This window comes from Miniopterus natalensis, chromosome X (assembly GCF_054644295.1).
Source record: "Miniopterus natalensis isolate mMinNat1 chromosome X, mMinNat1.hap1, whole genome shotgun sequence".
NCBI classification, from domain to species: Eukaryota; Metazoa; Chordata; class Mammalia; order Chiroptera; family Miniopteridae; genus Miniopterus; species Miniopterus natalensis.
In genome coordinates this window covers 33,236,810-33,308,898 of record NC_142103.1, presented here as the reverse complement: position 1 = coordinate 33,308,898, position 72,089 = coordinate 33,236,810, and positions in this window count along the sequence as shown.

Below are 72,089 nucleotides of genomic sequence, written 5' to 3'. Positions count from 1 at the left end.
TGTAAAAATATTTAAAAAGTCAACCATCCTCCATGCTTCTCACTTTGTGGTAACAATGATGACTTTGGACCTTTTTGTAAATTCCAAGATTAAACATATCGCATAACAACAAAAATAAAGTTATTAATTTTCCAGAAAAAAGCTTCAACACACTTGACACCTAATCAATAATTAACATTAAATATTTGTATAAGAAAGTCATAGAAAAATCTAGTACTGTGATAAATGTCTTAAGGTCTACAGCCATGCCAAAAAATGACTACACAAGGATATTTTCATAAAGAGTTATTTTTGTGCTATTGTATATATAAATCAACTATGTTATACATTGCCCTTGCCTTTCAGAAACTTACACTAAAATGTTTGACATACAAGAAACAATGTAATGTACAAAGTTTAATTCTCATTATCAAATGCAGGGAAGTACAAACCATGGAGGGGCAGAGAGAAACTCTGTTTCCCAAGGTGTTCACTCTGAAATTGCGGTATCATATATTGTCGGCTACTACTGGACGCTTATTCATTGACTATTTGTGGCAAAACTGTGAGAAAGTTTTAAGGATACTACTGCCAACTGTTTGCTGCCCCCACAGGCAGCAGGGCATGTAAGAGAAGGCAGAGCTCAAAGCACTTGTCCTCGAGAGCCACACTTACATTAGTGCTTCCGATCTCTCAGCACCCCTGTCTCAGGTGTCCTAAAAGTTGACCCTCATCTCTGAGGACTGAAAAGCCCATTCGGACTTGAGTGAATCTCTGAGCTCAATCTGTGGCCAATCTGTGCCTGAGTTTTCTATTCTCACCTCTCTCTGTATAAGCAAGAAAATGGAACTACTTTTTATTGACTACTTCAAGGCACTTCCACATATTTTGTCTCATTTTATCTTCACAGTTACACTACAAAATAAATGGATATTATCTTGTTCGTTTTAGAGGTAGAGAGACTGACATTCAGACACATAAAGTCGTGAGCCCAGGCCCTTCTATTATATCAGTGGGCACCGTAATTCAAACTCAGATCTCCCGACTTCAGAAGGACATGCAACTCATTGGTGACCGTATGTGAGATACCTTTTTCACCTCTATAATCTAGCAGAAATCTTTATACTGAACAGGTCTGTTCAAAATTTCCCTGCTTCCACCCTCATCTCAGTGGGAAAACATGTTGGATTTAAATTTGGAAGAAAAAAGTTCCAATTCCTTTGTGACCTAAAGCAAATCATTGATCTACTCTGGGTCTCTGTGAACTTACCTCTAATGTGGGGAGAGTTTATTCGCCCTAAGTTGCCATTTAGATATCTTATGGGGAAAAAAATCAGGCAATGCATATGAAAATGGTAAATGGTAAAAATGGTAAAGCAGACAAATGTCACTATCATCACCATCACCATCACTGTCACCGTCACTGTCACCATCAGATAGGTGACAGCCAGTTCTCCAGGTCCAGGCTAGACTTCCCAACCCCAGTTCCTAACACCCAAACCACTGGGCCTAGATGACGAGAAGGGTAATAGGCTCCATTTTTGATGAACTCTTGCACTTCCACAGACTGTACTAAAAACCTCCAGCAGATAAGTCTCTGAGAGCTTCTGACAACCTATTTTCTCCCTCTGCAGTTGAGGTGAATGAGGTTTACTGGCATAAAAGCAAAATAGGCTTCTTTGATATAAAGCATTTCCCAGAGAAATGTCTTCAGAATTAGATTTTATAAGCGGTGCTCTATGACTTTTATCGAGGCTCTATTTTTCTCTCCACCTCTGCAGGTATATGGGCCATCCTCGGCATTATCACACATCTTCTCTAATGAAGAGTTAGTTCCAGGTTCTTTCTGTTCTCTAGCTTTCTGACCAGATCATAAAAACATGCGCAGAGAGGGCACACAGGGTCCCTGAGGTGAGTGCACATATTGTTACTCATATTGTACCTTCCATTTTAATACACTTCTGGAATCCTGCTGCTTAATATAGTGTGTCTAGAAAGGCAGCCAGTATAATGTACTACCCTCAAGGTATCTACATCTAAAAAATAAAATTATCATAAAACACATATTTAAGCCAATTGCTTCAATTGCTCTTAGTGTACCCAAGGAGCTAAAGGTTCCTATACAATTCCCACAGACACATAGCATGAAAGAAATATTTCTTTAATGCACTTCATTAAATTCAATGTTACATTATAAATACATACACCTTCTGTCTTCCAGTGATCATAAATATTCCTAAAACGTTATGGCTAGAGACCTTTAGCTCCATTCACCAAAAAGGATTACATGTCTTTACGGGTGTGTCAGTGAATTCCTTGCTGCAGCAAAAACTCGATTCTCTTGGTTCTTTTTAATCTTATTTTTTTCTTGTGTACAGGGCTTTGCGCTTCCTTGCCAATGGCATGTCTTGAGTTCAAATATCAAAATTTCTATCTTGTTTATTGCACTAAACTTCTGTGTGGCCTATGACTGGTCGAACCATTTCATTATTCTGCTCAGTGGATGTCTCCTGCAAGAGGCTGATAGTTCAGTACAATTCAATATATTAATTGAGATTCAAATATTTGAATATTGGAGTAGACACAGGTATTAGTGTAAGAGGCATGATCCTTGTGCCTTCAAAGCTTCAACTACAATAGTGGTAAATGAGACAATGATTTCTGAAGGTAAAACAAGGTAGAGTGCAAATTATTACAAGGGCTATTACTGTCTTACGAGTTGAGAAGATGCTTTAATTTATCAAATTCCTGTAACAGTTATACAAATCAAATATCCATGAATTTATCTAAATACTCTTTTAAACCATTTACTGTGTTTAGCATGCATCACCTTCTAATATACTATTTCACTTCTTTTGACACCTTTCAGAAAATATACAGTTTCTTTTAAGCTACATAGTGTCCACCAATGTGGCATCTGATTTGAGAGATTTCAAATATATCTTACCTCTACCTTAACCTTTCAGGCCAAATAGTGCAAAATTTGTGTTCATACATGGAATGTAGTCCATTCCTCTGTTTCTAGCTTTTTAATTATTTAATATTACAAATATAAAAGAATTACATCTTCAAATATGAAGGTACCATAGTCACAAAGTAGACAATTTGGAGATTACTGTCCACATGGAAATTTATAGAAGCAATGTTGAATATTGCCAAAAATAATATTTTTAAGTTTAAAAGCTCTTTCAGCCAAAAAGACCAAAATACATCTTAAGCAGTATTTAATTTCCTTGGGCATAGACATTTAAAAATGGCTTGCAAGTCTGGGTAAGAAATAATTTTGCCAATATTTTAAGTGAATAAACTGATACTATTAAAAAATAACATTTCTTGGGATTATAGCTTATCACACGTACATTCTAGAAATTTTGAAAAATACAAGCAAGTATAATAAAAAAATGACAATATCACTCATATTTCTACATACTGAAATATCATGATTAAAATTTGGGGCTATATTTTCCACTGTGTGTATGTGCACGTGCATGCATGAGAGTGCATGTGTGTGTGCATTAAAGACTGTGATCATTCTGCATATAGTTTTGTATACTGCTTTTTAGTTTATATAATCAAAATTTTTTCATGTAATAAATATTCTTCAAAAAGCTGAAATTTAAATTTAGCTACTAATCTTCCATGTGAACATACTTCAGTGTACATAACTATTTTCTTATCATTTGGCAGTAGGCTTTTTTAAAAACAATCTTTTGCTCATGTAACTAGTGAAATTAATATTATTAATACTCATGTACATAAACATGAGTGTTGATCACTATTTTCTGAGTATGAATTTCCATATGTGATTTATTGGCCAAAGGGTATAAACATCTGTTGGATACTTATATATGCTGTCAAACACCTCTCTAGAAAGGCTTTCCAAGTTTATACTTCCACCAGCCCAAAACCACGAGGCCTGTCCTAGTATATACCATGCACTGAGTAAGATGATCGTTTTCATTTCTGCCAAACCGATAAGCAAAAAAAAAAAAAAGACTTTCTTACTTGTACAAATATAAAACATGTCAAAATTATCCATTTCCGGGGCTGACAGAGTATTAAATTGTAAATCTTGCTAAATGTGTCTTTACTAATATCTTCATTCTTCTTTCTCTTTTTTTAAATCCTCACTAGAGGATATTTTATTTTTTCCATTGCTTTTCAGAGAGAGTGGAAGCGAGGGGAGGGGGGGGAGAGAGAGAGAGAGAGAGAGAGAGAGAGAGAGAGAGAGACCAATTGGTTGCTTCCCCCATGCACCAGACTGGGTGGAGGGGTGATGAGCCTGCAGCCGAAGTATGTGCTTTTGTCGGGAATCAAACCCAGGACCCTTCAGTCCACGGGCCGATGCTCTAACCACTGAGCCAAACCGGCCAGGACCAGCATCCCTCTTTCTGCCATGTTCTCCTCTACATTCAGAATTCCATCCCCTATTTCCCTAACACTAATCAAGTTATCTCATTATACTGCAATCACCTTACTATCTTTTAGAAATGTCAATAAATATTTCTGCCCAATACTGAAGAATGCTAAAATTTCAATCATTAATGGCAGAGAGAGAATATTGGGTATGAGGCTTCTCCGATATATGCCCAAATTGCAATGGTCTAAGCTAGGATTTCTTTGCTTAAGGCTAAAGGCTGCCTTGCGTGTTCCTACATGAAAGGGAGAGCACCTACCACTTGCCAGGCACCATGCTAGGATCATTGTGTTACCTCGCTCAATCTTCAGCATAATTCTTGGAAGTGAGTGATATTTTCTTCATATTATATAGGGCAGGAAAACAGGGCACAGGGAGGTGAAGTAATCCGCTTAAGGCCGCTTAGTCCTTAGGAGTAAATTCTTAACATAGTACAGAATGCGTTAGCCCATTCACAACTTTATCTTCACCTCTCACAGTTCTTTTCCTAACTCTAAATCCAACCACATTTTTTTTTTTTTTTTTTTTAGTTTTTTCAATATTCAACGCTCTTTTGCTTTGACCACTTCCAAATTGAAATGACCAATGAATGAATAGCTCCTGATATTCATTCTCCAAACTCCTCATTCTACAGGTTTCATTTAAGAGGCTATCACTTGCAGGAACTTCCCTGAGCCTCCTGAATCTAGATGAAACCCTTCGGTGTGGTCCTAGAGCACATCTGCATGGCCCCTACTAAAGCCCACATCACGGCGGGTCCTGGGTGCTGTATTGAACTGCCTCGCTCTCTTTCAGAACTGAAACACTCATTCCCCCAGTGGCTTCAGAATATTGATCGATGGTGGCTCTAATATGGGTAGACGAGCCCCTCTCCCAGAATTACCTCCAACAAAGACAGAGATCTTACCTTAAGGCCATACCCCCTTCCCTGAGGTAGGCCGCTTCCAATGACTGGTGAACGCAGGTTCACAAATGCCCATGGACCTTGCCTCAAGGTGATACAGCTCTGAAGGTCATCTCAGCTCCAGAGCACTCAGAGCGAACTTCTGAGGCCTTTGTGAACATTTTTATCTCAGTTCTCTGCCTAATCTTACTGCTTTCTCTTCCTCACAGGAATTGATCCTGAGAATACTTCCCCCTCAAAAAAGAAAAGAAAAAATCTGGCCTGGGTATTGATACCTTGAGGTGTGTTTTTGAAGGACATAATCTGAAACCCTTAATATTTTAATTGTTTGCTTTTTTGGCTGTCTTCCGCAGTAAACTAGAAATCTCAAGAGGACAGACAAATGTTTCTTTTCCTCTACACTATCTCCAGGGTACGTAGGACAATGCCTGACTCAAAAAGGCAAAACAAAAAACCCTCGTTGAATGAAGGAATGAGTGACAAAAGAGATAGGATTCAAATTTACGCCTGCTGGACTCAAAAGTCTAAGCTCCTTCCACTATGGAAATGAACACCGCCCTCTTTGGGGAACCAAACACAAAATAAGAGAGAAAAGATATATTTTTGTCAAGATTACCCGCCTCATGTTGTGTCAACCCAGAAATCTTCAAGAGAAAAAAAATAAACCTTTGAGAAACATTGTTTAAGCAAAGCCAGTCTGTGTGTAAGTGAAACATATAATTTCCTACCTAATTAAGCAGACCAGTCAAATCATGTAGCATAAAAAATCTATTGTACATCAGTCGTTGCTTTAATTAAAACAAAGAACTCAATTCTGCCTCCAGGTATATTAGGCTATGCAAATTTCTTTCTTCTAACTTCAATTGTGCTATACAATTTGAACAGGGAGGAATATTTGCCTAATGTGAATCTATAAAACACTAAGCATAGGAAATATCATAATTTCACACCTACAACACATTTTCCTAACAATCCCCAAATAATTCATAGCTGGTTGGGATAATACAGCAGCACACTTTATAATGGATTACCAGAAACCTGCAGCTAAATTTTAGAGGAAACTTAATGTATAAAACTCTGCTTCATTATGAAGCCAAACTAGAGATGACCACAATAAAAGATGCATAAACTCATCACTTTCCAAATGTTGATATTTCTAATACAAATTATATTTAAGTGTTATCTCCAGGTAAACTAACATTGAAATGGAAATTTCACTAAGATTTTGCAATGCAACACTTCGATGTATAACATATATATGTATATGCTGACATGTTAATACTTACATGTATTGATGTACACTTGAGTAACAGAAAATTCTACTTTCTGCACTCAGAAATAAAATAAGAACTTTCAAAATCATCTTAGAAAACGAAGTCAGCAACAAGTGCAAAAGCACTTTCTTAAGGACAACAGTGGGTGCCATAGTCCTTAAGAAGGGTTTTGAATTAGATACAATGAGTAATGGAAATAAAATGGTAATTACTTAAAGGAAAGTCAAGTTTTACTTCATTATAAACATGGTATGTGTAATATGTCCTTGTACATTTAGAACAAATGGAATTCATAGTAATATCAAGCAAAATTCAATGAAAGAGCAAGTCTCAATTTTGCCCTTTAATTCCTATAAATATAGACCAACTAATGCATTGAGGTACAGTTGCATGGGCAAGAAGTTCAGAAACAAGTACGGAAGACAGGAAAGGATATACATACTGAATCATTCAATCTCTACCAGAAACTAACAGTTCATAATTTATAATAAAAAAATATTATGTTCTAGTAATAGCCAGAAGCAAGATACCAATTAAAAAGATCATATCCTTGACATATTCATTTTCAGGTTTATCACCCCCAAACCAAAATGATTCATAATTTAATCCCGCATGTAAATCAGTTATACTTTTACAACTATCAGAGACTATTCAAACATTTTCTTCTCTTTGGAAAGTACTGCAAGATGGTGTGCATTGGTAAACATATCAATGTTTCGAACTTAAAGACAATAAAGAAAATAAATTCGCCAAAAAAGCATATGCAAATAACGAAACTAAGAAGAACCGAGAAGCTGCCCAGATCATTTCAGACTCAGATAAAAGAGCAATTACAAATGTCGGAAAGGAAAGGAAAGGGGAGGGGGAGGGGGAGGGGGAGGGGAGGGAAGGGAAGAAGGGAAGGGAAGGGAAGGGGAGGGAAGGGGAGGGAAGGGGAGGGGAGGGGAGGGGAGGGGAGGGGAGGGGAGGGGAGGGGAGGGGAGGGGAGGGGAGGGGAGGGGAGGGGAGGGAAGGGAAGAAGGGAAGGGAAGGGAAGGGAAGGGAAGGGAAGGGAAGGGAAGGGAAGGGAAGGGAAGGGAAGGGAAGGGAAGGGAAGGGAAGGGAAGGGAAGGGAAGGGAAGGGAAGGGAAGGGAAGGGAAGGGAAGGGGAGGGGAGGGAAGGGGAGGGAAGGGGAGGGGAGGGGAGGGGAGGGGAGGGGAGGGGAGGGGAGGGGAGGGGAGGGGAGGGAAGGGGAGGGGAGGGGAGGGGAGGGGAGGGGAGGGGAGGGGAGGGAAGGGGAGGGAAGGGGAGGGGAGGGAGGGGAGGGAAGGGAAGAAGGGAAGGGAAGGGAAGGGAAGGGAAGGGAAGGGAAGGGAAGGGAAGGGAAGGGAAGGGAAGGGAAGGGAAGGGAAGGGAAGGGAAGGGGAGGGAAAGGGAGGGGAGGGAAGGGAAGAAGGGAAGGGAAGGGAAGGGAAGGGAAGGGAAGGGAAGGGAAGGGAAGGGAAGGGAAGGGAAGGGAAGGGAAGGGAAGGGAAGGGAAGGGAAGGGAAGGGAAGGGGAGGGGAGGGGAGGGGAGGGGAGGGGAGGGGAGGGGAGGGGAGGGGAGGGGAGGGGAGGGGAGGGGAGAATGGTATTTCTTAATTTCAATTCTTTGTTTCTCTCATTTATTTTAAGTTAAGACACTAGAGGTTTCAAAAATAAAATTATCTCCAAGTCCATATTTCCTATAAGAAACTCACTGCTGTATCCTGCACTGGGTTCTCAGAGCAGGGGATGCTGGAACCACCACCCTGGAACATAAGTTTTACATTATAGATAGAAAAGACCAAGACTGCCAAGCGAATGAAGGTCAATTTTCTTCCCCGCCTCCTGGCCTCTAAGAATATAATTGATTTGAGAAGAACTAGAATAGGTAAAAAATAAATTAATTAAGGCAAGAATCTCTGGGTAAAGCAATTCAAGAAAAAACTGTTGTTTATGCATGAATTCACTGATTACATTGTCATTTATATTATATTTAATCAAGACATCTGGGTGTTTTTAATGTTCACATATTACAAGTCTCTCCACTCCAGAAGGAGATCTTAAAGACACCTTAAAAGCTGCTTTCACGGTACCTAAAAAATATTCAAAAACCCCTTGTAGGGTCCTTTGGCACCTACAAATATTTATATAAGTATTTGCTAATGGTTACTTTACTAGTGTATTTAGTTAAATTTTAATCAAGATTGAAATCTGAGCTCCCAATATTTAGTCTTAGGACCCTTTCATGCTCTTAAAGCTATTGAGCACCTCAAAGCACTTTTGCTCTCATAGCATATGCTTAATAATATATATAAATTAAAACCCATAATTTAATTTATAATATATATAAATTAAAACTCATAATTTAAAAAAGTATTAATGAATTTAAAATAATAATGAAACTATCACCCAACACACAAAGAACACACTTTATAACAAATATTTATCTTATACAAAAAACAGTGAGAAGAGTGGCAATGTACTATACTTTGCAAAACTCTCTGTCTGGCTTAATATATTTTAGCTACAGTCTTGTATGTGCTTCTGCACTTTATTCTGTTGGCTTAGTTGATTTGGTGGAAGCACATTTAGAAACTAGGATGGCACCGAGATTTTTGTTTAGAAAAGGAAAGAGCATCGTAATAACAATTTTCAAATAATTATAAGCATTTATGTTTGATATTATATCAAAACTCCCCAAGTGGTAGTTTCTAAAGGATACTTACAATGTGGACCCAGATCACATAGTCACATTATAATCCATTAGTCTATTTTTGCCATATGAATGTGTATTTTACCCATTTGTTATTTTGCACTATCATGCATTGTTCATTTGGGAAATAGTAGCTCAGTGAGTTATGCAGGACATCCAAATATTGGCAGGTCATTGTGTCATATCAAAAAATCATGTTCAGGAACATCATCATCAACCTCATAAGAAAAGTCTTGAGATACTGAGAAGCTTTCAAGCTCACCATGGTGGATATATTTTCCAAAACTCTTTCACTTGAATTCACAAATTTTATCATTGGCAACAAATAATTTCAGTTGCTTTCCTTAAAACCACAGGCTTATTTTGGTTATTTTGAACAAAATGTGAGCCAAACACCCATGTCTAAATAAGCATATTTTTTCTGACAGTTGTTTTTTAAGTAAAAACAGTGATCCTTGAGAAAATCAAGAGTTAAGCTTATAACTCAACAATAGCAATTATATAATAACTTTTCCTCAATATAACAAATTTCAATATTGAAAAAATGAGATTTTATTCAAATTTCAAATTTTGTCACATAGAATGTTAAAAAGAAATGTATCTTAAGGTTGAGATTTTATAAAATGACTAATTTTTACTGCTTAACCAACGAAATTCTTAATTGAAACTATTTGTTATTGTTTGGGTTTTTTCCCCCCTGTGAGCACATATATACTTGGATGCCACTGACTATGGTGCCAGCAGTTATACTGAACATTGTTTTTGCCCTATTGGTACAAATGTCAACCCTTTTAAAGATAAAATAGTGTTTTAATATTATTATGGAAATAATTTTGACCTTGCAGAACCCTGAAAGAATTTCAGTGACATCCAGGCTCCACAGACCACACTTTGGGAAGTGCTGATCTACACAAAGTATATATTTTTTTCTGTTACTGCCATAACAAGTTACCAAAATAATAATAGCTTAAAACAAAACAATTCTATGATCTTAAAGCTTCTGAATGTCAGGAACTTGGGTGGGTGCTCATGGTGCTGAAATTCAAGTCTGCGTTCCTTTTGAAGGATGTGAGGAAGAACGAGGTTCCAATATCATTCAGGCTATTGGCAGAATCCAGTTCCTGTTGTTGTAGAACTTATATCCCTGTTTCCTTGCTGGTTGACAGCTGTAGGCCAGTCTTTGCTCTTAGAGGCTGCTCACATCCATTCTCATGTCTTTGATGTGGCCCTCTCGAGCAACACAAAGTCAAGTCTCTTTTACTCTTGAAGTTTTTCTGCCATATCTATCTGATTCTAGCCAGAGAAATTTCGGTGCTTTTAATAGCTTATGTCATTAAATTGGATCCACCTGGATGATCCAAGATGCTCTCCCTATTTTGAGGAATAAAATCCTAAAAAATATCTACAAAATTCCTTTTGTGATGGAACATAACATAGTCAGAGGTTCCAGGGTTTAAAGCATAGACATCTTTGGGAGATCATTCTGCCTACCATAGTCTTCCTCTTGTCCACAAAGGTTTACATCTTTCCCAAACACAAAATACAGTCACTATAACCCAAAGTCCTCAAATTTCTGATCTCATTTCAGTATTAACTCAAAGTCCAAAATCGCTTCTAAATCTCATTAGCTCAAAAGACCCAAATGCTATCATATAAAATCATCTATATTAACTCTTAACTTACAGGGTGTTTCCCAAAAAATATATGCATACTTTAACAGCTGATAGCTCAGTTTTGAAAATGAAATGTATTTTAATAAACACTACCTTTATAATTATTCAAAGTGTGTGCATACATTTTTGGGGGACACCCTATATTCTGAGGCACAATTATTCTCCACCTTTGAACCTGCGAAACTAAAGAAACAAGTCGTCTGCTCTTAAAATACAAAGGAAAAAGGATCTCATACCCTTTGGGACAGCATGGATCAACCTGGAGAGTATTATGCTAAATGAAATAAGCCAGTGAGAAAAAGACAAGTACCACATGATCTCACTCACATGTAGAATCTAATGAACAAAATAAACTGATGAACAAAATAGAAGCAGAGATATAAAACCATGGAGCAGTCAGGTAAATGTCAGAGGGAAGGCAAGGGTGAAGAGTGGGGGGGAGATTAATCAAAGAACTTAGATGCATATATGCATGACCTATGGACACAGACAATAGTGTGGAGAAGGCCTGGGGGGAGGGCAGGGGTGAATGCTGGGTAGAGGAGATCAATGGGGAAGAAAAGGGGACATCTATAATACTTTCAACAATAAAGATAAAATTTTAAATTAATTAATTAAATACAATAATCATTAAGCTAACAAAAAAAAATTGCAAAGGTAGGCCCTGGTCGGTGAGGCTCAGTTGGTTGGGTATCATCCAATGCAACGAAAGGTTGCCAGTTGAAATCTCAGTCAGAGCACATGTCCAGGTTGTGAGCTTGATCCCTGGTAGAAGGCATGCAGTTTCACTTTCACATTGAAGTTTCTCTCTCTCTCTCTCCCTTCTTCTCTCTCTAAAAGTCAATAAAAATTCTTTTTAAAAATACAAAGGTACAATGGAGTTACTGGACTAAAACCATTTCAAAATTCAGCTGTGCATACCATTTTAGGTTTTAAGGACTTGAAATGAGGCTCTACAAGGACTTGAAATGAGGCTCTACATGTATAGATCCTTTGAGAGCAATCCTTTGTTTATCATGAAATGAAGTGTGTTTACAAATGAGTAGTCTTGCCAGCTTGTTTCCTTCCAGTAGAATTTTTAAAAAAACATATCTTTATTGATTTCAGAGAGAAGAAGGGAGAGGGAGAGAGAGATAGAAACATCAATGATGAGAGAGTCATTGATCAGCCGCCTCTTGCACACCTCTTACTGGGGAATGAGTCTGAAGCCTGGGCGAGTGCCCTGACCGGGAATTGAACCTTGATCTCCTGGATTATAGGTCAATGCTCAACCATTGAGCCATGCCAGCTGGGCTCCTTCGAGTAAAATTTTTGAAATCCAACAGCCTTTTCTCATTTCTCAGTCCCTCTGTACCTTTGAGCTTAAGCTAGCAGTGTTCGTGTGATATAAAATTCTTAAGAATTAGGTGGGTCTCCCACGTATGTTACAGAAATTCACTCCATTAAACCAAAGACTTTTTCATAGATCTTTCTAAAATAACCCTTTTCTATATTTGGTTTCCACTGAGCTGGCTGAGTGACACCTGTCAGCTTCCTATAGCCCTCTGGTTTGATTGAGATCTGTGAGGCATACCGTTAATCTCTTCAAAGAGCCTTTCGTATGACTAAATACTCTGAGGTTTGATATTTCTAAGATGTCATCAAAGGTTTGTAGAGTCACTCCCAGCCTTTTCTCTACAGCACATTTTCTTGACAGCAAATTTATGAATTTTTGCATCTTTTGCTATATGGTTAGGCTTGGAATTTCCCGAATTGTTAAGTCCTGGTCCCTTTTTATTGAATAATTCTTGCCTCAATTTATTTTTCTCCACTTTCATTTTACTGTGAGTATCAAGAATAAACCAGGCCACTCTTTTAACACTTTGCTTGGAAATGTTAGCTAAATGACCAAACTCATCAATTACAAATTCTGTTTTCCATGCAACTGCAGGGAACAATTTCACTGTTATTTGCCAATGCATAATGAGAACACTCTTTCTAAAGTTTCTAATTAAATTCTTCTCACTTTCTTTTCAACCATCACTGGTAGTTTTCACCAAGTCCATATTTCTATTAATGCTTTTATTCAAGGCAATCAAAGGTTTTTAAATCATGCTGTCCAAAATTCTTTAAATTTCTGCTCACTACTTAATTCCAAAGTGATTTCCACATTTTTAGGTATTTGTTAGAAGAGCACCACATTTCCAATACTAAATTTTGCATTTCTCAGGATTGAACAAGAGAAGTAGAACAAGTAAAATGCCTGTATCTGTCTATATCTGTATTTATGTCTATATTTATATCTATCTATCAAGAGATTTAGTACAAGGAATTGGCTTAAGCATTAGGGAGCTTGTGCTGTATCCATGAGTCCTAGTTAACTACTGCCCATAGAGCAAGCCATGAGGAAAAGAAGATCATGGCTAGAACCCACGGGCACAGCACATTCTAAAGCTGCTTTGCCACAGCCAAAATTTGATCTCTTTGGTGGAGTGGGAAGGGAATTCTCAGCCTTATTCCTAATGCCCTTCAAATGATTGATTCAGGCTACCCATCATATGCAGGGTAATCTTCCTTAGTTAAAATCAACTGATTAGGGTGTTAATTACATCTGTAAATACCTTCACAGAAATTATCTACATTAATTTGATTGAATAACTGACAAATGTAGCCTAACCAAGTTGAAACATTTAAAAAAATCAGAAAAAGTACTCAAAACATAATTGTAGTAAGATAATATTGAACTAACTTACCCTAAATTTTGACAGAAAATTAATCTGACTAGCCAACGGCATAGTAAGGACTTTCAATAAATGAGAATAAGATTTGTGGCATATTTAAATGTATATATGCTTCTTAATCAGATGGAAAGTGCACATAGATTGACTCTCCATTTGACTTTTTGTAGAGGTTATATTGTAGAATTAAATGCAAATAGACTGCATGTTTGAAGTAAAAATGTTTCCTGGGATGAATAGAAATATTGGAGTATAATATTTATATATCTTGTATTAAGCAATTTTCCCCAAAGTTATATATTTCTGAAATTATAACAAAAACCAAGGAAATAAAATTGATATGTAAGTTAAACATTTACACGTAACTTTTCAATAATGAATTTAATGAATGAAGTAAAGGCAAGGTTGGATATTCATTATACATATATAGGATATGTTTAATTATAATGAAATCATCAGGGAAAATTGTGTTCTATTCGTTGAGTAATACAATTTGTAAGATAAAAATATAATCATAAAAAATTTCTTTAGAGTGACATCAGGGAAAACATTGAAACACCTGACAAAAACTGTCAGAATCAGTCTTATCAGAACTGTGGAAAGATAGTCAAAGGTTTACAGCAACTAAATTAACGGTTAATCAGGAGAAAGTGCGCTGACACATGGCAAGATATCTTTGTGGGGTTTAACTTAATCTTATTTAAAAGTTTTTTCCAGTATGATCGTGGTCTTGGAGACAGCAGCCCACATGCTTATCGTGAGTACATGGTTCCAGAAGAAGCATAGCAGATTTTGCTCCCAAGGAATTGTGCATATTAGTTATGAGCTGTATAAGGGTTCCTTAAAATACTGACACTAGGGGCACGATTTTGTTTTTGTTGAACCCAGAATTAGAATACAGAGAAGCAGTGGCACATTTCTCTAAAATATTGAATGGAAAATTTAAAAGCCACTGTTGCTTGAGGGGAAAAAAATAGTTGAGGCAAAAATAAGGTCACACTGAATGCCTGAGTGAATGGATGGGGAGTGATAAGAACGCTGAAAAGCTCTCACACATTTCACAGAATCTAGCAAGATTCTTGTATGCCCAAGGAAGGACACATTTCCAGAAATGACGTGACAAATCCATAAGCTTCACCATCTGGTGGATATTTAGGCTCCATGAGGGAAGTGAAGGCTAAGGCAGAGTTGTAAACAGTCTGGCTAAGAATCAAAGGAGTTCCAAAACACAGGCAATTTGCAAACATCTGGAGAGTATTTTCTTTTCTTCTTAATTTTTTGGGCTCCAGGTGCTGAAGAAAATCTCTGTCAAATCACTACCATATCACTGAATACCTGAATTCCTACCCCTCTTCCCCCTCCAGAGCTCTGAACCACAACAGCAGTCAGTTTAGGACTCTGCAGCTGTGAGTGCAAGACAGCAGCTGCCTGAGTACCTCCTTGCTCTATCTCCCCACCTCCAATCAGAATTCAAAACAGTAACAAAGTCAGAAAAACAGTACAAGAACAAAATAATTTAAACAAAAAGATTGAAAGCATAAAAAATAATCAAACAGATCATTGCAGCTGAATAATACAATAACTGAACTGAATAATTCAATAGAGAATTTCAATAGCAGATTTGACCAAAAAAATCACAGATGTAGACAGATTAATAAAAATTATCCAATCAAAGGAGTAAAAAGGAAAAATGATAAAAAAGTAATGAAAAGCCTGTGGGACTTAATGTGAAACCATTAAAAGAATCAATGTACAGATTATTGGAGTCCCAGAATAGGATGAGAGGGAGAAACAGATAGAAAGCTTACTTTAGGAAATAATACCTGAGAACTTCCCAAACCTAAGGACAGATTTGAATATCCAAGTTTATGAGTCTAATAGGTCACCACAAAACTTCAAACATACCCTCCAAGACACATAATAATAAGCTGTCTAAAGTCAAAGATAAAGAGAATTTTAAAAGTAGCCAGAGAAAAAAAATTATGTGATTAGCTCACAAATTCTTAGTCAGTCTCAGTCACTTCAGAAAAGAATTTTCAAGACACTATTTCTCAAACGTTTAATAGCAATGAAGGAGAGTGAATAGAAGCCCAAATATGTGTGTGAGGGTGGATGAGACATTAAGTCTAAATATCTAGAACTTTGCTTCCTTTCGTAACCACATTTTTTCCTTAAAAATATCTGTGACGTGTATATTTCACTATGTAACAAACATTTGTTTTAATGAAAAATGAAAAATGTCTTAAATTATGTACAGATTAAACTACTTAGTTGTCTTTCAATGTTTGAATAATACTAGGATTTTATGAAAACATAGATATTCATATTATACTGTTGAAACACAATGCCTTATTGCTGGGTTTTTATATTTTGCATATTATTTCAAATTCACAAGCACCTAAGTCTTTTGAGGAGAAAGGCTTACCCCAATTTATGGATGAGGAAACTGACTGAGAAAAGTTAGGACAATTCCAAAGGACTAAAAAGTAGAATCAAGTGATCCTTTATTGCAACAATGTGTCTCTTTGCATGTAGTTTTGCCATTTATATTGTGAGGTTTTGTACAGGGTAACGCAGAAGTTTATAGTTGTGAGTACGCAAAACAGTTCATTCCTGTATTATTATTTATTAAATATTGTATTATTTTCCATATGGGAACAGTGAAGAAACTTCTAAAACTGGGGTATAGATAAAAAGGTTTATTCTCCGAAAAGCCTCACTAAGATATTGACTTTTTTGTGTGTGTTTGAGCAGAGATGTAGTAGAGTCATGGAAAGAATGTTACAATATCGTCCAAGATAAACCAAAGTCATTTCTAAATTGGCACTAATAGCTCAAATTTAGGTGACTAACTTGCTTGGGATGTAAAGGCAAAAATATAAAATTAGTGGGCTATGAGAAAAGTTACTTGAGGAAGATTTGACACTAAACTTTTCTGATCAAAGTGTCAGACTCACAGTAGAATTAATTATTAGAGATGAAGGAAAATGAGATAGACATCAATGTCATTCCATTTCTGCAATAGCTAAACGACAAACTCCATGAACACATTCCCCAGAGAAACAACCATAACTTGTTAAAACTGAAAGAAAAAATAAATCTGTGCAAATATTTTAATCTGCTTAATCTTGGTAGGTGCAGCAAGAGTCTGGCACTTAAGACACAACCCACTCCTTCCATTGTCCTAGTTCTGTATGACAAAAGCTCCACCCTGGGCAGGTGTGGCCAAGAAGAAAAAGCTGCCTGTACCCCCACTCTCAGTCAAAGGTCAAAAAGGGATAGCCACCAGAATTTTTCATCCCTCAGAGATATGTTTCAGAGGCTAAATTTCAGGTGAGTGCACCTGAGAGATAAATGGCTCCCTTCCTCCAAGAAGCCTGAATTCATAGGGTGAAGGCTGTCACTCAGCTTCTATAGACCAAGAAAAATGGAACCCTGATTGCCCTCAAGCAAGCTAACTTGCCGTATGGAGTTTGCGCACCAGTAAAGGCTGCTGAGAAGACTAGAGGTTGGCATCTCCACCCAGTATCATGCTCATAAAGGAAGAATGTCATTTAAAGAAAAGAGTCTGTTGTCCACAGACCCAGGTCTGGAGCAATGGCTCAGTAATGTTGCACAGTGCAAGAGATTGACCATAAGAAGAAAAACTTCTAAAGCTCTTCTCACAGGAAATGACTTTATTGGAACAGAGTATAAGGCAGGCAAGCCTGAGGGCTCTCTAAAAAACAATAATATTTTTGTGGTAAGGAACTAAGAAGATACTGGTAGTTCCATGAGAGCAATATGCTAAACATATTGTAACCTATTTTGACAGAAATAATCAGGGAAAGAGACAGCTAAGAGCCCTCCTGGAGTCAGAAGATGTCTCTAAGACTGACTTCAAAATCTACCTCTGCAAAGGGTCTAGAATTTAATTGGATCAGACTGTGTAGCAATTTAAAATCCCAGGCATTGTCAAAAACAATCCCACAATCAATGGCAATTGTCAACAACTGGGTTTGATACCAACAGAAGCAGAGTGGAGATAGCATGAAAAGGCAAAGTAAAATTTAAAAGGCTTGCTAAATTCACTGTTACCAGAGGGTAAATGTGTGCATGCCCAAGGCTGCATCCCTTCAGGAGCAACTTCAAGGACTCAGACTTCAGGGGAAATAGACTTAAATAAAATAGTCTATCCAAGACACTAGACAAATAAATAATCAAACAACAAAAATAACAAGCTCCTTGGGAGGTAAGAGGCAGGGAGCACCACTATTTAAATTTTCTATAATACATTATTCAAATGTCCAAGTTAAAACACCTAATTATGAGACATGCAAAGAAATTAGAAGGAATGAACCATATACCAGAAAAAAAGCAGACATCATATACAGTCTATGAGCGTATTTAGATGTCAAATTTTACAGGAGACTTAAAAGCAGCCATTGTATATATGTTCATAGAACCAAAGGAAAACATGCATAAATAAGAGTCATTGTCTCATTGAAAAGAGGATATTAATAAAGAGATGCAAATTATTTTTTAAAAGACTAAATGAAAATCCAGCAGTTGAATAATATAATAACTAAAACAAAAGCTCACCAGAGGGTGACAGCATCAGGTTTCAAATGATATGAGAAAGAATCATAGAATTTGAAGATAGGTCAGTAGAGAATATAAATTTAGAGAACAGAGGGGAGGGGGAGTAAAAAAAACAAAGAGAACATCATAGGACTGTGGGATGCCATTAAGTGCATCAACATACACATAATAGAAGTTCCAGAAGGAGAAGAGAGCAAGGAACCAGAAAGTATTTAAAGAAACAATGCCTGAAAACTTCTCAAATTTGATGAAAAACATTAATTTACATATTTAAAAGCTTTATAAACTTTAAGAAGAATAAATGCAGATATTCACACCAAGATATATCAGATTAAACATGTTGAAAGTCCCTACTTCTTCCCCCCAAAAAAACCCCAGAAAATTTTGAAAACAGGAAGAGAAAAGTGACTAGCCTCATAGATGGGACCCCAAGAAGTTTAATAGCTGACTTCTCACAGAAACATTGGAGCCTAAAATGCAGTGAGATAACATATTCAGAGTGCTTAAAACAAAAACAAACAAACAAAAAACCTGAAACTCTTTACCAAGATATTTTATTCAGCAAAGCTATCTTTACAAAATGAAGACCAAAAAAAGGCAGGGGGGGGGGCACTGCAGATTTAAAAATAAAGCAAAACAAAAAAAGGTTGAGTGAATTTGTTTTTAGCCGATCTGCCTTAAAGAAACGCAAAACTTCAGGCTGAAATCAACTGATCCCTAGAACCATTCCAATTCCATAATTTAAAAAAAAAAGAATACAGGCAAAGATAATTGTGTAATTATTGAAGACAGTATAAATTAAATTACTCTCTTAATTGATTTTAGAATTGTTATTCTAAATGCATATAATAGCATTATTATTGGACTAATGTCCTACACAAATTTAATTTATTTGATAATAAAAATGCTAAGAAAGTGGATGAGAGTATAGTTATTCCCAAGTAAGGAAATGATACTGGATAAAAACTCAGTTGCATAAGAGCAAATGAATTGAACTGGAAATAGTAAATAAGAAGTTTAATAAAACAAACTCCAGAAATATATACTTGCTTTTCTTTTTCCACTCAGCTTCTTTAAAAGATATAAAATTCTACAAACTAACAATTATAAAAATATATTTTAAGTCTGTAACTGTATAGAATATGTTTAATAATAGCAGCACATAAAAGGTAAAGAGGTAACAGATGTATAGAGGAGTAATATCTGAAGTAGATTCTGATAAGTTAAGATGCATGTAATAAGTCCTAGAAAAACCAATAAAATAACTCACAATAGTCAATGCAAAAGTAAATAGTAAATGAGGAACAGAGAAAAAATAAGACAAATAGAAAACAAAAAGTAAAATGGCAGGTACAAATTCAATTAAATCAATATTATAAACAGGAATGGATTAAACAATCCAATCAAAGCCCACAGACTGTCAGAATAGATTCAAAAAGAAAACAAGATCCAACTATATGCTGTCTACAAAATATAGTCTTTTTATCAAAGTAGATATATGTTGAATTTCAAAAGATGGAAAAGATTTATCATACAAAGAGCAACAAAAAAGCCAGGATATATACTAATATATCAAAAAAATAGATTTTAGAAGGAAAAAAAAGTTACTATAGATATAGAAAGGCAATTTATAATGATAAAGTGGTCAATTTATTTTGAAAATATAGCACGAGTATATATATGTTCACCTAAAACAGAGCCTCTGAAAATGCATGAAACAAATCTGTTAGAACTCAAAAAAGAAATAGACAAATCAACAATAATAGTTGTATACTCCAATAATTAACTTTTATTAATGAATAGAATATCTAGGTAGAAGATCACCAAACTATTTGAACAAAATTTATAAACCAAATAAGCTTAGAAGACATCTATAGAACTTTATACCCAAGAGGAGCTGAAAATATACTCTTAAGTGTGCATGGAACATTTTCCAGGCTAGATCATACGCTGCATCATTAAGCAAGCACAATAAATGTAAAAGTATTGGCATTTTACAAAGTATGTTCTCTGACCACATGGAATAAAATTAGAAATAAATATCAGAAAGAAAATTAGGATATTCATTTTCATGTCGAAGTTAATTAAATCACTCATAAATAATCAATGGATCAAAGAAAAAATCACTGGGGAAATTAGAAGTCAATCAACATAATTCATTATATTAACAAAATATCACAGTAAAACATACAATTATCTCAACAATTACAGAAAACATATTAGACAAAATTCAATGCTCATTAATGATAAAACTTTTCAAGTTAGGAGTAGAATGGAACTTTTAAAACTTGTTAAAATGCATCTTTGAAAAGCTCTCAGGTAGTATTATAATTAACAGGGAAATAATTAATGCTTTTACCCTAAAAGCAGGAATATACCAAGCATGTTCGCTCTCAACATTTCTTTTCATAATTTTTCTGGAGATCCTAGACAGTATAATAAGACAAGAGAAATATTTTTCAAAAAGACAAATTTAAGTTGTCTTCTGTAGCAGATAGCATGATCATTTGCATAGAAAATCCCAAAAGCCGGACCGGGCGTGGCTCAGCGGTTAAGCGTCGGCCTAGGATCCAGGCGATCAGGGTTCGATTCCTGGTCAGGGCACATGCCCTGTTGCGGGCTTGATCAATGATTCTCTCCTCATTGATGTTTCTGTCTCTCTCTCTCCCTCTCCTTTCCTCTCTCTGAAATCAATAAAGATATATTAAAAAAAAAAAAAAAAAAGAAAATCCCAAGAAATTTTTCTTTTTAAGCCACTATACCTCTGTAGAATAAAGCACACCTAACTCCAAGATAGTTTGTTTGTTTCTGTTTTGTTCATCAGTTTATTTTGTTCATTAGATTCCACATATAAGTGAGATCATATGGTATTTGTCTTTCTCTGATTGGCTTATTATTATTATTATTATTTTTGCTTAGCATAATATTCTCCAGGTCCATCCATACTGCCCCAAAGGGTAAGATTTCTTCTTTTTTACAGCTGCATAGTATTTCATTATGTGAATGTCCCACAGCTTTTTTATCCACTCATCTACTGATGGGCACCTGGGCTGTTTCCAGATCTTAGCTATTGTAAATTGCGCTGCTATGAACATAAGGGTGTATAAGTTCTTTGTGATTGGTGTTTCAGGTTTCTTAGGATATATTCCTTGGAGTGGGATCAGTGGGTCAAAAGGCAGCTCCATTTTTAGTTTTTTGAGGAACCTCCACACTGCCTTCCATAGTGGCTGCACCAGTCCGCATTCCCACCAGCAGTGTACTAGGGCTCCCCTTTCTCCACATCCTCACCAGCACTTACTGTTTGTTGATCTATTGATGGCAGTCATTCTGGGAGCTGTAAAGTAATATCTCATTGTAGTTTTAATTTGCATCTTTCTGATGATTAGTGATGTTGAGCATTTTTTTTATGTCTATTGGCCATCTGTTTTTTAATACCATTCTCAAGTAAAAGGATTCAGGGCTCCTAATTATTAGGATGGACATGATTTTAACTTGCAAATTTTTGTATTGTAAGTGGAGATGCTCCCATTTTTAAATTTCAGTGTTAGTTTTAAGAATTCTTTATTGCTCAGTGCTTAGAGTGTCAGACTGAAGGGTCTCAGGTTTGCTTCTGGTCAAGGGCACACACCTCAGCTGCAGGCTCGAACGGGGCACATGCAGGAGGCAACTAATAGAGTATCTCTCTCACATCCATGTTTCTCTCTCTCTCTCTCTCTGAAAAGCAATGGAAAAAATATCCTCAGGTGAGGACTCAAAAAAAAAGAATTCTTTATGTATTCCTTGTGAAAAAAATGCTCAAAGTCACTAATCACAGACAGATGCAAATTAAAACGACAATGAGGAATGAGGTATCACCTCACACCTGTCAGAGTGGTTACTACAAAAAACAAACAAATGACAGGTGCTGGTGAGGATGTGGAGAAAGGGGACCCCTGATACACTGTTGGTAAGAATTCAGACTGGTGCAGCCACTATGGAAAACAGTGTGGAGTTTCCTCAAAAAATTAAATATGAAACTGCCATTTGACCCAGTGACCCTAATTCTAAGACTATATCTTAAGAACCCTGAAATACCAATAAAAAATATATGCACCCTTATGTTGATAGCAGTGCTATTTACAATAGCTAAGATCTGGAAACAGCCCAAGTGCCCATCAGTAGATGAGTGGATAAAAAGCTGTGGGACATTTACACCATGGAATACTATGCAGCTATAAAGAAGGATCTCATACCCTTTGGGACAGCATGGAGGGACCTGGAGAGTATTACGCTAAGTGAAATAAGCCAGGCAGAGAAAAACAAGTATCACATGATCTCACTCATATGTGGAATCTAATAAACAAAATAAACTGATGAACAAAATAGATCCTGAGACATGGAAGCATGGATCAGACTGAAGAATCTCAGAAGGAAGGGAGTGGGGGCAGGAAGAACTTATATGCATATATGCATAACCCATGGACACAGACAATAGTGAGATGAAGGCCTGGGGAGGAGGTGCGAGGAGGTGGGTGGAGGAGGTCCATGGGGGAAAAAAAAGGGGACATCTGTAATACTTTCAACAATAAATTTTTTAAAAAGAATTCTTTATATATTCTTGATGTATGTCCTTGGTAATATATAAATATTGATAGATAAATGTAAATATAGATCTATCTATATAAATCTCTAGCTGTATCTAAATTTGTCCCATTGTGTCAGTTGCTTTTTCATTTTATCATTTTTTAAGAGTAAACATTTTTAAATATCAATAAAGTCTATTTTATCAATGATTTTCTCTTGCCTCCTATACAAGATGTCTTTGCCTGCCTAATATTTTAGAGATTTCACTACATTTTCTTCTAAAAGTGTTGTCCATCTAGCACTGAAATAGCAGCCTAAGAATCATTTCTCATTAGAACAATGGGATAATCTTCAATATCATAAGTTTTAAGCCCTTCAGAAACCCGAGTTTGCAAAGCAACCATGTGAACTAATTGCAAAGTTTGAAAAGTATCTAAGGACAGATGGGACATATGAGTGCTTTCAGTTTTGGCAGAACACAGGAAGAAGAGACTGTGTCCATAAAAGTGGGTAAGAGGGGAAAAAAAATAGTTCCGGAAGACTGAGCATTGCTGAGCATGAGAGTTTAAAATTCTTTGGAACCTCAGTGCATCATCATATGAAAACTCTTCTGAGGGCTTACACCAGGCATTCAGGAGAAAGAACAGGGAAAAGGAACAGAGCCAGAGAAAAACCCCAACAACCAGTGGCACACAGGCACGCACAGCTGGCCCGCTGCCTGAGTCCTTCCCTGGCAGAAAGCAAAACCTCTAACTTCTTATGGGTGATACCGGGAAACTCCTAATTTTGCTTAGTAGGTAATGAGATTGCTGTCCAAACCCAGGGGGCAAATGACGACACAGGAGAACCCAGCTTCCCCATCTCCCCACAAAGATCACTGGTTATATCCAGGAACAAAAACAGCTTTGGGAGACCTCTGGAGTCCACTTAGGAAGTTTTAGCAATGCAGTGGAACAAGTCCCTGAGAATAGCTGCACACAGAAAGAAGGGAGACGACTTCATTTTGCCTGTATCATCCCATTTCCCATGGGGCTGGCAATGTTCAGCGCCAAAAATAAACTTCCCAGCTAGACGGGGCTTCTCTCCCCAGGAAGGAAGAAGAGAGGGAGGTAAAAGGGAATCCTGCCACTTGTCACAACTGGGATGAACCTTGTGGGCATTACTCTAAGTGAAATAGGACAAAGCAAGGCAAACACCATATACTATCTCCTGTGCGCAGAGTCTGAATAAGCCTAAATCAGAGAGAGAGTAGAACATTGGTTACCAGAAGCTGGCATGTGGAAGAAATGTGGAGATATTGGCCAAAGTGTAGAAACTTTGAGTTATAAAATTCAAAAGTTCCGGAGACCTAATGGGCAGCATGGTGTTTATAGCTACTAATAGTGTATTACATACTTGAAAACTGTTAAGAGAGTAGATCTTAAATGTTCTCGCCTCAAAAAAGAAATGATAATTATGTAGCCAGATGGAGGTGTCATCTAATGCTACAGTGGTAACCATTTAGCAATGTATAAATGTATCAAATCAACATGTATGCAAACTTACACAATGTTATATGTCAATTATATCTCAAAAAAGGTGGTAAAAATTGATAATTTCATGTTTAAAAATATATTAACAATGTATTATTGGTTTACAATATATGCATAAGTAAAGTGTAATCATATGCATATACTATTTCAAGGCGCTCATACTAAGGCGAAGTGGTGTAACATCAATTGAAGTTAGATTGAAGTTAGATTATGACATACTACAAGCCCTAAAGCAACCACCAAAATAACAAAACAAAGAGTTATGGATAAAACTAACAAATAAGACAAATGGAATCATAAAAGTCAGTCAAAAAATCATATTTAATTTAATTGGTCTGAACATCAGGATTAAAAGGTAAAAATTGTTAGATTGGAAAAGAAAGATCCAACTATATGCTGCCTATAGGAAATGCACTCTAAATTCAAAGACACCAATAGTTTAAAAGAGTGGAGGGTGACAGAGCATGCTAACCCTAATCAGAACAAACCTATAATGGCTATCCTAACATCATACTAGAGCAAGCCACTCTAAACTAGATTTTAGAGTGAAGAATACTACCAGAGATGAAAACATAGTTTTCATGGCAAGAAATGGGTCAATTCACCGTGAGGGCATAACCTTCCTATCTTGACCTGAAAACATTACAAAGCTTCAAAATAAATGAAGAAAAATCTACTAAAACTGCAAAAACAAAATGATAAATCCACAAATCTAGTTGGATATTTCAATATCCCTCGCAAAATGTTTGATAAAATTAAGTAGACAGAGAATCAGAAAGGATGTAGAAATCTTGAACAACACTCTAAACCAACTCGACTTCATTGACAGTTATAGAACTCTCCATCTAATAACAGCATAACAGACCATCTTTTCAGGTACATGTGGAACCAAGATAGACTACATCCTGGGTTCAAAATCAAGTCCTAATAAATTGAAAAAAAAGTGTACAAAATATCTTCTCTGATCACAAAAGAAGTACATTGGAAATTAATAACAAAGACCTTTGGGAAAAGCCCAGAATTTAGAACTAAATAATACATTTCAAAATAACCAATGAATCAAAGAAAATACTAAAAGAGAATTTATGAATTATTTGGAATTGCCTGAAAATGAAAACACAGATGTCAGAATTTGTGAGATGTCACTAAAGTAATATTTATGGGAAAGTTTATAGCATTGAATGCCTATATTAGAAAAGATGAATGATCTCGATACAGTGAAGTCAACTTGCACTTTAAGAAACTAGAGAAAGAAGATGAAATTGAAACTAAAGTAAGACAAATGAAAATAATAAATATTACAGCAAAAATCAATGTAATAGAAAACAGAAAAAATAAGAGCAACTCAATGAAACCAAGTTCTGGTTCTTTGAGAATATTAAAATTGATAAACTTTTAGGCAAACTGATCAAGGAAATAGGAGAGAGGACACAAAAGACCAATATCAAGAATGAGAGGTGCCATATAGTAGATTCAACAGATAGTAAAAGAATAATAAGGGAATATTATTAATAATTTTATGACTATGAATTGGACAAATTAGTTGAAATAGACAAATTTCTTGAAAGATGTAAACTGCCAAAATGACTCAAGAAGAAATCAATTACTTGAATAGCTCTATATCTATCACATAAATGGAATTCATAGTTAAAAACCTTCGCACAAAGAAAGCTCCAGAATCTAAAAAGGTAGAATCGCTGTGGAAAACAGTAGGATAGTGCCTCAAAGAAGTAAACAGAATTACCATATGATCCAGCAATTTCAATTCTAAGTATGTACTCAAAAGAATTGAAAGCAGAGGCTTGAACAGATATTTGTACACTATTGTTCAGAGCAGCATTATTCATAATAGCCAGAAGGTGGAAACCATCTAAATATCAATTTATAGATAAATGAATAAACAAGATGGGGTCTATACAGAGAATGGAATATTATTCAGCCTTAAAAGGGAACACAATTATGATACAACGTGGATAATTTTTTTAATTTATCTTTATTGTTGAAAGAACATGGATAAATTTTAAAAACATTATGCTAAGTAAATCATGCCAGACACAAAAGGATATATGTTATATTATTGTGCTTATATGACATACCGAGAATAGTTAAATCCACAGAGACAGAAAGTAGACTAGTTAGTGCCAGGACCTAGAGGCAGGAAGGAATGAGAATTACTGTTTACTGGGTATGGAATTTCAGTCCGGACAATGAAAACTTTCTGGAGGTGGACGGTGGTGATAGTTACACAACAGTGTGATTGTACTTAATGCCACGGAACTGTACACTTAAAAAGTGGTTGAAGCTCAGCCAGGTGTGGCTCAGCAGTTGAGCATCAGCCTAGGCTCAGAGAGATCGCGGTTCGATTCCCGGTCAGGGCACATGCCCGGTTGCGGGCTCGATCCCCAGCAGGGGGCGCGCAGGAGGCAGCCGATCCATGACTCATCATGGATGTTTCTCTCTCTCCCTTTCTCTCTCTGAAATCAATAAAAACATATGCATATATATATGTTTATAGCTAATTATAATGTATTATATACTTGAAAATTGTTAAGAGAAATCATATATATATATGAGCTATTACTATAATAAAATTTTCTAATAAAAAAAAGAAACATTAAGAAAAAGTGGTTGAAATAGTAAATTTATGTTATGTGTGTATTACCACAATAAAAAGAAAACAACTAAAAAATAATTGGGTAGTGCCTGGCAGGGAGTGGCTCAGTGGTTGAGCATCGACTTAGGATCCAGGTGATCTGCGTTCGATTCCCTGTCAGGGCACATGCCCAGGTTGCGGGCTGCAGCCGATCAATGACTCTCTCATCATTGATGTTTCTATCTCTCTCTCTCCCTCTCTTTTCCTCTCTCTGAAATCAATAAAGATATATTTTTAAAAAAAAAATAAAATAATTGGGTAGCAATGTGCCACATGCTGAAACGAGAGAAAAAAATTTCAGAAGAAGCAACTCACAGAATATGTACATTCAAATTCTGCTTCAACTTATTTAAAGTTTAAGAATAGACAACAGTAAAGAATGTTTTATTTAGAGCTATACACATCATTGGTTAAACTGAAAAGAAAATCAAGATAAAGATCAATAAGAAAAACACAAGGAGTGGTTAACAGGAAAAAGGGGAGTGCAGTGTGAATGGGGCGCATGAAATCATTGTTTCTAAGAGACTATTAAGATACTGCTTCTAAACTTACGTGGCAGGTGGACACACATTTGCCTTTTAATAGTCTTCATCAGTGCATGTGTGTGATTCACACATGTGAAATACATTTCACAAGAAAAAGGTGGGGGGAAGGTGGGGGAAGATCAGTACTTCCTCAACAGGCAGGCAAGGGCCATATATTTGACTTCTAATATCACCCAACATAGCCTGGCACAGAAAGAAGGTGGATGTTGAAGGGTCACTTCTAAAATAAAACAATAATTGATGCTTTCTTCAATTCCCTTTGGTTAACACTTGACTTTGTAGTTAATTAAGAAAACACTAAGCATCTACACCTAACCAATATATGAGTTGCTTTACATATAGTCCAAAATTGAAAGTAGTGAGGTCAATATTCTACTAAAAAAATACTGTCCTTAAGTCAGAACCTCTACATTGTGTGCTTTAGTCACTGACATTAGTTTTGCTTTTGCCCTTTTCTCTTAAACACTGAGAATTTTTTTCAACTGAATGGAAAAAGGTTAAGAAATACACTTAAGGAAAATATCAGCAGAAGTAAAAAATTTGTATTTCTGTCATTGACACTGCTTTGGACTTTACCTTTGATGCAAGCTATTATCTAGAGAAAATAGGTTTGATAGCATTTCTCTACTTCTATAAAGAATGAGTGATTTAATATGTAATTACAAAGGGTTTGCATGTACAACATGTCTGCATTAATATTGTAATGCTGCTGTTCTGCATAATACAAAGTCTAGTTCTTGTGCCATTTTCTATCATCACCTTAGTCTTACAGCCAACTTGGAAATGAATTGACAATTTACTCTCTTAAAACCTACCTCTGTTTTCTTTGGACCTACCCTCAGCATCATTTAACAAAGCATCAAGAAAAAATGGCATTAAATCACGGCTATGTAATCCTAGCTGCATTTCAGTGGCTATTTCTGAATCTGCAAAGCAAGAGAGAGTGACAGCAATGGTAGAATTTTTGCATGTAAATAAGATCTCCGCCTTTTCATTATGTCTGAGAGCTTTCTTCCAGAATACAGAAACCTAAACTCATGTACTGAATAAATGAGGTGGCTGAGAAATAAAGCATGCTGGTCCTCAGTATAACAAATGAGCTAACAATAAACAAAAATTGAAAAAGTGCTCGATTTTTTTTAATATGATTTCAAAATCGTATGACTCTAGAGACTAATCTCATGCCCCAATGTAACCAAGAAATACTAATACTTTATATTTTCATAGCACTTTATTTACAAACTACTTCCACATTCTTATCTCACTTCATCTTGACAACTGATAAGACATCTCAGAGAGGTTACGCGTCTTGTCTAATATCACATAGCTAATGAATCAGAACACCATTTTTTTTATCCTACTAGTATCTACCACACTCTGTATCTTGAAGGGCACAAGCTTAGGCACTTTGTATAAAAGAGAAACCATAATAAGGTCATTCAGAGCAAGTGTTATGATCAGGACCCAATTTGATTAGCCAGATGGCTCATACCAACACTAGGTGTACTTTAAGTAGAATTGCATTTAAATTCATTCAATGGCTGGGCTTTTCAGAAAAAGGCTTTGGTGTTTCACTAAATTTTAATGAAAAATTTAGAGAAGCAACTATTAGCTACCTAATGATCTACAAAGAGAAAAAATTCATTAAAAATAACATCAATCTCACCACTTCTTATAGGATCAGCTACCTGTCTTATAATTAAAGGGTATTTAGAGTATGTAAGTGTGTACATGTGTGTGAGAGAGTGAGAGAGAGAGAGAGAGAGAGAGAGAGAGAGGAGAGAGAATTTTGTGTAAAGTATTATATTAATGAGTAATGTTATTTTATGATACATATTTTTATCCATACCCCAAAAGAATGATCAATATATAAGCATCCTTAAACAAATAAACAATTTCCTAATCATATATTCTTGTTCTGAATAATTATATTCAATATCATATATTACAGCTTATATTCTGGAAAAGCATATTTCAAAATAGTATGTACTTAGGAATCAATCAGAAATATCCAAACATTTCATGTATTTTTCACTTCTAGCCTTAAAAAATTGCTTCCCCAGAACAATGACATTCAATAATTCAATATTAACAATAGTGCTAAAGGTAGTTTTTTTCCCTTGGGTAGGTGGTGTTTCTTAGGAAGACTAAGGAAACTCAAGAGAAACATTTTGATAAAAACATGGGAAAGTGATTGGTATCAGACATTTATTGCTCAAAAGTAATAAGCAATGTATGTGCACACACATATATGTATCATCATGGAAAACGCTTACAGTTTAGAAGCAAATATACGGGATTTGGGAAAATAAAATGAGTTGCTATTATCTTTTTACAAAAGAGACAATGTTTGTTAAAAGTACTCTGACCCAATTTCTGGTTCTGCAAGGAAAGAGTTTGGAAGTCTTCACTTCATCTTAATTCTAACAACAAGTAAAAAGCTGAAAAAACTGAAAAATTAATTATTATTATTGGATCCCTAAGACCGGGGAGGGCATAGAGTAAACACTGCCTTAAGACTGGAGGTATCCATAGGCAAAAACAGGGAGTCACAACTTACCAGAACGAACTCAGACCGCCACAGGAACTGTGTTGGGGTAGAAAAACCTAAACTGTAATTGACACATCTCTAGAGGCCTAGTGTTCACAGTGCAGAGACTTAAATTCCAAGGGGGCTCAGTCATAAGGGGTCACCCACAATATTGCGAGATTTACCTTCAGGAGGTTGACCAGATCCCCACAGTAAATATTGAAGAAAAATAGCCCTTTGCTTCTGGAAGGATGAGGGGAAAGTGAAACATTTTGAAATACATTTCAATTAACATATTCTTGTTAACAAGGCCTGCTCTTAGAGGAAAAGAATTATCAAAAACATAGCCTGCTGGGGTATTATCAGAGACTAACTCACTAAGGAAAGGGAAACACTGAACTCCAGCTACCTCTCTTCTTCCAGGTGGGAGAAAGGAAATCTCCAACTCTAACCCTCTAGCCATGTTAATATCCCACCAAACTGAGGAGAAAAAATGTGAAAGACTCTTGTGAAGTTCACAGTATAGGAGCATAGGCTCACTAAATGATTGAGACCTAATCATAGAACTACAAAGTGTTCTCTCTTCCCCACACACATCACTATGTTATTAAGATCTATTTATAGCAGTTTTGGGGTTTTTTTTGTTTTTTTTTTACTCAGTACATCATACTCAGCTATCAAGAAAAAATTACAAACATCACATGATCTCACTTATATGTGTAATCTGAAGAACTTAATAAACTGATGAACAGAATAGATTCAATGGCATGGAAGCATAGATGAGACTGACGAATGTCAGAGGGATGGAGGAGGGCAGGTGGGTGGAGGGGGAGAGAGTAACCAAAGAACTTATATGCATATATGCACAATCCAAAGACACGGACAATGGTGGGGAGGAAGATGGGACGGGATGGAAGGGGTCACTGGGGAGAAAAAGGGACATCTATAATATTTTAAACAAAAATAAAATTGAAAAAAATTACAAGGCATACCAAAAGACAAAAAATAAAAACACAATTTGAAGAGATATCACAAGCATCAGAACCAGACATATCAGGATATTGGAATTATCACACAAGGAATTTAAAACAACTACAACTAATATGCCAGGAGCGCTAATGAATAAAGCTGCATGCAAGAGCCGATGGGCAATATGAACAGAAACATTGATATTCTAGGAAAGAACCCAAGATAAATGCCAGAGATTGAAAACACTGCAAAGGAAATGAAAAGTGTCTTTCATGGGCTCATTAGTAGACTGGGCACAGCTGAGGAAAGAATCTCTTAGCTTGAGAATATCTCGATAGAAACATCTAAAGTTGAAAAGGAAAGAGAACAAAGACTAAAAAAAAAAAGTGATAGAATATCCAAGCATTGTGGGTTAGCTACAAAAGGTGCAATGTTCTCATAATAAGAACACCAGAGGAAAAGAAAGAGAGAAAGAAGAGAAGAAATACTTGAAACAACTGAGAATTTTTCCAGATCAATGTCAGACACCAACCACTGATGCAGGAAGCTCACAGAACACCAAACAGGACAAATGCCAAAATAACTACACCTAGGGAAATCATTTTCAAACAACAGAAAATCAAAGATAAAGAAAAAAAACTTTAAAAAAAACAAAAACAGGGGAAAAAGCAGCTTGCCTATAGAGGAAAAAGGGTAGGAATTACATTTGACTTCTCAGAAACCATGGAGGCAAGAAGATAGTAGAGTGAAATATTTAAAGTGCTGAGAGAAATAAAAACATCAACCTAGAAGTCTGTACTCTGTGAAATTATCCTTTAAAAGTAATGGAAAGAAATAAAGACTTTCTGCGACAAACAAAAAATTAGGCACTTTGTTGCCAGTAGACCTGCCTTGCAAGAAATGTTCAAAGAAGTTTATAGAGAGAAGGAAATCATTAGAGGTCAGAAATCCAGATCTATATAAAGTAAGGAAGAGCACGAAAGAAGGGATAAGTGAAGGTAAAATAAAAACATTTTTCTTATTCTTAATTGGTCTAACAGATAACGGTTTCTTCAAAATAGTAATACTAACAATCATTTGATTATGCATGCTTATATCTGCTTATGTATGCTTCTGTATAAATGAAATAAATGATAGCAGTGATACAAGGAACAAGAAGAGGAATTAGGACAATATTGTTATTATAAGGTAATCAACACTACCTTGAAGTGGCATAGGGTTATTTAAAAATAGACTTCCATTAGATGTAAGTGCATATTGCAAACTTTAGGGCAACCACTAAAAAAAAGAACAAAAATGTACAACCCATATATTGAGAAAGGAGAGAAGTGAAAATCATATAAAACACTCCCTTAAAACCACAAAGGCAAGAAAAGAGGAGAGACAAAAAATAGGAACAAAGGACAGGTGCAACAAATAGAAAACAATAATAAATATAGCAGATATTAATCCAGCAATAACAATCATCGCTTTAAACATTAAAGGTCTAAATGCACTAATTAAAAGACAGAAATTGTAAGAGTGGATCAATAAACAAGACCCAGCTATTGGTTGTCTACAGGAAATTCACTTTAAATATAAAAACACATATAGATCAAAGTAAACAGATGGGAAAAAATATACTATGATATCAATGATCAAAAGAAAGCAAAAGTAGGTATATTAAATTCAGACAGAGGAGATGTTGAAATAAGAAAAAATTAATGAGAAACAAGGGCACTGTGTAACAATAAAGGGGTCATTTCTACAGGAAGACATAATTATCAATGCATATGCACCTAACAGCTATGTGCGGCAAAAACAATACAGTTGCAAGAAGAAAGAAATGAATCCATTATCATAGTTGGGAACATCGACACTCTTCTATTAGAAATGGACAAAGTGGGAGGAAAATCAGTGAGGGCATAGTTGAACTCAACGACACCATCAATCAACGGGATATAATCAATATAAGTGCTTATATACTACTTCATTCAACAAGAGCAGAGCACACATTTATTTTAAGTTCATATGGAACATTCAGAAAGATAGACCATATTCCATATCATAAAAAAAACTTCAAAAAATTTTAAAAATAGAAATCATACAATAACTGCACTCAGATCACAAAAGAATTAATTTAGGAACCAGTAACAGAAAGATCACTGGAAAATCCCCAAACACAGAAATTAAATAGCACCCTTTTAAATAGCAAAGAATAAATCTCAGGAAACACTAAACATATTTTGAGCTAAATAAAAATTAAAACAAAACATCAAATTTATGAGATGTGGTGAAAGCAGTAGCAAATTTATAACATTAACTGCATCTATCAGAAAAGAAGAAAGATCTAAAATCAATACTGTAAGTTTCCATCTTAGGAAATTAGAAAAAGAAGACAAATTAAACCCGTAGTGAGCAAAATAAAATAAATAAAAGGAATTAGAGTAGAAATCAATAAAATCAAAACAGGAATTTAATAGAGAAATTAATAAAACCAAAAGCTGGTTCTTTGACAAGATTAATGAAATTAATAAATCTCTAGCCAGTTTAATAAAAAGAGAGAGAGAGTACACAAATTATTAATATCAGAAATGAAGGAGGAGCTTTAATTGTAGATACCATGGACATTAAAAAATAATAAAAGGATACTGTGGCAACTCTATTCCCCTAAATTTGATAACCTAAATAAAACTGACTAATTCTTTGAAAGATACAATTTGTCAAAAGTCACATAAGAAAAAATAGACTATCTGAATAGGCCTATATCTGTTAAAGGAATTTAAACAATAATTAATAACCTCTCAAAACAGAAAGCACCAGGCTTCTTTGGATTCACTGGATTCACCAAACATTTAAGGAAGACATGGCAATTCCCTACAATCTCTTTCAGAGGATAGAAGCAGAGGGAAAGAACGTATGCACCCCCATGTTCATAGCAGCGCAATTTACAATAGCTAAGATCTGGACACAGCCCAAGTGCCCATCAATAGATGAGTGGGTAAAAAAGCTGTGGGACATTTACACCATGGAATACTATGCAGCTGTAAAGAAGAAAGATCTCATATATTTGGGACAATGTGGAGGGACTTGGAGAGTATTATGCTAAGCAAAATAAGCCAGGCAAAGAAAGACAAGTATCATATGATCTCACTCATATGTGGAATCTAACGAACAAAATAAACTGATGAACAAAATAGAAACAGAGGCATAGAAACATGGAACAGACTGAGGGATCTCAGAGGAAAGGGGTGGGGCGGCAAGAAGAGATTAATCGAAGAACTGGACACAGACAATAGGGTGGGGAAGGCCTGGGGCAAGGCAGGGACTGAGTGGAGGAAGGCAATGGGAGAAAAAAGGAGGGTACATCTGTAATACTTTTAACAATAAAGATAAAAATATAAACCAACACTAAAGCCAAAAGGAAACAATATCCCCAATTTAAAATGGGCCAAAGATTTGAACAGACACTTCAACAAAGAAGACGTATAGGTGAAAAATAAGCATATGAAAAGATTCCTTCCATCATATGTCATCAAATAATGCAAATTAAAACAATAAGACACAACGTCACACCTGTTGGTATGGCCAAAATCTGAACACTGGCAACACCAAATGCAGACAGGTTGGTAGTTTCTTATCAAAGTAAGCACACTATCACCGTGCAGTTCAACCATCTCTCTCCTTGACATTTGCCCAAAGGAACTGAAGACATATCCACACAAAAACCTGCGTATGGACATTTACAGCAGCTTTATTCAGAATTGCCAAAATGTGGAAGCAACCAAGGTGTCCTTCGGGGGGTGAACGGATAAATAAGCTGTGGCACATCCAAACAATGGAATAGTATTTAATACTAAAAAAAGAAAAAGAAAAAAAAAGAACTTTTAGCCATGAAAAAGCATGAAAGAACCTTAACTGTATATTACTAAGTGTAAGAAGCCAATCTGAAAAGACTACATGCTATATGATTCCAACTAAAGGACATTTTGGAAAAGGCAAAACTATGGAGAAAGTAAAATATTCAGGGGGGTTTCCAGGATTTGATTGGGGTGGGAGGCTGCATAGGCAGAGAACAGAGAATTTTTAGTGCAGTAATAAATACTCTGTATTTTATCATAATGACAATACTATATCCTTATACATGCGTCCATACCCATAGAATGTACAACACCAAGAGTGAACTGCATTGTAAACTACGGACTTTGGGTGATTATGTGTTAATGTAGATTCATCGATTGTAACAGATGTACCACTGTTGGGGGAGATTGATAATGTAGGTGGCTATGTATGTGTAGGAGCAAGAGATATATGAGAAATCCTTCAATTTTGCTGTGAAACAAACTGCTCTAAAGAAATGAAGTCTACATTTTAATTAAAAAGTACTCTGAGGGAAGGTGGGGGTGGGGGAGGGGGTGGGGAGAGAGATTAATCAAAGAATGTATATGCATATATGCATAACCCATGGACACAGACGACAGTTGGGAGAAGGCCTGGGGGGGGATGCAGGGTGGAGGGGGTCAGTGAGGGGGGGAGTGGACATCTGTAATACTTTTAACAGTAAAGATAAATATTTTCAAAAGTACTCTGATCATTCAATCCCAAATAGTACCACTCATATTTGCATTGCAGGGAAAGACTAAAAGTCTTACTCGACCCTTCTCCACTCTCTAATGTGGACAAATAAAACGTGGAATAAAATGTGGACAGACTCTCTTGCCTTTGCTTTTGCTATTGAATGAACAGCTGGTTTCCCACTCTACATTCTTGTCCTTTGTCACCCTTCCATGAGACCTCCACAGAGCTGCCCATCAGTTTATTTCCTCCTGATGCCACTGTGCTCAGATCATTACTACACGTTTCCTCTCCTTGCCATCTACCTGATTTCGCCTCCTCAATCAGTTCGCAGTCCCCAGCATGCACCTGTAAGACACACAATCACTAATGGCACCTCTTACAGTCCCCAAGGGTGAGAATTGCAGTTTGTTCTTCAAAGTACTAAAGCAGAATCGAAGGGAAAGCCCTAGAAACAGGACAACTGCCTTTCTTAAAGAACCCATTACATTTCATCGGTTGACCTGAAGGAGAGTCAGCCTTTGATACAACAGAATCGTTTGGTTTTTATAACATAATCATGTTTAAAAACCATAAATGTTTAGAAGAAATGGCTTGATCTGTGGGCTATACCATGAAGAACCATAATCCTATTTTATTTCTCCTCAAATTGGTTAATTTTTACTTTGTAAATGTATACATATATACTTGGAAACTGTCTTGCATATAGTCTCATTAAAACTATCTGTTGAAGAAGGAAGTGAGAAAGGAACTTCCTGGGAGCAATTACCTTAAAAGCTGATCAAATCAGTATTGTAGACAAGATAGAATTTTCACATTTGCAATACACTGTTTTCATATTAAATTCAACTCAGTGTTTTCAAATGTAGTTTTTAAATTTTTAGTTCATTGGCTCAGGCTGTTTCTACACAAGCACATCAATGTAACCAATATGTCTGAGTTTGATCACTGATTCATTTATTAAAATGCTATTGGAACTGACCCACAAATTCAGGCAAACCGGTGAAATTAAATAGGTCTTTTAAGACTCGGTTTTATGAAACCAGCAGTTTTCTACTATTTGCTTCAGTATTACCGCTAGATGGCAAGCTTTAGTCATAAATACAAAAGTCATTTTAAAAAAACAACCTAAGAAGCTTTTTGTTATAATGCGACAAAACTGGCTAGTAAGATGTTATTAATTTTTATAATAATCATTGTTTTATCATGCTTAAAATAAAGATATTAACAAGATATTTGCAGGAGTAGCTCTAAATACTAAATTGGAGAAAGCAAGAGATGATAATCTCTAAAGTAAGGCACAATACAACAGGTGTAGCAATACCAAGAAAGCTTTCAAATTCTTGATAAATCTAGCAATGCTGAACCCCTCTTCAGGGGCAAGACTGATCTTACACAGACAATAGAAAGACAACTAGAAAAGACATTCTTTGACTCATTTGAATTTAATTTCCATGATTCTTGTTATAATTTTCATATTAGTGATATTTGATTGTCAAAAACTCAAGAAGTTGATAATAGATTTAAAAGGGGAAAAAAATATGCTAAAGATAAGCTTCAAGTGAAGTGTGAGTCCTAAATAACAGAACCTAGTTTTCTGGAGAATTTTAAGGTAAGATGTGCATGACAGTTTTTGGTTTGTTCGTGTTTTGGGGGGATTTTTTGTGGGTTTTTTTTTCCATTTTGTAAGATACTATTCAATGCAAATATAACCAGATAGATGTTTGGAAAAAATCATTGACCATGAATAGCCAGGCATCGGAAACTGTGGCTGATTTTTGTATCAGATTCTGCTATACTAATACAGAGGCTTTGGAAGGGTTTGAGAGGTTTTCAAGTAGAGCTTTTCTATCACAGTTCAAAGTCTAAATCAAGAAAGAGAACACTTATGTGTTTCAAAATCATGTACTGATTTTGAACATGATTGCCTATGGAGAAATTACAAGCTTTCCCTGCAAGACTCACTCACCGATTGAAAGTTAACATTCTGTGTTTAGATGAATTTTTATTGATTTAGATTATGCAAATGTAAACAAGATAAATGGAAAAGGGAACCCGGTTTAATTGTTACTCAGAAATGCCCACTGACAAAGTTGTTGGTTGGCAGTTTATTATATTTTCACTGGAAAGCAGTTTAAGCTCTGATTTTGCAGCTGTAAGGCAAATTGTGCTACCTAATCAGCCGCTACATCTGCAGTTCTCCATTCAGCTGATACTGAAATCATTAATAAGAGAGCATGTAACAGAAATATAGAAATTCGGATTTGCAGTTGGGTACCAAAAAGTCTCTAATGGTAATAACTCACAAGGAGATTGACAATTTATGGCTTTTTACAACATGCAATATAATTTATAGGATGTTGCACATTGATGTGTCTGCCCAAGAGTTATATAAAGGCATAAATCATTGCATTGGTGTTCCTGGCTTCCCATTAGGACCTCATGAGCTACACCATCTCAGAAGAACAGTTCCTCAAGGGAAGCACACGCCTATAATCACGCACACACACACACACACACACACACACAACATCATAATAGTCTGTGTTACTTGTATTTTTACATAGTGAGTTGAGCTAAAATGTTAAATTCTACGATGATTTATAAATATGCTATGTCACATAACAGGTAAGGAAACAGCTATTAGAGAACTTTAGATAAGCTTTACTTTATCGTTATCAGAGGAACACATAGAAAAGATTGTACCTGAGATGCCCTACACTTAATCACACCACACGCTAAAATTCTGTTTAAATCATGTCAACAGAAATTACAGCTACATTAACACACCAAGGTTGAGCCAAAACATGAATTCCCAATGCTGCAACTGAAAAACACACAAAACCTAAATTCGCCACATTTTATTTAATGATTATGTAAACCAAATTCAGGGCTAAAGCTTAATGGTGCCAGTGTCTTTATCTTCCCCTGTTCTTCACGTCCCTGTCATGTGCTTCAACCCCCCAGCCCCTCCGCACTGCTGCCTGGACGAACAGTGAATTGTTTCTCAGGCTCAAAAGCTGACTGAGGACTGAACAGTAAATATCCTCCCTTATTACTTAGTCCTTCCCGATTTCAGCCATTAAACAAAAACTCTCTTCAACCTAACCCGGGCTTAGCTTCAATGGGACTAATCACATCAGAAAATGATTTGTGCAACTGTTGGAGCTTATTTGCTTCATTGCACACTTACTGCTCAAGGAAGGGGAAATATTGAAATACATTTGAAGGCAACGTATTGACTTTTTCAGGGACAGGGCGTAGGTATAAAATGGGGAGCTTTTCTGTGGGTACCACATGTGGCTTCCCTTCCTTTCTGTGTACTCTGTTTTCTAAGTTACGTTGTGTCGGATTTCCAGATGGACTCAATGTTTTGCTAATTTGGGGGTTTTGTCTTCTTTTTACTTTTTTGGCTTTGTCATTGTTTTATTTCAAATCTAGTCTCTCTTCTGTACTCTTCATTGGAATTTGAACAAATGGAGAAGTGTGCAGCGATGACTGACTCACCAGGCAAAGCAGAGAAACAGAAGAACAAATACTTATAGATTGGATTTTTCACATTTTCTCTTCTTTAGTCATTTTCTTTCATTCCCATACATGGAAAATGTTTTTTAACATTTGTTCCACTTTCAGAAAAACTCATATTTGTCATTTCGTTGATAACCCAAAAGTATACTATAAGCATCCATAAAACACAGATTGGAATATGTTTGTGTGTTTATGTTACTGTCCTCCACACTTCACTCTCCCCACCAAACAAACAAACAAACAAATAAGACAATCTGGTGATCAATAAATTTCAGAATGAGTATACCATATAGATTACCACACAGTCAAAATATTAGACAGAAACCCTGCTAAGAAAAACTGAGGCAATCCTGAAATACCAAGTTCAGATTTATTTTGACTAATTTGAATTGGCTCCCTAATACATGCACATATTTTTCTACGTGTAAATATAATCCAAAGAAAATCAATTAAATGTCTCTTATTTATAAAACAAACTCAGTGTCGTATGCATTGATGTTGGTAATTATTATTGATAAAGCAGCATCTGAAGAGAAAAGAGCAATAGACTGGAAGTATAGGGAGAAAGTTAAGTTTATATTTTGATATGATACATGTAAACTAATTAAAATATTGACTAATAATTTATCCTCTTGGGTTGTCAAGATCTTATGTAGACAGGTCCATAAACATACAATATGAGGAAGAGTTCATGTCTCCAAGGACCCAGCCTTTACCCTCGTGGCCATTATCATTTCCTCTTCTCCATGAGGCAAAAGGATATCTTACTCCCAATTCTCTTAGTGCCAGTCCTACTGGGAAAGGTCTCTTTTTGAGAAATAAGAAATAAGCATCCTTCCTGCTTTTAAATGCTGAACTAAACTATCTTAAAAAAAACACAACACTAAAATTTACTAAATCTCATGATTTCTTCAGTTTTCTTTTAACACAAAATTTGAGTGATCATTTATAAGATGTAGCTCGAAATATACAAAGCAAGCACATTGTAACAGAAATCTCTCAAAAGAAATTAAGATAAAGACTCTACTCACTGGAATAAAACAGACTTGAAAGATGCAGCCTCATCCTGTCCATTTGCAACAGCAAGGACTCTCCTGAAAGCAAAGCTCTCACAGGAAGACACCTGCCTCTGTTTACCTCCAATTAAAATCAGAGGAGCAGATCAGGGGCACCTCAGCTGGTCCCAATTACTATACAGAAGTAAAGGAGTACTTGGAAACAGCTTCCAATCCACACACTGCGGCTTAAAGGAATGAATAAAATGTGTATACTGGAAAGAAAGGACATAAGCATATCTTCTTAGGCTGTCTCAGGGGGACCTATCAAGTGGTCTTCGAAATAGGGTTCATTCATTCAAAAAAAACATAGGGGTTATGCATCTGCCACTGTCTGTCTGACTGACAGAAGGGTGTAGATTGCTATGAAAGACACAAAAGAAATGGTTGTAACCTTCATCTCAACACAACTGAATGACAGCTCTCCAGAGCTGTCACATGGAAGTCAAGTAGCAGCTATAAATCTAGGAAGATTCCGAGATGATGAACTCCCATGCCAAGGGCACCTCAATTGAGGGAGCACAAATCAAGGCTGTCGCGGGCACCTGATTATCCTCTTTATCTCTCAGAATCACATATGTTTGGAGATTATGCTTAAGTCAGGGTTACTGGGAACTTTTGAATGAATGAAACCCTCTCCCAGCAGTCTTTTATTTGGACTTATGCATTTATTCAGACAATTGTTATGAAACGCCAATAGGATTTTTTCAGTCAAAAGAGAAAATGTGTAGTTTGAGTCATGATCAGACTCCAAAGCATGCCACTTCGGGGAGGAAGGAGTGTTTCTTTAACTCATGCTTTGAATATTGTTACTGAAACTTCAGTTAAAAGCAGTCCCTGAGATAAAATCTGGTCATTTGCATACTGCAAATAAGGTTTTTGGGGTTTTGTTTTATACCAATTTTTGGTTCATGGACCTCTTTGAAAATCTGATAAAAAATTATGAATCTTTTCTCTAGATGATATATACTTTCATGTATTCATAAAATATTGAATATAAATGTAAACGCTTCCTGAATTCTCTTAGGCCCATGGACCTATATTAAGAACTGCTGATCCCCGAGCCCAAATGTGAAAATGAAACATTCAGATTTCAAAGAAAATAATTTATACTCATTGGCTTCCTTTAGGCAAACTATTCTGAGAGGGTGGATTTTGACAATGATGTGATAGCTAAAGTAAAAGCACCTGTATAATTCCACAGTTCAAACTATATAATTGGTAAATTCTTTGAAGAGCATATAGATTGAGTGATAAACCTTACACAAACAAACTGAGAATGTCCAATCATTTGCTTGAATCAAACACAGCCAAAGAAGATAAACAACTATGTTGTGGTTCAGAAAGTAACATAAATCCCAAAGTGTATTTAGCATACATAATTATATGTAGTGAGAATCTTACTCTCTAAGAGTATTTGAATTAGGAGAGGGTACAATTGAATGCGTAGTAACAGTTGTTTCCTTGGAAATTCAAGCTTCAACTTAACAAAATGATGCTCGGCATCTGGTATTCCTCTGAAGACTCTGGTTTCAGGTTCCCTCAAGCCCTTCAATCTGCTTGATGATGATAAAAGTATGAATTCCTGAGGTTTTAAAAATAATTAACTCCACTCAGTTTTACCAGTTGTAAAATTAAAAATTACGGCTCTAACCAAGCCCTAACTTGGATAGAATATTTTACTATGAACCATATTATAGTACTAAGCTAGATATTTGATTTAAACTTTCCTTTTAAAATCTGTGTTTAATCCCAAATAAAATTATACTAAGTGCCCTCAGGAGTATCTTGTTCAGAAATGCATATAGCCCCATAGAATATGGGCAATATATCTCCCTTAGATAGTGCCTTTGTAATAAAACTCGCTGGTCAATTGTTCTCTGCTTTCTACTTTTAAAACCTACACACTATCCAGCTGACATAATTCTTGTATGTCTTTAGTTACTTTAAATAAGTGAAACAATTCCCTAAATCCAATCCTACTTTCATTTGAACCTCTTCTTGATTAATACAACACATTCTGCTATGACCTGGAGAAATCAAACAGGACTGGTTACTTAACTGAACTGTGAAAGAACTCCAATAGCAACGTATGTGTGAACCTGATATTTTTCTAGGTAATACTTAAAGATTTTCAACAGCCACAAGAAGTTAATGCTGTGCATAATTCTTCCCTATTTAAGTGATGTAACTCTTCTAAAGTATCTAAGATATAAAAGATACTAAAAGAATAAAAATAAAATGAGATTCAAACCAAAGTGGGGTTTTTTTGCTTTATTTTTGCTGGGTGTTTATGCAGAGGGTTAAGAAGTCTGTGCTAAGTGTAATACAAGCAAACCTTAGTAGTTTCTTCTCAATTTCCAAAAAACAAACCGAGTTCAGTCCTCAGCTTGAGTCACTGATGCTTATGACATGCAAGCCTAATGAAAAATCCCAAATAATCAAAACCTGACCACTTTAATTGCTCTATACCCCTGACCTCTGACCATCATAATGACTGAATAGAAATTGGATGCTCATAAGATGAGGAAATATGCACTCCCACTCTCCAGTTCTGCCACCTTTAACTATGTTGACTTTTTGGCTGGTACTCATTTGGATTTTGCTGTTTTCAGTCTACAGTACTTGCTTTCCAGATGGATCATTTTATTATTAGACTCTGATTTATTGAACTTGGTTTTTGCTTTAGATGACATTCTTTTGGCTTTCGTGAACTTTGTTTCACAGCATAACATCATAACTGCACAGTGGCAATTAAGAGATGCTCTCTTGCACAGTTGGTTCTTTGGTTACCACTTAGTCCCAAAATTCCTCCCACTTGACTGAAAAACAAAAGTAATTTATAATGGAACAGGAACTTGCCTTGCTACTACAGACCTAGGTTCTTGTGTTTCTGGCATAACCACTCTGCAACTTCCTTGCTATAATCCGAATGTTTGTGACCTCCCCCCAAATTTTTATGGTGAAATCCAAACCCCTATAAGGGATGGTATTAGGAGATATGACCTTTAGGAGGTGGTTAGGTCACATGAATGAGATTAACCCTTATGAAACAGGCCCAAGAGAACTCCCTTGTCCCTTTGACCACATGAGGACACAGCAAAAATGTGCTGCCTATTAATAAGTAAGAGAGACCTCACCAGACACTGAATTTGCTGGCATCTTGACCTTGGACTTCCCAGCTTCCAGAACTGTGAGAAATAAATTTCTGTTGTTTCAGCCAGTCTATGGTATTTTGTTAAAGCAGCCTGAATGGGACAAGATATTCCTCTATTTTATTTCTTTTTTTCTTTTAATCCTCACCCAAGAATATGTTTTCATTGATTTTTAGAGAGAGAGGAAGGGAGGGAGGGAGAGAGAGAGAGAGAGAGAGAGAGAGAGAGAGAGAGAGAGAGAAAGAGAGAGAGATGTGAAAGAGAGACATTGATGTGTGAGAGAAACATTGGTTGCCTCTCGTATGTGCTCTGGCTGGGGATGGAACTCACAACCTAGGTATATGGCCTGACTGGGAATTGAACCCACAACGTTTTGGTGCGTGGGACAAGCTCCAAACAAATGAGCACCCAGCCACAGTGATATTTCTCTATTTTCAAAACACACAACCAAGATTCTGCCTCAATTCAACCTGACTTGTGTCCTGATAGTCTATGGAAACTAAACCCTACTTTACTAGACCATTTGTATGCTTTCTTAAATAGAAGGGATATGAAAATCAATTACACTATCTGCCTCCCCTCTCAGTTGATGGGATCCTGCTATAAATATATTGATTACTCATTCAAGTGATGTCTGCCTCTTGTAATACCAATGCCACCATCCCTCTCAGCACATTAGATTCTCTTGGACACTGATACCTGTCTTTGACAATTTCAAGTTAGAAGTGCATCATGGGAAACTGGGCCAGTCCTCTTCTGCTCTTCCCTGAACAAGCCTCTTCCCCTCCTCAGAAGCCTAGGTATTAGAAATTCTCAACTTGTCTTATGTAAGAACGCATCCCAATTATGCCACAGGTGATATTTCTTCTGGTGCTACCCACCTTCCTTCCCTTCAATTCCTAACATTATCCAAGCTGTTATCAGACTCATTGCCTGTGTTGATCTATCCTCTAATCTATCTCCTTCCTCCATGAACTTTCCTTGTATCCTTTTAGAAGATTGATTTTAATTAGGCAATCCCCAAAACACAAGAAATTAGTAAAATACTCCTGAATTTCTGATTCCCATTATCTATAAGAATTCAGGCATCTAGAGAAAAACGATGCCATTTGTTGACCTTAAACAAATAGATACCCATATATTTCTCCAGCAAAATGGGTTTATTTGGGAACAAAGAATTGTAATCTGGAACATGCAGTCTAATGGCAAACCACAGAAGTCCAGAGAACAAAGGAGAGGAACATTATTTTTTCGAGGAAAGGGGGAATTCAGAGGGGCTGTTGTAAACAAAGAGTCCACTGGAGGAAAATGGGAATTTGAAGTCTAGTGGCTGTTCATTAGATGATTTGTAGTAGTCTCTCATTGGCTGAGTGATTGCCAGGAAAGGAGAAGATCTTCCTTCTTCCTGCGGGAGTAGTCGAGTCAAAAAACATCTTTCTGTTGGAGGTGGAAAGTATGTCTCTTCTTGTTTGGGATAATTGTTGGTGAGTGGTAAAGCATGAGAACTCCTTCTACAGGCCTTCCAAACTCCAATTTAAATGAGGTTTCTGTTTATTAGTCTTTATAAATTCAAACTATATAGATGACCTTCAATATTTGTCCAAAATATCTTATTACAATCAAATCCATTTGACAAAATCCAAAAGCTTGGTAAGTAGTGTAGCAAAGATATAGCTAAAAATCTCTGTTCTGGACATCTGTATTGAAAGAAATGATGATAGTATCTAGATAAATATTGTGTTCACTTTTTCTCTATTTAAATCTTCATAAATATATTAACAAAAAAGACAGTGTTTTAATTATTTTTATCAGTACCTATACTTAAACACATATTATAATAACTATGAAATCCGTACATTTTTTTCCTGTGAGAGTATTAAAACACACAGATCTTGAAAATATTTCATTAATTTTTATTACAGCATCTTTGTTGAAGGTTATACAAAGTAGCACACAGAGCTCTAAAAATTCATGTCATAATAAGCGACTTACTTTTCACTCTCCCTCTTAAAAACACAAGATCAGGGCCTTAGTCCATCTAGTAAATTTGAGATTCATCAATCTCTCATCAATCATCTGGTCTTCAAAGCAGCTTCTAGGTTCTACCAAAAGCACTATACTTCAGCCCTAGCCGGTTTGGCTCAGTGGTTGGAACATCAGCCCACCGACTGAAGGGTCTTGGGTTTGGTTTCCGTCAAGGGCACATACTTTGGTTGCAGGTTTGATCCCAGGCCCCAGTAGGGGAGTGTGCAGGTGGCAACCAATCGATGTGTCTCCCTCACATTGATGTTTCTCTCTCTCTCTTTCCCTCCCTTCCACTCTCTCTGAAAAGCAATGGAAAAAAATATCCTTGGGTGAGGATTTTAAAAAGTAATATAAATAAAAGCACTATACTTCATTTGCATTTACCTCTACAGGACAAATGTTGTATTGACCCATCCAATTTGATTCCAAAAGTGTTACATACAATGCTGATTAGAAAAACTGTCATGATGTGATTTTCCTGACTTCATACCCACTACACTGTTGATTTTCTCCCCTCACTGTTTCCTTGCAACATTTTTGTTTTCTTTTTTGCCACACATACTTCACCCTACCCTCTCTTATATAAGAATGACAATTTGGATGTCAAAGCCAAATATCTTCAATCCTGAGTTTAAAAAAGTATCCACTGTCAAATTTAGAGGAAGAGATATATGGTACTTATAAAGTTTTCTAGTTAAGCACAATAAAGATTAATCCAATAATAGTTTAAGTCTTTATTAAATCATTTGTTCAGTAATATTTTTCTTTGGTGTTTGAGATATTTTAGAATTTACAACTCTTCTTTGAAAATTTGATGGAAGGGAGAGTAGGACAAAGAGAACAAAATTAAAAAGTAAAGAAAGTAAGCATGTAAAGGCCATGGACATTGCTACTCAGAGTGACAACATTATTGCTATTGGTTCCATTTTCTATTTTCCCATAGCACAGAAAACGGCTTCCTTCATGCATGTCAAGCATCATTTGAAAACACCCATTCTAGAAAATGAAAGAAGAGTTCTGTTTCTATGGCTCATTCTGTCTTTGGATAATCTGATGTACCAATTTCTACCATTTGTGATATGGACACCAATTTACCAAGAGTTGTGTTGACTGACATAACCAGTTACTTATTTTATATATAGTTCCCCAAGCTGCTTTTGAATGATGGACATTGGTGAACATAACTCATCCTGTTTTCCAAAAAATAGTTCTCCTATTCTTTATTCTTTATTTATTTTAAATATATCTTTATTGACTTCAGGGAGAGGAAAGGAGAGGGAGAGAGAGACAGAAACATCAATGATGAGAGAGTCATTGATCAGCTGCAGCCCACAAACCCGGGCATGTGCCCTGACCGGGAATCGAACCCCGATCGCCTGGATCCTAGGTTGACGCTCAACCGCTGAGCCACTCCTGGCCAGGCTCCTATTCTTTAAATGATAGCATTTACATAGTTGTTCATGTAGCATTTATATACTTGTTTGTGTACTCCATTGTAATAAACCAAACACTTTGACCTCTAAAGTTTTTGTCCATATATTCATCATCTGGCAAATTCTGGAGAAAATGTGGAACACCAAAACATTTTGCAGTGCCATTTTCCATATGTGTTGATGTGCAAGGCTGCAGAGGTGTTCTATTGATTACTTGAGGAAAACGTGTCAGGTTTATAAAACTAATGGGAAATGACTATTATTGGGTTATAAACAGGCAGATATGCCTTGGCCGGGTGGCTCAGTTGGTTGGAGCATCGTCCAGGCACCAAAAGGTTGCGGGTTTGATCCCCAGTCCGGGTGCTTATGGGAAGCAACCGATCCATGTTTCTCTCTCACATCGATGTTTCTCTCTCTCTCTCTCCTTTCTTCTCTAAAATTAATAAACGTCCTTGGGTGAGGGTTTTTTTAAAAAAAAAAACAACAGGCAGAAATAGCTTATTACTGGAAATAGGATCTAATGCATATCAACAAGGGATAAAAGCTTTCCAGTGTCTGCCATTAAGAGTAATGTACTTAATCTAGTTAAGAAGAGTACAGTCTATGTCTTTTGCTCCATCATAAGATGTCAGAAAGACATTCAGTCAAGCTAGTTATTAACACATTGCTCCTAATTAAAATATACTAAAAATGAATCAAGACAAAAGATACATTATTTGTATCCACAACTATCACAGGCTATACACCTCTCTTTCTGGTTTCATGCTGTACTTGTGCTATATAGTGCAGTAAATTACAAGCTGGTTAGAGTTCAGCCACTTAAGCCAAGTTATTGCATAATTTATACTTAAAAATGAAAATCTAGAACAGCATGCTGGCTTTAAATTTTTCTAATATAGAAATTTTTCCTAATAAAAGAAATGTGTATAGATGAATTAGCAATTTTGCATGCTGGAAATTTGTAATAACAATAGTTTCTGTTATACTGAGTAATGTTTAGTAAATGTAGTAACATAAGGCCACTGTGTTCATAAAACTAGTGATGTGCTAAAAGTTTTCAAAATGTTTGTTGCATACGATATTATTACATAGTACCAAGGTACATAGACCCGGTTCTTAAAAGATATGAGGTCAAATTCTGGCACTGTCTACTTGCAGGTTTTTTGTGTGACCCTAAGAAAGTTTTTGACACTCTCTGTGCCTTGGTTCCATTAGTTAAAAAAAAAAAGGGGGATGGTACCTACCTTGTAGGGTTATTGTAAAACTTGTATAAAGTAATCAATGCAAAATGCTCAATAGAATGCCTGACACACAATAAATCCCAATAACTGTTTTAGATATATAAGTACTATTAGTATTGTTGCTATTGCTATTATTATTTTATTATTATATTTTCCAGAGAAAGCGTGTTTTCTGTAGTCCTTACTTCTCTATTTCAGTAATTTTCCTCCGTACTACAACATCCCTCTCTCAGATGTGTTATAATCTCACAGGGTTGATTACTACTCTTAAGGAAAGTGAGCTGACAAATTCATTGAATATATTGATGGCTTTGAGTGTGAATCATCCCAGGAATATTAACTGGTAAATAGGAAAGACAGGTGATGAAAAAGCCTAATATAAAGAATTGTCAAAGATGGCACTATTCCACTTCAGGTGAGAATGTATTTTGGGTGGGAAGTTTTCATAATATTCTTCAGACATGTAAATTACCTTCCACAAGTGACTTAAGACCAGGCCTTCAGCAGAGGACCCTAAGTTCTTTTTCTTTTTTAATTTATCTTTATTGTTGAAAGTATTACAGATGTCCCCTTTTATCCTGCACTGATCCTCTCCACTTCACATCCATCCCACCCCAGGCCTTCCCTATACCAATGTCTGTGTCCATAAATTATGCATATAAGTCTATAAGTTCTTTGATTAATCTCTTCCCACCCACTCCCTTACCCCTGCCTTCCCTCTGAGATCCCTCAGTCTGTTCCATGCTTCTATGTCTCCAGATTTATTTTATTCATCAGCTTATTTGTTTATTAGATTCCACATATAAGTGAGATCATGTGGTACTTGTCTTTCTCTGCCTGGCTTATTTCACTTAGCATAATTTTCTCCAGGTCTATCCACACTGTCCCAAAGGGTACGAGATCCATCTTTACAGCTGCATAGTATTCCATGTGTGTGAATGTCCCACAGCTTTTTTATCCACTCATCTACTGATGGGCACTTGGGCTGTTTCCAGATCTTAGCTATTGTAAATAACGCTGCTAAGAACATAGGGGTGCATAAGTTCTTTGTGATTGGTGTTTCGGGTTTCTTAGGATATATTCCTAGAAGTGGGATCACTGCAAATGGGAGAACATATTTGCCAATGACACATCTGATAAAAGGTTAATATTGAAAATATATGAGGAACTCATACAACTTAACAAAAGGAAGACAAACAATCCAATTAAAAAATGGGCAAAGGACCTAAATGGAAACTTCTCCAAAGAGGACATACAAATGGCCAAGAGACACATGAAAAAATGCTCCACATCAATAATCATCAGAGAGATGCAAATTAAAACCACAATGAGGTATCACTTTACACCTGTCAGAATGGCTGCCATTAACAAATCAACCAACGACATGTGCTGGCAAAGTTGTGGAGAAAGGGGAACCCTGGTACACTGCTGGTGGGAATGCAGACTGGGGCAGCCACTATGGAAAACAATACGGAGGTTCCTCAAAAAATTAAATATGGAGCTGCCTAAGCTCTCTTTCTACTGTGTTTCTTATTCCAGGAAACATGAATAAGTCAGTTCTATATGTTGTCTCAATTTTCTAAATTTAAGATAAGGGCGGTGTTCTGGGTTCAAAGGAATATTGATTTATGTAAGTTTATTTTTAATTCCATTTTAAATTATTAAAATAAGAATGTAAATTTAAAAAGGTGTAAGATTGATTCTGTCAAAGAAAATCAATAGAAATAAAACATATCAATTCCAAAACACAAGAAGAGAGGGGGAAATGATGGAAATTCTACTTATACAAGTTTTCTACCTCTTTATTAAAATACTCAAAATGCACTGATTCTAACTTTCTAATTCTAAGTTGTAAGATAGCCAGAAATGTGTAACTGGTTGATAATAACCATTAAAATCAACAGGAAAGTATTTATTGTTATTTATGAGCAAAATTGAACATACAGGACATTTTCAAATCAAAAAAAATCTCAAATCTGCCCAGAATGCTGGGAGTTAATAAGGATGCTTTGTGGAAACAGAGTCTATGAACTGCATTCTATTCAATCCCTTAGGACTTACTCAGCAGTCAGCTATCTATTCACACTGTGCAAGAAAACATTTCTTTCTTTTTTTATTTCCATTGCTTTTCAGAGAGAGAGAGAGAAACATCGATGCGAGAGAGACACATCGATGGGTTGCCTCCCGCACGGCCCCTGAGCCTGCAACCAAGATGTGTGCCCTTGGCCAGAATCGAACCCAGGACCCTTTGGTCTGTGAGCTGACACTCTAACTACCAAGCCAAACAGGCCAGGCCCCGCGGAAACATTTCTTCTAACAGACACAACGTAACTTCCTCTTAGTTTGTCCTTTCAAATGAAGACACTGCACATTTGCCAAGTACTAATTTTTTAAAAATAGTATCTCTAACACCTTTGGAGATGCAGGCTATGGTATAGTTAGTGAAACAGGAACTTTAGAGCCGTTCAACTGCAGGGGCCCTTTACACACCCTAGGAGGAAACCTAACAATTTGGTGTTCATAATTCTGTATTATTTTTTTTTAAAGCACCCAATTCAAATTGTATAAACTTCAAACCTTACAAACCCTGGATTTCTCCCTGTCTTAGAGTTAATTATTGTTTATTAGATGCCATCCTTAGCACCATGAGAATCAGTGAATGCATGAAAATGGTGCTAAATAATGTTTTTCTCTCTAATTCATTTTTAATTGAGATATAATTGACATATAACATTGTATGAGTTTTAAGTGTGCAGCATAATGATTTAATCTATGCACCTATTGCAAAGTGATTACCATAATAAGTTTAGTTGTCATCCATAACCGCACGTAGTTACATTTTGTGTGTGTGTGAAAACTTTCAAGATCTACTGCACTGTATATTTGAGAACCGCAGCTATCTTTGTGAGATAGTGATTTTGTTCCCTTCAGAGATATACGGAGAAGTGGATTTGATGGGCCACGTGGTAGTTCTATTTTTAAATTTTTTTTTAATAGATCTTCATTGATTTCAGAGAGAGGAAGGGAGAGGGAGAGAGAGAGAGAAACAGCAATGATGAGAGAGTCATTGATCGGCTGCCTTCCGCACGCCCCCTGCTGGGGATCGAGCCCGCAACCCGGGCCTGTGCCCTGACCGGGAATCGAACCGCGATCTCCTGGATCCTAGGGCAACGCTCAACCGCTGAGTCACCCCGGCTGGGCTATTTTTAATTTCTTGAGCAACCTCCATACTGCTTTCCACAGCGGCTGCACTAATTTACATTCCCATCAGCAGTGCACAGGGTTCCCATAGCTCCACATTCTCACCAACACGTGTCATCTCTTGTCTTCTTGATGACAGCCACTCTGACAGGTGTGAGGTGATATCTCATTGTAGTTTTGACTTGCACTTCTCTGATTAGTGATGCTAAGCACGTTTAACATGTACCTGTTAGACATTTGTAGGTCTTCTTTGGAAAAATGTCTATTAGGTTCTTCTGCTCATATTTAATCGAATTTTTTTTCTATTGAGTTGCATGAGTTCTTCACATGTTTTGGATATTAACCCCGCATCAGATATATGACCAGGAAATATTTTCTCCGATTATTTAGGTTGCCTAATCATTCTTTTTTAGAGTTTCCATTGCTGTATACAACCTGTTTGTTTTTGATTTGGGTGTTAAAAAACAACAACAACAAAAAATTACGAAGACTTTTTTCCTATGTTTTCTTCTAGGAGTGCTATGGTTTCCAGTCTTATAGTCAAGTTTTTAATTCACTTTTAGTTGATTTTTTAGTATGGTATAAAATGGGGTCCAGTTTCATTCTATGGGTGTAGCTGTCTAGTTCCCCAACACCATTTATTAAAGAGACACAACATAATTTCTTCTTAGTCTGTCCTTCCAAACTATTACCAAGCACTAATTTTAAATTGCTGAAGTTTGCATATGCAAAATTGAAAAGGTCATATTCTGGCCTATTGGCTATTGAAATTTTTATCTGAGGATGGCCAACGGCCACTTCAGTTGATTATTTATACAGCTGCTGACACCCAGCCAGAAGTCATGATTCTGTTTTTAGTTTTCTTTCCAACAAAAGTACTGTTTAGCACATGAGACTATTATTAAGACCCCACAACTTTCCTCAGAAACATTGTTGCTCAGTAAGGGACATTCTAAGCCAAAATACCCCTTTCAACTGTCAAAGTTCAATAATCAGTTAAGTGGTCTTTCACATTTTCTGGAAATTAGGGTGATATCTTCAAGAAAGCTGAATGTCCAAGAGGCAAACATATCTCATATATTACCCAGAGTGTCTACATCTATGAGGAATTTGTCTCAAAAATGAGAAACCTTGTATAAACAATGTTCAGGGTTATGAACAATGTCTAAGTAGCTTTCATACTGTTTACCTTGGCAGCTGTTCTGTCCTCAGTGACCATGCAGTCCATATGCAATGAACAAGTGCAATATGTCGAGTCAATACTGCAAGTTGTTCAAATTAAAGTAACAGCTTTGAAACATTAAGAATAGATATTGATTACAAGTTTATGGAATATTTATCATGGATCACTGTGGCATTTTCAAGGCATCCGCTTTCTTCCTTGACTTTTACCTTTGGGGATTCCTCTCCATGGTAATAGAAAGTAAAAGGCTGTCACTGAGTTGTTGATAAGGGAAGGACTTTGGCCACTTTCTAAAAATAAAGCAGGGAAGTAAAGATGAAGAGAACAGATGACTGGAAGATGATCACCTCGTGACCAGCGTGGTCATCAGGAACACTACAGCTCAGACTGTTGACTGTTTTACAAGGTAGAGGCAATTTTCCCTAAACCTAATAAAATATATCTATTTTAGCTATGTGGCTGATTATTTTAGATTATGTGCAGGCAGGTTATTTTTTTCATTTTGTTTTCTGAAGGAGTTAACTACCAAATGTTTGCCCACTGTATTCACATAAGCGCACTAGACTGAACCTTGAACTCCACACCTTCCCTGCTGCAGCTGTACTTCCTCCCCTTTTCTCCATGCGTTCAGGTGATGCTTTTATCATCTCTCCCAGGATCACTGGAGGGAGGGTGTTGTATCAGTTTTCTATTACTATGTAGCACATTACCACAAATCGATTGCTTTGTGGGAAGTTGATAGCAGAAGATGTGGACAGAAGTTTTGGAATGTGGTCTCCAACGAGACGGTAATCAAACTCTTCATTGCATCATCAGAAGTTTTGGCTGAAATCTATATTCAGAGTTTGATGAAGATTAAATGAGAAACCATGCTAAGTACTTAGTGCAGTTCTTGGAATTTTATAATAGCTCAAGAGATATTATTAATCTTGCCTCCCTCCCTCCCTTCTATGGTTGGGAAGCAACTGCAATGGCACTAAAATTGCTAGCCTGCATTTTCAAGATCATTATATCTCAAAGATGGACTAAAGAATTAAAAAATACACATTATATATCTACATGTACTTATAGATATAAATATCATATATTTAAATGCACTAGATCATTCGCAGCCATGGTCTCGATAAACAATGAATTTCAATAAAAAATGGACAAAGGAATTGAAGAGACAATTTTTCAAAAAGACACACGAATGGTCAACAGATACATAAAAAAGCGTTCAACATCACTAATCATCAAGAAAATGCAAATCAAAACTACAATGAGATATCACCTCACACCTGATAGAATGGCTTTTATCAACAAGACAAAAGATAACAAGTGTTGAAGAGGATTGGAAAAAAGGGAACCCTCGTGCACTGTTCGTGGGAATGCAGATTGGTGCAGCCACTATGGGAAACAGTATGGAGCTTCTTTAAGAAATTAAAAACAGAGCTACCATATGATTCAGTAATTCACCTTCTGGGTATATATCTGAAAGGAACAAAATCACTATCTCAATGAGGAATCTATGCCCCCATGTTCATTGTAGCATGGTTTACAATAGCCAAGAAATGGAAACAGCCTAAGTGTCCATTTAAAGATGAATGGATAAAGAAATATCATATATGTGTAACACATGTGTGTATAATGAAATATTATTCAGCCATGAAAACAAAGATAACCCTGCCATTTGCCACAACATGGATGGACCTTGAAGGCATTATGCTAAGTGAAATAAGTCAGACAGAGAATGGCCAATACTGTATGATCTAATTCATATTTGGAATCTAACAAACAAACAAAGTCATCAAACTCATAGATAAAGAACAGATTGATGGTTGTCAAAGACAGGAGATGAGGGGAGAGGGTTGGGCGAAATGGGTGAAGGTGATCAAAAAGTACAAACTTCCAGTCATAAGATAAAGAAGTCCTGGGTATGCAATGTACAGCCTGATGACTCTAGTTAGCAATACTGTATTGTGAATTTAGAGGCGATAAGAAAGTGGATTTTAAAAGGTCTCATCACAGGGGAAAAATGTAACTATGTATGGTGATAAATGTTAACAAAAATTATTGTACTAATCATTTTATTGTGGTAATCATGTATATATATTATTAATATATATCTCTCAACTCATTTTATCTTACACCTTGAAAATACAATATTGTATGAAAATTATATCTAAATAACTTGAAAAATAATTGAATGTAAAAAACTAAAAAATGAGAAATAAAATAGAGCATTTTAAATTAAAAAAATAAAGAATGAGTCCATTCATAAAGTAAAACCTGCCTTCTTCACATTGCACTATTCAAAATAGGAGTGGAAACCAACTATGAAGCAAGCTTTGAAGTATCAGCTTGAGGTCACTAGACACTGTTACTTTTGTCTTCATTTAGGATACACTGGTAAACTATGTTTGAGGGATTTTATTTTCCTTTTGATTGTGTCTCTTTTGTGTTAATTGGTCACTGTGGATGAAATTTGCTCTAACAAATAACTTTTAACTAACCTATCATTTTATACTTGCCCATTAATTCCAAATACTGTCCTTTTAGTTTAATAGGTTTTCTCATCATTACCCCCTTGCCACTAATTTACTGTGGCCATCATTCTTTGCTGGGGATGCGAGGAGCTCTGCTACTTTATCAGCTCTTCAGTCTTACAGTATCCAGCCAGCATGGATGGTTTATTAGAGCCACATAGGAAAAAATACTTTCTTTTGTTCTTGTCAAGAGGTAGGTGGGAAATTCCACTAGTGTTTTTTGCCCATTATTTCATCTTTCTTCTGATCTGTGTAGGTTTTTAAAAATCGAAAAATGCTTCCTAAAGAAGCATTTGTATAAAAATTCATCTCTAAAAGCTCTCAGAAAATGTTACTGTTGACTGGTCATCTCATTAGTGCTCTTTGCTTAGCTCTCTCATGCTCTAAGTGATATATATCATTTTGGCTTTCAGAGTTACTCACCAAAAGGCTTTAATACATCCTTTTTCAAGCAAAAGATTTTTAGAACCAAATAATAGGTTTTGTTGGTAAACAGATTGGAGGTAAATGGTCCCAGTTCTTTGATCTTTGAGCACAGATCCTGGCTCCATAGCTTAGGAGTGGTCAGTCACAATTCACATAGTGCTTTTATAGCCACTATCATATTTGACCTTACAAACATCATGTTCTATTCATTCTGCAAATGAGGAAACTGAGACACAGCACAAGGCGAACGACTTCCTAAAGGTCAAAGAATATATAACACAGAACTGGAATTTGAGATCCAGTTTTCTGACTCAGAAAAACCTTGTTCTTGCTACTGTATCTTGCTGTCTCTGAATGTTTATTGTTACATTTATCTGGCTGTACTCAATCTGGTAGAAAGTTTAGGATCCTGGGACAGAGAATTTAAAACATCATTTCCCTGTTAATATAACTAAATCCCCTGGTTTACATATGGGTAGAGGGTAAAATATTGGAGCTTGGTAAATTTGTCTAAGGATAAAATTGACTATGTACAGCACCTGCTAGAAGATAACACTTTCATTTCTTCTCCACCATCTCTCCATATTCTCAGGTTGCAAAAGATTAAATATCTATATTCAATAGTTTCTAATGTGAAATGGCACAGAGAGAAAACTGTTTTCACAGTGCTGTGAACACTCTGTAAGTAGCCCTGCCCCATTCCCACCCACACTCCTGCATTCTCACTTCGTCACCCTCTTAAATACAAGGAGTTTTATCTGTGAAGACTAACTTAACATATATAACAAAAGCAAAAAAATAAAGTGAAAAAAGAGGGAAATCCCTAAATGATAGTATTTATTTAAAGAGTAAAAAACCAAAAAAACTGTGTTATTAGACTGAATTTCATTTGATAAAAGCAACAGTAGGCTGAGCCACAAGATTCGTTTTGCTATAAAACATTCAATCAGCCCTGGCCGGTTTGGCTCAGTGGTTGGAGCATCGGCCTGCGGACTGAAGGGTCCAGGGTTCAATTCCAGCCAAGGCCATGTACCTTGGTTGTGGGCTCGATCCCTGGCCTTGGTCAGTGCGCGAGCTGGAGGCAACCAGTCGATGCGCCTCCGTCACATCGATGGTTCTCTCTCTCTCTCTCCCCCTCACCTTCTGATCTCTCTGAAAAGCAATGAAAAAAATATCCTAGGGCGAGGATTACACACACAAAAAAATTAACAACAACAAAAAAATGAAACAGTCAGCCTCTCAATCAATTGGTGGTTATTAGTGTCCACACTCTTCTTACCTGCCTCATTGTACATTAGCTCCAGGCCACATATTGACCTAAATGAGAGAAAAATGCAGAGAAATACATTTGTATTTAAAACAGCCACAACATCTATTACAACTACCCTAATTCAATTTTCTTTGAGTCAACTATTCTTTTTAAAAGAAGTTTAGCAGTTTCTACTTCATAATTATGCCAAATAAGGAAATACCTGTTATCCTTAGGCTGTACCAAAGTTATCCTACATTGGAAAAATGAAGTGAAATCAACAAGATCAGTGCTTAAGTGCCACCAAGTCTTTGCAACTGAAGGACAAATTGGACAAGGCAGAACTTTGAAGTAGCTCTAATTAAAACAGAAGTTTCCAAATGCATCCTGAAATACTGCAGAAGAGGGTCCTGATCATTAAAACGCCACGTTTTAAAAGCATGTTCAGAGATTATAATAATAGTAACTTTTTTGTGAATGAAAACAAAGGTAAATGAGATCTTTAAAGAGACCCAGTAGTACATGGCCACTTCATTTACATTTATAAGCATTTCCATTCATAATTTAGTGTAGTGCTAAAATGCACTTAATATGAACACCTTACACACAAAAATTTTTTGATATAATTAAAGATCAGCTGTTTCAAGCCACAAGATTTTGGAGTAGTTGTTACACAGCAGGGGATAACCAAGGCATAGTAAATATTGCATATAACCAGCATTTTACTTTGGTGTTATCTCCATAAACATCAGACAAATATTTAATAAGATTTATTTTTCAAGATTTACTTTCTTAAAATTTTGAACTTTTAAAACTAAAAAACATGTTCACAATCAATAGTACCTGTGGAAACAAAGGAACTTCAGCTCCCAGTGTTGGACAACAATAGCTGTATGTGGGACAAAATGTTTATAAATGAGACATATGTGGTATCAAATAGTTGTATGAAAATTCTAAAAGTAGACATTGAAGTTAAAATGACATATCTGTTCTTACTCATGGTTATTTAGGTGAAGTAACATCATGCCTATGGCTGAAATTCCCTATGCCAGTCATACATAGCCATTTCTGTTCATGCCAAATGATAAGGATGTCTACTTGTGTCTACTGGGAAATTCATCGCTAGCCAGAAAGTTCTCAGGAAAGACCAGAGATAAAAGAAAGTATCTGTAAAATAAAAATAAAGACCACAATATCAACCATATCACACTGTTTATGAAAATAAGAGAGAGTTTATTTTTGGAAGGAGGAATGAAGCTGTAAAACAAACCAAAAAATCACATATGCCATTGAATAAGCATAAGTTTTGAGAACACAAAAAAGTCAGATAATATGCCTAGATTTTTTTACAAAATATCATGCCCTCATTGTGATTATATTTTAAAACAGAAGACTTTTCATTAGGACACCTAAATCCCTTAGGAGTGCATACCATTAACTTGAACATAAGAATGTGTGTTCTTAGAAAAACTATATTCAAAAATTAACATTATTTGTATTTTCTTTTAGATGACATATTTCATTTATTTTTTATTTCAAATAGCACTACAGGACCATATGACATTTGATGTTTAGTAAATGAAAAGTGCATTTTAAATTTTTTGAATAATTGTTCTGAAAATTTTTCGAGGATTAATTAGATAGTAGAAATGACTGCAGAATACAGTGAAAATTGTTAAAGTGAGCAGGCTTATAGATTTAATGGCCTTCTAGATAGTGATTTGATTATTACCGGACTTTCTCTAATGTGGTGAGGTGGAAAAAACTCTGTACTTTGAATTAGTAGATCTAATAGCTAAGCTTTGATTTGCTACTGATAAATACTTAGACCACAGGCAAGTGACTTTTTCTTCCTGGACTTCATTTCCTCGGTTTCGAAATAGGGCATTTTCATTAGTGTTCCAAGGTCCACCAACTGTAATATTCTCTATCTTTCCACTAGTTTTACTAAAATTCCCATATTATTTGCTCCTGTAGGTTAAAACACTGAGCCCTTTATTAAAGACAAATATTATCTGAGAAGAGTTGCACATTAAGCCATTATTAGCCATTAAAACCTCAATTTGATTCAGTTTATTAGATTAGGTAACAGGGACCTGAGGGGATATAACTAAGAAAGGAAAAGTTTGACATAATGAGAAAGGACAGAAAAACCATAGAAGGGTGTCCCAAGGAGTCAGAGCTAGCATGTACTTATTGGGCACTAACCTAGACAACTTCAGTGTTTGCCTAGGAGAGTTCTTAGTGATATGCTGATGGGTATTATGCAATAATATTTTGCACATACCCTAATTGAGGCCTCATTATATATGAAAAAGGGACCATTGTGGCAAATTGGGTCTCAAATATTTTATTCTGGATCTGGTGTCTCAGAGACAACAACTGTCCTGCCATCATTCCTCAGTGGAGTAACATGACTAAATGAAAAAGAAAAATACTGGTGCCCTGCTCCATGACAAAGTGATCCATAATAAAAATTCATTTTGTAACTCTGCCACAGCAAACTAAGCGCATGAGGGTGTGGCTTCTGTGCAATGATATCAGGGTTTTCACCAGCTCTAAATTACAATTGCATTCAAAAATGAGAAAGGGAAGTATGAGTTCTCTCCCTCTTGTTTAAGGAGACTTTCCAAAATACACAAAACTTGTGCTTGAATCTAACTGATCAGATGTTAGTCACTTAACCACACATAACTGAGAGCTTCTGTGAAACAATATATTTTATTCTGAGTGTCAGTGTACACTGATAAAAATTAGGATCAAATTGACTAAATTAAGCTTCTAGTGACGATAGCAGCATAGCTAAAAGTGGTACTAGCATCCTCCCACAACCACATCAATATTCCAACTAAACTACAGAGCAGCCATCATTCAGAACCACCTGAAATCTAGCTGAACAGAAGTCCTATAACTAAGGTTATAAAGAAGAAGCCATATAAAAAATGGTAGAAGGGGCAGAGACTCAGAACAGGATACCCTTCCCCCCCCAGCCTCACCCCCCCTCCTACACACATACAGCGGTTAAAAATCAACAAGGACACCTCAGATTTGGAGGTCTCCCTCAAGAATGAGGGGTCCCAGCCCCATACCCAGTCACCCAGCCCAAGGTTCTAGTGCTGGGAAGAGAAGTATCCATAACTTCTGACTATAAAAACCAGTAGGAATTATGGCTGAGAGAGATGGAGGGCTGCTGGAGATGCAGCGGTCCCTTATACAGGGCCCATGCATGGACTTACTTAGGAAGACTCCCTCTGAGCCCCAGAACTGGGACAGCAGCTCCAAAGACACCAGGGACTTATGGGGAGGAACTGAATTGTCTAACATTAGGACAAGGGTTGAACAGGCAGCTTTCTCCCAGACAAAATTTCTGGCAGAAGCCACTGTTCCTTTTCTGAGACCCTTATACACACACACACACATACACACACACACACACACACACAGAGCCAGCAAGTAGGACCATATCCAAGTCCATCAACCTGGCTAACCCTGTTTGCTCCACTGTAGTGATTGCCTGAGACCCCACGCCACACAACTTGCAGCCCCACTGAAGCTGTTTCCAGTGGCTTTTCCATACAATGGTTAGTCTTGGCTCATGCTGCAAACTTTTTAAATATCTCTCAAAGATTAAAAAACCACAAACAAGCAGCACCTAGCCTTGGCCTACCTTGTACCTCCTGCTAAGTGGTCCCAGTCCTGACACTGGTGGCAGCCAGACTCAGTTCAAAACTTGGCCACTCCCAGGAACCTCCAATACCAGCACAAGTAGCAGCCATCTGCATATCTCTCTGTAGCTCATACCAGGTGGCCCCGGGGCAGGGTGCAGATGGCAGCTGACCTTAGCCTGGTCTCCTGGGGGGCCCCAGAGCCAGAGCATGAGGTAGTCAGCTTCAGACCACTTGGGAGCACCACTCAACCACCTCCACAAGTAATACACTCATTGGGCACCAGAGACCCACTGAAGCCAATTCTGCTCTGTGGGGTTGGTCCCTGCATAGCAGCTCCTCCCTGTAGTTCTGTAATTGCAGCCTATCTTCCCGGGGGTCAATCCTTCTCAATGATGTGCCAACAGAAATCAAGTCTCAACTACAACAGGAGCGTGCACACAACCCACATAAGAAGGTACACATGGAGTGCCCAGCTCAGCTGATTGTGGATGCTGCATCACTGGGCTCCAAAGGACACCTACTATATATAAGGCCACTGTACCAAGACTGAGAGATGTAGCAGGTCTACTTAATACATAGAAACAAACACAAGGAGGCAGTTAAAATGAGAGACTAAAACACATCCCAAAAGAAAGAATGAAAAAACTTCAGAAAAAGAACTAAGTAAAATGGGGAAAAGCAGTCTACCAGATGCAGAATTCAAAACACTGGTTATAAGGATGCTTGGTGAATTAGGGGAAAAATAGATGGACTTAGTGAGAACTTCAACAGGAAGTTAGGAAACACAAAAATGCAGATAGAAAACATAAAAAGAGAACCAGTCAGAAATAAAGAATACAGTAACAGAAATGAAGAACACATTACAGGGCATCAATAGTAGAAGAGATGAAACAGGGTATCAAATCAGTGATTTGGAAGATAAGAAAACAGAAAGCACCCAATCAGAATGGCAAAAAGAAAAAGAATCTAAAAAAAATAAGAATAGTATAAGGAGCCTCTGGGACAATTTCAAGCATACCAACATTTGCATCATAGAGGTACTGGAAGGAGAAGAGAGAGGCAAGGAATTAAAAATCTATTTGAAGAAATAATGACAGACTATTTCCTCAACTTGGCAAAGGAAAGGGAGTGCAAAGAGATTCCCAAATAAGATGAATCCAAAGAGGTCCACACCAAGACACATCATAATTAAAATGCCAAAGATTAAAAACAAAGAGAGTCCCGCCAGCGTGGCTCAGTGGTTGAGTGTCAATCCATGAACCAGGAGATCGCAGTTTCATTCCTGGTTAGGACACATGCCTGGGTTTTGGGTTTGATCCCTGGTAGGGGGTGTGCAGGAGGCTGCCGATCAATGAATCTCATCATTGATGTTTCTATCTCTCTCTCCCTCTCAATCTCTCTGAAATCAATAAAAATATATTTAAAAAACAAAACAAAACAGAGAATCTTAAAAGCAGCAAGAGAAAGACAGTTAGTTACCTACATGGGAGCTCCCATAAGACTGCCAGATGATTTCTCAACAGAAGCCTTGCAGGCCAGAAGGGAGTGGCAAGAAACATTCAAAGTGTTGAAACACAAGAACCTACAACGAAGATGACTCTACCCAGCAAAGCTGTCATTTAGAATCAAAGGACAGAGAAAGAGCTTCCCAGACAAGAAAAAGTTAAAGGAACTCATCACCACCAGACCAGTATTACATGAAATGTTAAAAGGTCTTCTTTAAGAAGAAGAAGAAAAAAAGATAAAAAATATGAACAACAAAATGGCAATAAATACATATCTAGCAACAATTACTTTAAATGCAAATAGGTTAAATGGTGCAGTGAAAAGACATACAGGGGCTGAATGGATAACAAAACAAATGTTGTCTGCAAGAGACTCGCTTCAGATTGAAAGACACACACAAACTAAAAGTAAATAAATGAAAAAAGATATTTTATGAAAATAAAAAATAAGCTGGGGTAACCGTACATATAACAGACAAAATAGACTTTAAAACAAAGGCTATAACAAGACAATGAAGTACCCAGCAATTCCACCCTGAGTACATATCCAAAGAAACCCAAAACACTAATGGAAAAGTCATATGCATCCATATAGTGATTGCAGCATTATTTACAATAGCCAAGATATGGAAGGAAAGTAAGTGTCCATTGATAGATGAGTGGATAAAGAAGTGGTGCATATATACAATGAAATATGACTAAGCCATTAAAAAAGAATGAAATCTTGCCATCTGCAACAATGTCGATGGACCTAGAGGGTATTGTGCTGAGTGAAATAAGTCAGACAGGGAGACAAATGCCATATGATATCATTTATGTGAAATCTGAAAAACAAACAAGCAGAACAGAAGCAGACTCATAGATACAGAGAACATTTTGACGGTTGCCAGATGAGAGGGTGGTTGGGGGGATGGTTGAAAAAAGGTGAAGGGATTAATAAGTACAAATTGACAGTTACAGAATAGTCACTGGGATATAAAGTACAGCACAGGGAATATAGTCAGTAATAGTGTAATGACTATGTTTGGTGCCAGGTGGGTGCTCGATTTATTGAGGTGATCACTTCGTAAGTTATATAAAAGTCTTTTTTACCTATTGCAGAAACGTCAAGGAGAAATATACCTTGACTCATAGGGTGTAGGGTAATCAAGGATACTTTATATTAAGTTGTTAATTTGTTTATCCATTCTATCCGGTAGCTTAATGAGAAAAGTGTGTGTAAATATTTTAGAGCAGAAGGGGGATGTATTTTTCATTCTAAGGCCATAAAAACCATGGGCCACTCAAAAGAAAAAAACAGCTAAGAAACCTAACGGGGTGCTATAGTCAGAAGTGATTCATTTTGAACAAGTTTCACAAAATCTGTGAGGCAGAGGTGGAGCCGAAGCAGCGGCAAGCCTGAAGATAGTCAACTATAACTGTCCCATGAAGCAAGTGACCAATGGTGTCAGAGCAGCAGAGTATTGCAAGTTACCCACATGGTGCCATTTCAGGGACACTAGACAAACAAATCTTCCAGCCATGGGGCCTGGAGTTCCCAGATCAATCAAACACCACATGAATTAACAAGGAGGAATATCATAATACCCAGTGATCAGCCGTGAATGTCAAAACACACATTTATTTATAGTCCCAGCACTCATCTAGCAGGATTCTGTGGGAGAGCTACTGACCAGGAAAGGGTGATGTTAAGAAGGAAGTTAGGAAAAGTCTGAAGCAAAGCAAGTTTACAGGGTTAGATGGGGGACTGGCTGGAATCTGATCACAGGAACATTCTCTAGATAGCAGGAGATTAGATTTTGGGAAGTCAGTAGGGCACGTAGGATTAACAAGTACATAAAATAGTATATGATCTAAAAATTATACTTCCATTATGTTTATACAATAAACATTGTGATATATACATATAAAGTAGGTTGTAGTACATCTCAATAGGGCATATGAAAAAAAATGTGAAATTTCTACTAATAACACTGTTAATCTACATTCATCGCAAAATCTGAATGCTCCAACTGTCAATCTTCATGCCAATCAACATGGATCTATTGATTTCCTACCACTGGGTTAGCTGGCACTGGTGATCCAAAGATGAAGCAGGTATAGTCCCTGACTTTCAGAAGTTCACCAAGTAGATTATCTAGACAGCAGAAGGTACTTATAGATATAGAAAATTCCCATGAAGCTGAGAAATAGAGTTAACATTAAATTACGGCCACACCAGTTCCTCCATCGTTAAGTCATTTTCAAACTTTAATTCCCCTTTTATTTCTAGGAGAGATCATAAGGTCACCATAGAGCTCCAGGAAAACAGCAAGTCCTAAAAGCAATATTGATTAAGTGACCCCACCCATCGCAGTGGGCGCCACGTGGCACAACGTGTCATAGTTGAGGCACCACAGTGAAATCCTTCATTTCTCAAAGCCTGTTCCTCTGTGGTCAGTAAGTTATCTTTTGCTCAATGGTAAGCCTTTTAGTCAGCAGACATGTCTTTGCTTCCATGGCTCTGGATATACTGCCAGGACTCTGCAAATAACAAAATTAGAATAATTAAAGTTATTCATCAATGAACATACTTAACCCAAGACTGTTCCAGTCCAAGGGGCAGGAATAGCTAATATATTAGTTAGCAACACACAGACCAGATGGAAGGGTGAGTTTTTAAAGTGTTATTTGAAACAAAGGATACAGGGACAGTCTGAGAGACTCCAACTCCTAAAATCCTGGCGCAGGAGCCAATGAAGAAAAACAGAATTTTATGCAGGCAGATAGTTAATTAAGGTTCAAGGAGTAATGTGCGCGAGGTGCTATTTCATTTTCCTTTATCTCGGGAAGCCAGAGAGCTGAGGGATCAGTGAAGTGTGCGGCTGATGGCCCCTGACTTAACAGCTTACCATGAGACAACCCAAGGTTCACATCCAACGGCTGCATGTTTAGCCATTTTTATTAAAATGTATTGCATGTTCATTTTAGAAATTTTTGAATGTAAAAGTGTAAAGAAAAAAGATTTCAATCCTACTGATAACTACTGTTCACAAAATGTTAGCGAATTCTCTTTCCTCTCCCTCTGTCTCTCTCCCCCCCCCACCACACACAAAATGGAATCATTTTTATACACAATTCTGAAGTGTTTTTCACATCTAGCATTATGAGCTTGGTATTTTCCCATGTGTTAAGAATTCTGTGAAAAAATATATTTTTATATTGTTGATATTGAGGTATAATTGACATAGAATGAAATGCACAGATCTTCAGGTTACCATTCAACACACTTATCAAAATACAGAATATTTCCATCAACTCCAAGACTTAAACGCCCCTCTGGTTCCGGTGGTGGTTTCCACTCACCAGTCTCGGCTCTGATAACCAGCAACTCCCTCTACTCAACTCTTGTCTCTCAAATCTGGAGACTGTGGGGTGCCCTGTGTCCCCCCTCTTTTATGGATCCAAGAGGAGTTGTTGAGTTCAGTCTTCTCAACTTTTTACTTATTATTTGGATGCAGTGGTGACCTCCAAGTTCCTTACATGTGGAACCAGAAACCAGGAGTCTAGGTTGGCTTTTCTCTTGGTTGCTTCCTTTGCTGTGCAGAAGCTTTTTACCATAATGCAGTCTAATAAACAATAAATAATAAATAAAATAGATACACATAATCTATTTATAACATAAAAATATTTATGTGTTTGTTTTTCCATAGCATACATCTTGATCAGGGATTGTTCAGATAAACCATGCAAACTAATTTTCTCTCTGAGGACTGTAGTGAGAGGCCTTGTGTCACTTTTATTTATGGATAACTGCCTTTTACTCTAATCTTGCCATGTATTTTTTTAGCCAAGAAAACTCGAAATTGGAGAAGGCTCTAATGCGGTTAATATACCCTCAAATTCATGTGATTCCAAAATATTTTTTTACCATTCTTTTTAGTAGGCGGGTTTTGTTATTGGAGCTTTATTACTAAGACTATGATGAGTTATGTCCATTAAAATATTTCTAGAAATGTATCAAATTATGTTACAGAAAATGTAAGAAGATGATTTCTGAATAAACTCCAGAGGATGAATTCCAAGCTTTTAAGCATAAAATATTAGCGTCTCCATCGTCTCTGCCATGCTCGCCAGCCTCGCCCTGCCCCTCTCCAGTCCGACTGACGATGTACACTCCTGATCCAACAAGGCTGAGCTGCGTGCGGCTCCCTCTCACACATACAGCATGTCTCTTCTCATACATGCTCTTTTTTTTTTACCTGATCAATTTCCTCTCGTTTACTCTAATTTGTTCATTGGCTTCCACCTTAAGTACCATTACCTCCAGGATTATTTCCCTGGCAGCCCGCCCCACACCAGGCTAAGTAAGGGAACCTTCTCTTATACTCCCAGGGACCCCACTGCATATCCCTATCACTGCAACATAGCACAGAAAAGTGGCTTTTTTGTAAACATGTTTCCCTTTCTAGGCCAGAAGATCCTGGAGGTGTCCTACTCGGGTTTGAACCCCAGTGTTTCATTCCATTCCTGGTACATACAAGATAGTCAACCTATGAGGACTCAATGGAGAGATGAATGAAACTGGTGATAGTTACTTAAACCATGGCCTTAGTCCAAGAAGCCATCGATCTAATATCTCTGGACTGATGCGCCTTAACCTATAAAATGAAGATTAAAACCTCTGTGTTTCTTTCCAGGTCAAAATGTCACCATCCCCTACTCCTGTAACTTCGGATCTCTGTTGTGTCACTTCTTAGAATTCTTAATTATTTGTTAAGTTTATCTAAATAGTAGTAAATATTTGAGGCACAGACAATGGTGGTGTTTCTTGATTAAAACTGATGATATGTCCGGCCAGTGTGGCTCAGTGGTTGAGTGTCAACCTGGGAACTGAGAAGTCATGGTTCAATTCCCGGTCAGGGCACATGCCTAGGTTGTGGGATTGATCCCCAGCAGGGGGCATGCAAGAGGCAGCCAATTGATGATGTTTCTATCTCTATCCCTCTCCCTTCCTCTCTAAAAAAATCAATAAAAACATATTAAAAAATAAAAAATAAATAAAACTGATGCTATGCTATATAAAGAAATGTAAAGGGCTTGAGAAAACCTTTCATACTGCATCCATGCTTACATATCATAAGCACTATAGAAATAATCAAATAAATATCCATTGATTTGGTCCCGGTATCCCACACAGATAAACATGTGTAAAATTCTACCTGGTATGATTTGGGGACCATTATAATATACATTCAGACCAAATTATGCTGAAGTTGCATTTTCCTTTTTTTTAAACTGATACCTATAACACTGAGCACGCTAGCGAGCGAGGGAGAGAACAGGTGTGTAGGAAATTTTGCCTGCCACTGAATATGTTGAGAATTAGACAAGAGCGAACTGGTTTCACCCTTCAGTCAGTGGCTTTGTAGGTCTTTTAGGATCCAAGTTTCTTGACGTTCTAAATGCAAATCTAAGTGTTCAAGGATACATTATTTTATAGTCCACGGTCCTTGACAATAAGCCAATGGCTTTATCTACACTCAGGCAAGAAAATAGTGATCTGTTCCAATACTGGCAGACAAACTGGTCAGATAAGACTTAATAAGATTCTACTCATTATTTTTCAACCTGATGCCTTCATATGGTATTTTAAGACTAATTTTGACCATATATCCTTTGTGCTGTACATGCTGAGTTTATAATCTATCCCTAGGTTAGATACATTTCCATTATGTCTCTCATTTACCTGCCAAAGTTCCTAAAATCAACTCAGTTAGCATGACTTGGTAAGGGGTGGTATTTGCAAACAGTTGACCCTGTATCCTGGGGAATTGGTTCTGGGACAACCCCTCCAGCCCCCAAATACCAAAATTCATAAATGCTCAAGTCCCTTATATAAAGTTATATAAAGTGCCATAGTATTTGCATATAAATACATACCTCCTCCCATATACTTTAAATCATCTCTATATTATTTATAATTCCTGATACAATGTAAATTCTATGTAAATAGTTGTTATGCTGTATTGTTTAGGCAATAATGACAAGTCTGTACATGTTCAGTACAGAGACAACCATCATAAGCTTAACTACATAATACAGGTCAATAACAAGGGACCTTTATATTTTTTCTCAAATATTTTCAATCCTCAGATGCAAACCCACGGATATGGAGGGCTGACTGCACTCTGTATAAAGGCCAGGAGGAATGTAGAAGAATTTCAGAATTATAATGTGTTGTGGAAGAGCAGTGGGGAGCAGCTAAAAATGTAGACCAGGGCTGCTATTAGTTGAAACAGTGTTTTTATCCAAATGAAAAACTATAAAGTCCCTTTTCCTTAGGAAAGATTTCTCTTTCTCAGAAAAAAAAATAGTATTATACTGATTTTTTTAGAACAAAAAACTTTAGAGTTATCTTTCAGAAAAGTGTAGAAAGTGTACACATCTTGAATGTATTCAATGTAACTGGTACCCCCTTTATGTACAGTGCCTTTGTGAAGTGCACAGTCTACACAGTGGAGCACAGCAGCACCAGCCTAGGGACCTGAGAAGGAGTCATATGACAAGAAGACTAGAAGTGGGGGAGAAACAAAATAAAAAACATGGAAGAGCAGCAAACACAAACTTGTCAACCTTATCAATTTGTTCAGAAGCTCTCACTGGTCCAGGATACAGAAGCATATCTCCTGCTACCCAAGAGATCACTTGCTAGCATAAGATTCTCTATTTTCAGTCCTGTTATACCCACCGATGAGAAATATCAAAGAGAGTCCGGCCCAGTGTGGCTCAGCAGTTGAGCATCAACCTAGGATCCAGGAGACTGAGGTTCGATTCCTGGTCAGGGCACATGCCCGGGTTGCGGGCTCGATCCCCAGCAGGGGGCGTGCAGGAGGCAGCCGACCAACGACTCTCTCATCATTGATGTTTCTCTCTCTCTCCCTTGTAAGAATGTTGCTTATATCTTCAATATGCATTGCTAATAAATTATTCTGTGTCTCTCACCAAATTCATTTGGTATAACTGAAACACAATTGAGCTGACTTTCCAGGAAGATATGCTGTATCTCATACAAATTAAGCTTGTCCTGGCCAGTGGTAACTTAAACCAGCATATTTCCAGAATGTGTATTTTTCCAGATACCAGAAATCATAATCTGACTCATCATTTATTAATCAAAAGAAAAAACAACAGAAAATTACCTTTCACAGAGAATTTGAAACACATGCTCACACTCATACACCACACATGGACACACATACGCAGCACACAAAACTACTGCTCTATGGTCATTTTTTTTCAGTTCCTTTAATACCTGCAGGATTTCAGAAGTGATGCACTGGCTGGGACTGAGCTATAGTCACAAGAGGATATCCAGCAACTGTGTTACAGTTGTATTTTTCTTTTTTATGGAAACTCTTCCTTGTTCCCAGATAAATATCTTTGTGGTCTAGCCACAGTGTTATCAGACCTTATGATATTTTATTTAGCTCCTTGAATAATACAAAGCATTATGCTTTCATGGAATAAAGGTACCAAAAAAAGATGCTGCTCTTTACATGATGAGGCTGAAGTCATACCTAGAAGCACTTTCAAATGCCTTTCCTGGAGTAGTGATGATTTAGGCTGAGAGGGTTGCTTTCCTCTCATCCAGGGCACATTCCCATAGGCATCAGCCCCCCACAGTGGGGTGTTTCTGGGGTCAGTGTTCCATGTGCAGTAGGGTAATTGATTAAGAGGATAGGTTGGTAATAATACTTCACAACAGCACTGAGATGATTAAATGAGATAAACCATATTAAATGCTTGGCACACAATAAGCACTTAATGAATAAGAGCTATTACTATTACTGCTGTTTTAGGAGGTTCTAGCCTGTGTTATTGGCCTAATTAACATCATAACACATAACATTACAATAGCTTTATCAGCATAGATATATCACCGATTAGAAATGAGGGCAAAAGTGAACCTCTTTAATGCAATAAAGCTTAGCTCCCTCGAAGCCAACCTGAGAAAGACCCTAATAGACCTCCTTTCAAGGAAGAGGGGAAAAAACAATAATAAGTGGAGAAGTTAACAGAAATTACTCAACTAGAGGCAACATCCTACTTGTCATTGTGCTTTATCCCCTGAATAATCTCCCTTTTTCACTGTTATTTCCATTCATTGAATTTCATTATCTATTTTTATAGGATAATTATAGGTGAGGGGGAATATGTAAAAAGAGAAGATTTGAATCCAGTTATCTATTGATGGAGAGCAGCCTGAAGTCATTCCTCAAAGACATAAAAGAGGAGATGATATATTAGATCATCCAGCAGGATGACAAGTCAAGCTATGCCCCCCTTCCAAGACAAAGATTTTCTTTTTAGAAACTTCTTCAGTGCTTTGCATATACCTGATTAATAGGTTTTTTTAAGAGGAACGAACTCAACTTGCAGGTGCCCCAGTTGTTGGCTCCCCTGTTCACTTAAAAGCTGTCACCTCTGTAGTTGGGGAAAATAAGGAGTGCACAAATTCATGGATGATTGTAAAAGGCGTCCTGAATTTAGCCCTCTCTAATTAGATATTTTTTTCTCTTTTTTTTCCACTAGGACTTAGAGCATTTTAGCAATAAACTACTTCAGAATCATTAAGATGCAGAATGGTTCAGCCCCCCGGTTAGAGTTAAGCCTTAAAAGAGATGGTCAAGCCCAGGCCACTGTGGCTCAGTTGGTTGAGCTTCCTTCCATCCACAAAAGGTCGCAGGTTCAGTTCCCGGTCAGGGCACATGCCCGGGTTGCAGGCTTGATCCCTGGTAGGGGGTGCCCTGGAGGCAGCCGATTGATGCTTCTCTCAAATTGATGTTTCTGTCTCTCTCTTCCCCTCCCTTCCTCTCTCTCTAAAATCAATTTAAAAATATATATATAAAAAAAGATGGTCAAAATGATCTATTTCCAGTAAAAAGCATCTGTGTCTGACAGGCCAGGTTCAGGAGAAATATGGATGACCTATTTGACCCAGGAGAATTTTGGAATGATTCATAAGTCAATTTCAGTAAGTCTTGTCCTCTTGTTACTTTCTAGGAAATAAACAAAATATTAAAATGAAATTTATTCTTATTCATTCAACAAACATCTACTGATCACCTACTATATCCCAAACATAAGGTAGAAGGTAGTAAGTGTGGTTGGTGGGACAAATGGCAGTGAGAGAAAGGGAGAAATATAAATGAGATTGATTCCAAATGAGGCAGAAGTAGGAAGCCTTTTAAAGTTGATGGATTTCAGCAGTGACTTGCCATCTTACCTTTAAAAAAAATAATTTCCTGGGTATTTACAGGATGCCAGGCATTGTTCTAGTTGTTCCCAAATGCACATGGCCCAGAGTTACCTCTTACCAATAAACAGTACTGACCTCAGTCTCATTCCACACCTGACACTCCAAATAATATTTCATATGTTAATATTGAGGGAAAGGCTTATCTAAAGATAGAGGAAACATCTGACTTTGGGGCACACACTACCTTCCTACCTCCTTTGGAACAGATAAACAGTTCTGCCAGAGTGTTCAAAATTCCCAACACACTCATTCAGATAGATCTGACATCTTCCAAGTGGAACATATGCCTAAAGTTGAAAGATAAAATGACCCTAAGCTGAAAAATGACTTATCTTTGGGGAGATGCAGCAGATTATGTACAGAAGAGAGAAAAAGATATGATAAAGGCTGTGTATGACGCACAGAGAAGAAAGGGAAGTTAAAGATGTCTTAACTCTAACCTACGTTTGCTGTATTATTTCCCACTACATATATCACTAATATGCCTTATACCCAAACCATTTTAGGCTGCTTTCTTAACTAATTTACTTTCCACTTCCATTACTTTGCTCAAACTAATTCTTTTGCCTTGGATGTCTTTCCTTCCATATCTTCTTGTTGAAGTTTTATCAGTCCTTGAAAAGAGCAAGTTCAAAGGCAACCCCTGTGAGGCTTTCCCACATCTGCCCACAAGAAATTAATCCCTCCCTTCTAGATCTAAGCCACTCTTCTGTGCCTCCTTTATGAATTTTATCAAGTTTATGTTAAAATGGCATGTGTTTAGTAATTGGAAGGATTGCAAGTAATTAGAGAGAAGAAAATTCTATTTTATTTATTTTGATGAATTCACATACAAGCTTACCATTGTGCCATAAGTAACCAATAAACGAAATTGATTTTAATATGAACAACATAGAGAGGAGATAAGGAGATTTTAGCCATGTATGAAAATGAGTCAATGCAGTTGCTTTTTAAACCTGAATGAACAAACACAAGCACGTAGA